This window comes from Schistocerca americana, chromosome 4 (genome assembly GCF_021461395.2).
Source record: "Schistocerca americana isolate TAMUIC-IGC-003095 chromosome 4, iqSchAmer2.1, whole genome shotgun sequence".
In the NCBI taxonomy this organism is placed as follows: Eukaryota; Metazoa; Arthropoda; class Insecta; order Orthoptera; family Acrididae; genus Schistocerca; species Schistocerca americana.
The window spans coordinates 669,770,572-669,842,660 of NC_060122.1; positions in this window are offsets into that span (position 1 = coordinate 669,770,572).

Below are 72,089 nucleotides of genomic sequence, written 5' to 3' on the forward strand. Positions count from 1 at the left end.
TATCAACCTGCTGCATTTCAGTTACATTAAATTTTCTTTTACCTGTCCTAGTATTTTTTATGAGATCTATCCACCCAGCAGGTGTATACACATATTTTTCCAATCTCTTTTTCTTCTCTATGAGTCCAAAATCCCTATCACAGGGTAGGTAGCTATGACCTGATACTAGATACTTGTGAAATATTTCCTTAAGATATTGTTTGTGAATAAGTTGCAACCAAAAACATACTAAGGATATATTCTTATTTTGAGCAAAACAATTATCAGAATACATGATTAATTTATCAATATTTTGAAGATTGTTGAGTATATTTAATTAACATGATATTATTTCATGAGCACACTAACCTGCATTATGTTCTGGCCATACATACATGTGCACATCATCTGAAGTACACTCATGCGCACAAAAGTTATGAGTCCACAACTGTCTCTTGTAGAAAACCTCACTAGCGTGTAGATGGGGAATAGGCAGGGCTTGCTGTAAATCGAATACTATCACTTCTACAGAATTGTGGTCTTTAGAATAAGAACTGTGGTCTTTAGAGTAAGCTGTATCAGTCTTTAGATTATTATATGCCTGTTGAGCTTTTAATTGATGCAAATCTAACTCTTTTTGGACCTTAGCTTTTTCAACATCTTCCTCCACATGTGAAAGTTTTATGCACAATTAATCATACACCTTGCACGTGTCAGTAGATTATAAGGAAAAAGAGAAGTTGAATTTTGTATTAAAAATATCCCTGTAAATGTACTCACTAACAATATCTTCAGGATTATGTTCCTGTTTCATCCAAGTAACATAAAGTTTATACATCATAACTGCATTAAGACCTTCAGGCAAATGTTTTCTGTTTGGAGCAGAAGCTCTCAAATAATGACTTTCACACAATGGAAAACTATTAATATGATTTACAACTAAATTGGACAGATGATCACTAGTTTTATTAGGTCTATTTCTATGTCTTACATGACCATCTCATTTTGGTGTTCCCTCAGTCTGTTTCTGTGAAGCTGCCCTCGAAATTCTACCATTACTGATTCCAATCAAAGAGATGAATGCCTGTTTGCAAATTCTTTTATCACTACCATCTAATGAAATATAATAACTGATGGTTGTGTTGTCTCCTTCCCTCATTTCCACTTACACCATATTTTTTCTTCACTAGGTTTACTTTCACACACCCACTAATATACGCATTTTGTAAACTAAAGTCACACATATTCCAAAACCTTTTGAATACTGTTTTGCATTGTTCTTCACTGAAACATGTGTAAACTTATGTTAACAGCCACGTGGTGGGCCTTGTTTATGTTTGTGGACTTTCTTGCCTGTTCTCCCTACATATTCTTCTCCTCCATTTCTTTTTCTCTTCTTTATATTCCTGTCCCAGAAATGTATACATCTTGCTCTTTTCCTTCCACAGTTTTCCACTGTTTCTTCAATATTTTCATTGCTTCAGTCTCAGCCTGAATGTCAGCCATACTTGATGTTATTACATGTGATCCAGATACTGACCTCTCATTGGCTGTTTGAGGTTGGACCAACGTTGCACTAAAAAAAAGGAAGTTTGTTTGAGGGAAGAAATTAGTGGCTTCTAAATAATATGTACAAGGTGATATTGGTCTATGCCACATGGTAGAAAGGTAGTTCACCTCACTAGACAACAGATGGCACCAATATCTCATTTTACATATTGGTGAGGGTTAGACCACTGTTGCACTGACCCCCTCAATTGCATTGTTAGTAAACGTCCTACATGTATGAAATTGTGCTATTCAGACTTCCTCTCTTACATTTCAATTGTAGATGCCGGCAGCCGACTCCAGGGACACCAGTGCATCTCAAAAAGTGAAGAAAATCCGTCCAGCTTGGCTCCACTTCACTTAATTAAAAATACTGTTGTTAAGTCTCCTCTCATTCAGAATCACATATAATACGTAACACTCGTAGCATGTCATACTTCAAGCAATACACCTTAAGCATCCTTCTACATATGAGAAAGTGAAACTAAATCATGTACAAGGAAAAGTGAATGATGTTGTTTGTTCATTTGTCTACGTCTTACCACACATTCATTATTAATTTCTTTGCCAATGCTTATGGTCAATCACTGTTTCATCTTTCTTCTATACTTTTTTTTGACAAGTTTTAACTTTACCATACTGAGGATGTCTTTCTCTGTGTACCTATACAGTTGATCCCCACATCATAAACTTAGGCGCTAATATTTTTCCATTGTATAAATCTTAACTGAAAATTAGAAATTCTAGTAATTTACATTGTCTCTGTAATTATTTCTATAGTTTAATGGTGTAATGTTGTAGTTTTGACATTGTATTATTTGTCTTGTGACAGTATGTTCCACAGATCTGAAAATCTGAATGCCATATCCTGATATATGTATAGATTATGATCTTTATAGTATATATTTTTCTTATGTTTTCTGTAATATGTTATGTATCAGATACTTCTGTATATCTATCTGCTATCCTGGGCATCACCCTGTACACCGTTTGACAAACCTTGTAGTCTGTCACAAAACCCTGCAAACATTCTGTTTCCAAATTTTGTGAGGGGGATATTATAATGGGTCACCGTGCTCTAACAGCACCCTTTTTTCCTATGGAAGTAACCGATACCATGTATAATCTCGATTCTTATACAGGTGAACATTCTCGGCTGTTTAACTGAATGAATTTCATATGATTTTGTATATGGTGTATTATTTTTCAGGTTAAAATGTATAAAAAGAAATTAATGTGTTACTTTGAACCACCATTACGAAACAAGTGAAATGTGGATAACACAAACTGAGCCACTTGAGCAACAAAGCTTCATTGCTCGTCAACAATGGGTCTGCGGAAGACAATAATAAAATTAGGGTGGTAGACAACAATAGCTTTGGACATGTCCGAGAGCTATTGTTCACATTTCGGTACCCGTCAAAATAATGGATTTCAGTCCTTGTAGTAGTAGTTGTTTGGGACACTTTTTAGATTGGTCCTAGTGGGTAAATTCTTTTCAGAGATCTACCTAACAAATGTTTATGGAAACTCATAGGAAACAGGACCAGCAGAAGAATCCATTTAGGAGAAATAAGTCAACAGAGGTAGAATACTCATCCAAATGACGGGTGTAGTGCTTTTAGTGTAAACATTTCAGTCGTGGAGTAGTGGTTAATAAAAACGAAAACAAAAGGTAGAAAATGTGGGAAGAAATGGCTACAGCTTAGGGGATGTTTCCAGAATGAAGCCATGTCTCCGCAATATCCTTTCTTTAAGGAGTGCTAGTTCTGCAAGGTTCACAGGAGAGCTTCTGTTAAGTTTGGAAGGTAGGAGACGAGGTACTGGCAGAAGTAAAGCTGGGAGGATGAGGCGTGAGTCGTGCTTGCATAGCTCAGTTGGTAGAGCACTTGCCCGCAAAAGACAAAGGCCCTGAGTTTGAGTCTCAGTCCAGCACACAGTTTTAATCTGCCAGGAAGTTTGGTGTAATTTATATCTGAGGGAACGAGTGTAGCGCGGTGAAATTCAGAGTCCCGCTACATCGGGGGACTGGAATTCGATAGTAGGAAAAGGAAGAGAAAGAAAAGCAGTAGGTGATTATGTACTGGGGGCAAGGAATGAAAGAGGAAGCCACCTGGTAGAATTCTGGAACAGGATATAACTTCATCATAGCTAACATTTGTTTTAAGAATCATGAAAGAAGGTTATGTACATGGAAGAGAGCAGGAGATACAGAAAGGTTTCAGATAGATTATATAATGGTAAGACAGAGATTTAGGAACCAGGATTTACACTGTAAGATATATCCAGGGGCAGATGTGGACTCTGACCACAATTTATTGTGTATGACATGTGGATTAAAAATGAAGAAACTACAAAAACATGGGAATTTAAGGAGATGGGATCTGGATAAACTCGAAGAACCAGAGGTTTTAGAGGGTTTCAGAGAGAGCATTAGGGAATGATTGACAAGAACAATTTAAAGAAATACAGTAGAAGAAGAATGGGTAGCTTTGAGTGACGAAATAATGGCAGCAGCAGAGGATCCATTAGGTAAAAAGATGAGGGGAGTAGAAATCCTTGGGTAAACAAAGAGATATTGAATTTAATTGATGAAAGGAGAAAATATAAAAATGCAATAAATGAAGCAGGTGAAAAGGAGTACAAAGATCTCAAAAATGAGATTGACAGGAAGAGCAAAAAGGCTATGCAGGGATGGCTAGAGGGCAAATGGAAGCATGTAGAGGCATTTATAACTAGGTGCAATATGGATACTGCCTACAGAAAAATTGAAGATACCATTGGAGAAAAGAGAAGCACTTGTACGAATACCAAGTGCTCAGATGCAAAACCAGTCCTAAGCAAAGAAGGGAAAGCAGAAAGGTGAAAGGACTATATAGAGGGTCTATGCAAGAGTGATGGCAATACTATGGAAATGGAAGAGGATGCAGATGAAAATGAAATGGGAGATATGATACTATGTGAAAAATTTGACAGAGCACTGCAAGATCTAAGTCAAAACAAGACCCTGCAAGGAGACAACATTCCATTAGAAATACTGAGAGTCTTGGGAGAGCCAGCCCTCACAAAACTCTATCATCTGTGAGCAAGATGTATGAGACTAGTGAAATACCTTAAACCTCAAGAAGAATATAGTAATTCCAATTCCAAAGAAAGCAGGTGTTGTCAGGTGTGAAAATTACCAAACTACCTGTTTAATAAGCCATGACTGCAAAATACTAATACGAATTCCTTACAGATGGGTGGAAAAACTGGTAGAAGCCGACCTCGGGGAAGATCAGTTTGGATTCCATAGAAATGTTGGAACACATGAGGCAATACTGACACTATGATTTATCTTAAAATATAGATTAAGGAAAGGAAAACCTGCATTTCTAGCATTTGTAGACTTGTAGAAAGCTTTTGACAATGTTTGCTGGAATACTCTCTTTCAAATTCTGGAGGTTAGCAGGGGTGAAATACAGGGAGCCAAAGGCTATTTACAGTTTATACAGAAACCAGATGACAGTCATCATAGTAGAGGGGCATGAAAGAGAAGCAGTGGTTGAGAAGGGATTGAAACAGGGTTGTAACTTATCAACGATCTCATTCAATCTGTATATTGAACAATCAGTAAAGGAAACAAAAGAAAAATATGGAGTAGGAATTAAATTCCATGGAAAGGAAGTAAAAACTTTGAGAGTTGCTAATGACATTATAATTCTGTCAGAGACTTGGAAGAGCAGTTGAATGGAATGGACAGTGTCTTGAAAGGAGGATATAAGATGAACATCAACAAAAGCAAAACGAGGTTAATGGAATGTAGTAGAATTAAGTCGGGTGATGCTGAGGGAATTAGATTAGGAAATGAGACACTTAAAGTAGTAGATGAGTTTTGCTATTTGGGGAGTAAAATAACTGATGATAGTTGAAGTAGAGAGGATATAAAATGAAGCCTGGCTATGGCAAGTAAAGCGTTTCTGAAGAACTTTGTTTAACCTCAAGTGTAGATTTAACTGTCAGGAAGTCTTTTCTGAAAGTATTTGTATGGAGTGTAGCCACTTATGGAAGTGAAACATGGGTGATAAATAATTTAGACAAGAAGAGAAAGTAACTTTTGAAATGTGGTGCTACAGGAGAATACTGAAGATCAGATGGGTAGATCACATAGGTAATGAGGAGGTACTGAATTGAATTGTAGAGAAGAGGAATTTGTGTCACAACTTGATTAGAAGAAGAGATCAGTTGGTAGGACATGTTCTGAGGCATCAAGGGATCTCCGATTTAGTATTGGAGGGAAGTGTGGAGGGTAAAATTCATAGAGGGAGACCAAGAGATGAATACACTATGCAGATTCAAAAGGATGTAGGTTGCAGTAGTTACTCGGAGATGAAGAGGCATGCACGGGATAGAGCTGCATCAATCCATTCTCTGGGCTGAAGACCACAACATCACAACAACATCCTTTTTTATTTTCTTCTTTGCAAGGACTTCTGAGTTTCCTCATCTTGGATGCATTTGTAGACATCTGTTTTGATTGATCTGCCATTTCTGTCAAAACATAACCCAAATTAGACTTATGAACATCATAAAATTATATTATTTGCCTCTGGCTGAAGCTGAATATGGACAGAAAGGAGGTATATTCGTATTCTTACAGCATTTTTAAGTAAAAAAATTGGCATCCTGTACATATAATCGTATGCATATGGTATCACATTTGGAAAAAGTTAAAATTAAGATATATATGACAGTTGGTGTCATATGCCAGTACTTCCACTCCTATCTTAGGAAAGAGGGCAATCATATTTTTAAACGTTTTTCTCTTGATGCAGTTTGAATCATAACCATATTTTTGTCATGCGCAGGACAACTGATTTTGCATAATTCAACTCATAATGGTTATAAGCTATAGTATATATGCTGACTATATTAATACTTAGTAATTTCAGAAACTAGAACTACTTTTATTGTATCACACTCCTGGTATGCAGTTGTACACTTGAAGATAGACTAATTTAGCATACACAATACAGCTGATGGGTAGCTATCTGATAAAATGCAAATTTCCTTAAGTACTATGTAGGCACTGCTGCTGATATATTAAATTACCCTTTAATACAGTTTGTAGCACTAACAATTTTTTTTAAAATAGATGTATGATTACTGCTTTTCATGGAATCACCCATATTTAAAATATTCTTATGTTGATGAAGTTTTAAATCACTAGGTAGGCATTTGAATAATTTTAACTCTTATCTGTGAGAAATTTTCCTAATACAATACTGTTCTACACTGAGCCATGTGGATATTACTGATTTTTCTTGTGTTGTGGCTAAGGAGAAGCTTATTTTGTTGTAAATGTCCAGTAATGTTTAATAGATACACATTACTTGTGCATGGAGTTTCAACAAAGCTTACAGTTGGTGCCATTGTTCCCAGAACTGATTGAGGCCCTTTGCTTCTAAGTCGACTGGAAGGACTAAACCAGGGATTTCAAAGGTTCTGTGACAAACTAAGCTGCTATCTCCTGTACTTGCACCATAGTGTTCTAAACTGTAGGGTTCTAAATTGGTCAGGTGTGCACTACACATCAGAGGTTGCTACTCACAATGTGTGGGGTGCATGCAAGGGTTTTTTAGATTAGATGACTCTCCATCCAGTCTAGGTGACAGTAGCTTTGGGAAATCTGGAAGTATCTGTGTAAGATCAAAAGAAATGTCTCCCATAGGTGAGAGTTTTAAAATCCTAATGTTAAGCTGCCGAAGCATTCACAACACAATGACAGGGTTTAAAGCACTCATGAAAAGCAGTGAAGCTCACATAATACTAGGTACAGAAAGCTGGTTGAAACCTGAAATTCATAGCAGTGAGACTTCTGGGGAAAATTCAAGTATATCAAAAGGATATGCAAATGGAAGTGGAGGTGGTGTATTTGTCATAGTAGACAAAAAACATAAATCCACCAAAATAGAAATTGAAGCTACATTTGAGAGTGTCTGGACAAGAGTCAGTACCAGGAGTGGGCATAAAATGATAATTGAATCCTTCTCTCACCCACCAGACTCATCTTCTGATATATATATATATATATATATATATATATATATATATATATATAAAAAACAAAGATGAGGTGACTTACCGAACAAAAGCAGTGGCAGGTCGATAGACACACAAACAAACACAAACACACACACAAAATTCAAGCTTTCGCAACAAACTGTTGCCTCATCGGGAAAGAGGGAAGGAGAGGGGAAGACGAAAGGAAGTGGGTTTTAAGGGAGAGGGTAAGGAGTCATTCCAATCCCGGGAGCGGAAAGACTTACCTTAGGGGGAAAAAAGGACAGGTATACACTCGCACACACGCACATATCCATCCACACATACAGACACAAAAAAACAAAGATGAGGTGACTTACCGAACGAAAGCGCTGGCAGGTCGATAGACACACAAACAAACACAAACATACACACAAAATTCAAGCTTTCGCAACACACTGTTGCCTCATCAGGAAAGAGGGAAGGAGAGGGGAAGACGAAAGGAAGTGGGTTTTAAGGGAAAGGGTAAGGAGTCATTCCAATCCCGGGAGTGGAAAGACTTACCTTAGGGGGAAAAAAGGACAGGTATACACTTGCGCGCACACACACACACACACACACACACGCACGCACACACACACACACATATCCATCCGCACATACACAGACACAAGCAGACATTTGTAAAGGCAAAGAGTTTGCCTTTACAAATGTCTGCTTGTGTCTGTGTATGTGCGGATGGATATGTGTGTGTGTGTGTGTGTGTGTGTGTGTGTGCGAGTGTATACCTGTTCTTTTTTCCCCCAAGGTAAGACTTTCCACTCCCGGGATTGGAATGACTCCTTACCCTCTCCCTTAAAACCCACATCCTTTTGTCTTTCCCTCTCCTTCCCTCTTTCCTGATGAGGCAACAGTTTGTTACGAAAGCTTGAATTTTGTGTGTATGTTTGTGTTTGTTTGTGTGTCTGTCGACCTGCCAGCACTTTCATTTGGTAAGTCGCATCATCTTTGTTTAATAGAGGGAAACATTCCACGTGGGAAAAATGGTATATAAACAAAGATGAGGTGACTTACCGAACGAAAGCACTGGCAGGTCGATAGACACACAAACAAACACAAACATACACATACACATACACATACATACGTCTGCTTGTGTCTGTATGTGTGGATGGATATGTGTGTGTGTGCGAGTGTATACCTGTCCTTTTTTCCCCCTAAGGTAAGTCTTTCCGCTCCCGGGATTGGAATGACTCCTTACCCTCTCCCTTAAAACCCACTTCCTTTCGTCTTTCCCTCTCCTTCCCTCTTTCCTGATGAGGCAACAGTTTGTTGCGAAAGCTTGAATTTTGTGTGTTTGTTTGTGTGTCTGTCGACCTGCCAGCACTATCATTTGGTAAGTCACATCATCCATTCTGTAACCATAGGTGGAGACTTTAATCATCCAACAATTAACTGGGAAAGAAACTGTATTGTTAATGGTGGGGGTGATAAGACATCCTGTGGAACATTACTAAATGCTTTCTCTGAAAACTACTTAGAACAGTTAGTTAGGAACCCACTCATGACAGAAATATATTGGATCTAATGGCAAAAAATAGACCTGACATCTTTGAGCATCTCCATGTTGAAACAGGTATCAGTGACAATGATGTGGTTCTGGCAACTCTGATTACCAAACAACAAAAGACAACTAATACAAGCAAAAATTCATGTATGTTCAATAAGCTAGACATAATATCATATGTCAATGAGAAACTTGAAATTTTCAGCACAGGGCAGGAGCATGTAGAGGAATTATGGCTCAAGTTTAAAAGAATAGTTGATTAGACACTGGATGTGTGTGTATGTACCCAGTATAACAGTCCTTAATAGGAGGGAATCTTCATGGCATACAGTCACAACATCTAAAGAAATAGATATTATTTCATAATAGGTTTGAATGAAAGTGTAGGGCTTTAGATAGAGAGATGCTGAATAAAACACATTTGGCTGTCATGGGAGCAATGCATGATGCTGTCAATGACTACTGTAACACAATATTGTCAAAAGATCTTGCACAGAACCCTGAGAGATTCTGGTCAAGTGTAAAGGCTGTTAGTGGCACCAAAGTCAGTGCCCAGTTCCTAGCATATGAGTCAGGAACAGAAATTAATGGTAGCAAAGCAAAAGCTGAAATCCATAACTCAGTTTTCAAATGCTCCTTTGCAAAGGAAAACACAGGGAAATGCCCCAATTTAATTCTCGTATACTGAAAAGATGAATGAAATAAGTATTTGTGTCAGTGGTGTTGAGAAATAGCTGAAATCATAAAAATTAAACAAAGCTCTAGGGCCCAAAGGAAGCCCTGTCAGGTTCTGCACTGAATTTGTGGATGAGTTAGCCCCTCTTTTAACTATAATTTATGATAAGGGCCTTGAACAAAAAACAGTGCCCATTTCTTGGAGAAAGCACAGTTCACACCCATCTACAAGAGTGATAGTAGAAATGATCCACAAAAGTACAGTCCAGTGTCCTTTACACTGATTTGTTGTAGAATCTTACAACCTATTCTGAGCTCAGGCATAATGAGGTATCTTGAACAGAATGACCTCCATAATGCATGGATTCCAAAAACATCAATCATGTGGAAAACAACTCCCACTTTTCTTACATGACATACTGAAAGCTGTGTTTCGTTATTTCTGAAAAGCATTTGATTGAATAGCACGTGTATATTTATTGTCAAAAGCATACTCATATGACTCATATGACTGGATTGATGACTTTTTGGTAGGGAGCCTGCAGCATATTATCTTAAATGGAGAGTCATTGTCAGATGTAGAAGTAACTTTGGGTGGGCCCCATGCATGTGTGTTGGAACCCTTGCTGTTCCTATAGTATATTAATGACCTTGAAGACAACATTAATAGTAATATCAGGCCATCGCCTGCAGTTATCTGTGATGAAGCACTTACTGAAAGAAGCTGCATAAATATTCAGTCAGATCTTGATAAGATTTCAAAGTGGTGCAAATATTGGCATCTTGCTTTGAATGTTCAGAAACTTAAAATTTTTGACTTCAGAATACAAAAAAAAAAAAAAGAAAAAAAAGAGTGCTATGATTATAATATGAATGAATCACTGTTGGAATTAGCCAACTCATAATAATACTTGGCTGTGACACTTTGTTGGGATATGAAATGGAATGATGACATAAGCTCAGTCGTGGATAAAGTAGGTGATAGACTTCAGTTTATTGGTGGATTACTGGTGAACTGTGATCAGTCTACCAAGTAGTTTGCTTAAAAATCACTTGAGCATCCCATCCTAGAATATTACTCAACTGTATCAACTTGTACCAAACAAATGTAACAGAGGGTACTGAACATATACAGAGAAGGGCACCACAAATTGTCACAGATTTGTTCAATCTGAGGGAACGTTTCATAGAGATACTGTGAGAACTAAACTGGCAAGCTCTTGATGGCAGACGTAAAGCAATCTGAGAAAGTCTATTAACAAAGTCTGAAGAACCAACTTTAAATGATAACTCTAGGAATATATTACAATCTCCTTCATATCATTCACATAGGGAGATGAGGGTAAGATTACAATAATTACTGTATGCAGGGAGGCTTCGAAACAATTGTTCTTCCTGCACTCCATATTTGAGTGGAAGAGGAAGAAGCCCTAATAACTGGTACAATGGGACATATCCTCTGCAGTGCGCCTCAGAATGGCTTTCAGTGTATAGATGTAGATGAAAATTTCCAAACAGGATAAATGCATATATGTAAAGGATTGGCATACTCATTATTTTCAGCTGTGTGAAATTTGGTCTGCATGTTTCCAATATCTTTACGTTACAGATAACCCTGACTGATCTTTCCTGCATTATAAAGATTTTTCATACCAGAGTAATGAATGGAAGTATGCTTAATATGCCTGAATGACTGTTGACCAGCTTGCAATTTGGGTAACACATGAAGAGCATGACAAGCCTTTGAAAGTTTTTTCAAAGTTATTTCATATGACAGTTCCATTTTAAACTGTTTTCTATGCATATCCCTGGAACTTTAGTTACATTAACTGATTTTAGTAAGGCGTTGTCAAGATATGGTATTGTATCAAATTCTTGTACAAGTGGTGAAGGGTGGAAATTCATGAAGGCAGTTTTCTCCTTATTTTGTCTATATAGATACTTTTTGTGAAAGCTTGCAACTAGGGACATTGAAGTATCTACTGCTGCTGTCACAGAAATTCTGTCAGCAGCTGTTATTAAAATGCTAGTGTCATCAGAAAATAAGATTTGTTTTAGACTGTAAGAAATTGATTTAAATTATCAGTGTAAAGGAGGAACAACAGAGGTCCTAGGGCAGAACCATTTGGTACTCCATACTTCATTAGGGATTTAGTGGATAGACATATTGTTGTTATAATGAAATTTTCTTTCATGTTATCATTCTTTAAAATCACTGGGTGGTGATCTTCTTCTAGGTAAGATCTTATCAACTGATTTGGGAGCCCCCTGATATGTTTTTGAGATAATTCAGAATAAGAAAGTCTTGGTAAAGTTTGTTAGAATGCAGATGTGAGTTAGTAATTCCTACCCTCCAGCACTACATTACAGTAATAGAAATTCTTGTATGGAATAGAACTAGTTGTCAATGTGAAAGTTTCTCAGTTTGTTATCAAATTTTACTTTGCTGCATGTCAGACATTTGTATCACTTGGTAAATGATCAAAAATTTTTGTTGCAGCATTGTGACCCCTTTTTGTGCTAAAGACAACCTTAATGTTGAGTAATGAATGTAATTTTTCCTTCTGGTATTGTAACTATGTACCTCATTGTTTCTCTTGAAATGTAGTGGATAATTTACAACAAACTTCAAGAGGGAATAAACATACCATGAAGCACTAGTCAGAATGCACAACTCTTTAAACTGATGTCTACAAGACCCATTTTTGCACAATGAAAACTTTCATTATTAAATATAAGTTACCATAGGACATTATTTCATATGATATTATTTAATGAAAATATATAAAATATGCCTTTGACTGTCCAACTGGTTAGCCTGATAGTTTCTGATAAATAATGCGCAACGATATCTCCAATGCTGAGATGACAAGGTTCATTCATTCAGCAAATTAATGCAGGATGTGTTTTAGATGCAGTGTATGTTAAGGCAAAAGTTGCGTGAAAATGAATAACTGACTTGTTGACTGGTCACTCAACAATTAAGTATAAAAAAGGTACTTGAGAACTAATATGGAGAAAACAAGGACATGTAAAAAACTATATTCTAAGAATAAACAGCACAGACATAACACAGCGCTCCTGGCAGCCAGCACATAACTAATTTAACCGCTAAAAATAAAATATTTGAGGTGTGACACACAGGTGATGCACTTGTGAACTGAACTGCACTGCACTACTAATTGTGATCACTACAACAGCCCCCACAGCAGGAACTGAGCACCATCCAGGAAGTACTATGGTAAGTGGACCCTCCGACCAGACCTCATGGTGTGCTGGTCCCCTGGAGCTGTGGTGTGCTGGTCCCCTGGAGATGATATCCTTGTTGATAGTGGTGCCAGAGCTACTGTTTGCAGACCAAGTTCTGGGCAAAGCTGTGTTTGCCGAGTCTCATTGAGGGGTGGCTGGTTGAAGATGTAGGCTGGTTTCACCCTGCCAACTGTAAAAGTGGCTCATTTTCTATTCACAAGAATATCCAGGATGCGACCTCCCCTACTGATTATTCCGTGTGGCCCAGTGTAAGGTGCCTGGAGGGCTAGTTCGATGCCATCAGTTTGTTACATAATGTGAGTGCACATCTTGATGTCTTGTATACAAAGGTGGCAACAGTTCTGTGCCTAGGTGGTTGCACAGATCAGATTTTCCTGACATGATCACGAAGATGACTGACAAAGGTAGACGGCTCTATATCAGGCTGTGGAGTGATGTCTACAAATTTGCCAGGCTGTTGTAATGACTCTCTGTGCCCTAGTTCTGCAGAGGAACTATCTAGATCTGGCTTGTATGAGTTTTGTAAGCCAAGTAGGCCATCGAGAGAGCTTCTGTCACCCAGTATTGTGGCACATCAGGGCTGCTTTCAGAGTGCTCTATCATGCTGTTATTGGCCAGGTAGTAGTTGTGTTGTGGTAGCTCATCCCACAGAACACTGTTAGCTTTGCAAACAAATCATATTCAGATTGTTTACCACAATCTGTGGTGATGTGCAAAGGATGGCCAAATCGTGACTCCTACTTTAATATGAAGGCATATGCCAAGGTTTCCGTTGAGACATTGTCCACTGGTGCTGCTTCTGGCCAACATGTGCCAGCCGACCTCAGTGTGCTGAGACTGAATACAACATCGAGTCCTCTAATAGCAAATTTTCTTCATCCTTGGCCACACAAAGCAATCTGAGATTAGGCATATTGTAGTTCATGCTCCAGGATGGCACAGGTTATGCAAAAATGTCAACGTATTTTTCCTGAATCTTGTGGTAAAAATGGTCGTGGTTTTGCTGCCGTCACATCACATTACAAATCGATGCCTGTGCCAGGAATGCTGACAAACTGCAGATCCAATTTACACTTGTTTTCGTGCAACAGCTGTTGTAGTTCTGGGTCCATAAGTTGTGCTGCTGTGAGTTCTGTGTAGTCTATTGTGGAGACACAGCTGGCATGGGAGAGACAATCTGCTACTACATTCTTGATCTCAGATATATGCTGTATGTTCATACTGAACTGTGTGATACACAGTAATTGGTTGTGCTGCCTTAGTGAACAGTTAATATTATTCTATCAAAAGACATATGTCAGCGGCTTATGATCTGTGAATATGGCGAACTCACGGGCCTACAGCTGAAGATGGAAGTATTTGATTGCCTCGTATATCACTAAGATTTCTTGATCATAGGTGCTCCACTTACATTGAGATGGCGCCAATTTCTTCGTAAAGAAAGCTAGAGGTTGCCACGTGTCATTGTTGTATTGTTGCAACACTGCACCTGCAACTATCTGGCTTGCATCTACAACCAATGCTAACAGTACACTTGGCCCAGGATGTGCCAACAATGCAGCATTGTCTACTGATTGTTTAGACCATTCAAACACAACTGTCATGTGGTCTGTCTACAATAATGTTGCATTCCCTTTGCATTTTGAACCTGCCAGCACAGCCATTAATGGTTCCTGAATATCTGCTGCATGTGGGAAATGTCTGCAGTGAAAATTCCACATCCCCAAAAATTGTCACAGCTCCTTAACTGTGGATGGCCATGAGATCTGTAGGGTGGCTTCCACTTTGTCAGGTAATGGTAGTGAGCCAGACAGACAGATTTGGTGGCCAAGGAAAATTACTCACCGTCAACAAAAAATACATTTTGCTGTGTTGAGAATGATGCCATACTCATCTAGCTGTTTAAAAACTTGTATGAGATGCTGACGATGTTCTTCTGGCAAGACTGAAAACATCAATATATCATCTAGGTAAGCAAATCAGAATGGCAGACCTTGCAACACTGAATTGATAAATCTCTGCCAAGTCTGTGCAGCATTTCTGAGGCCGAAAGTCAGGAATTTACTTTAAAACAGGCTGAATGGCATAGTGATGTCCGTCTTTGGAACATCTTCTTCAACGACAGGTATACCTTGGTGCAGTCCAACATGCTGTACAATGGGCACCACTCAATGCCTATTTGTAATCCTGGAGCAATGGAACTGGGTAATAATTGGGTATTGTACGGGCATTAAGTGCTCTATAGTCCCTGCACAGACGCCACGCACTGCACTTCTTAGGCATGAAGTGTAACGGCAATAACCAAGGGCTACTGAATGGTCGCATGGTACCCTCTTGAATAATACCGTCAAACTCAGCCTTGGTGATGGCTAACCAATCTGGGCTAATGATCAAGATCTACAGGATAATGGCAGCCACTCGGTGGTCTTTATATAGTGCACTGTGCTATGTTTCACTTTTCTAGGCACATGTGGAGGTCTTGATAGCATCAGAAAATCCCAAAGTAAGGTGGAATACTCACTGTCTGCTGCATCAATCAGCTTGGAGGACTGGATGGTTGCGTGGCACCAGAATCCTGCAGCCATAAGTACAGTGGTTTAGTTGACCAGGTGTGTGTTGGCGATATCAGGCAGAAGGTTTTAATGTGCCAGGAAGTCCACTCCTATTATCAGCTTCATGATGTCCGTGACTGTGAAATCCCATGCAAACAGTCAGCATAGGCCTAAATCTAATTCAAAACGATGAGTATCATATGTCACAATAGAAGAATTGTTTGCAGCAGCTAGATAGAACGATATACATGGCCTGCACCAGTGTAACATTGTTCACAGGAAAATACACAGAACAGAGCTAGTGTCACTCAAACATTTATTGCCTATGCACTAGTTACTCACAAAGAGATGCTGTGACACAGACTGGCAATCAGATGAAATGTCCTCATGTGATCGTTGCTGGGATTTGGGTATGTGCAGGGTTTGGTACAGCTACAAGCTTGATCATCAAATCTTCTGTGATAGCAGCATATCCCCTGCTTTGTTTCAGTCATGGGCACAGGTGAGGCAGTTGATGACCTGCTGTGTGAGCACTTCCAGTATCTCAGATGGCCACAATCACTGTTGCTGTTACACCAAGACATCAAGCGGCTAATCTGCTGTGTCAACATATAAACCTTTGCTGTTAAAGCATTGTAGTTGGCACGTGAAACTGTGGCTGATGTATACTTTGCTCAGTTGTCACATTAATAGGCACATGTGAGATAGCATCCTCTACATTGTATACTAGATCTACCACCATATCTAAAGGCATTTCCGACTGTAACACTATTGTTGCTTTGATTTCAGGCGGCAACCATCTGCTCCAGATAGTTCTCAGCAGGCTGTCAGGCTCAGTACCAGCATATATCTTACTTCACAGGTGCTGCAAGCACTGTGATGGTTTACGATCTCCAATGACCTCCTGTGTAAGAGCTTGATGGAGGTGTTCTTCTTGTGAAGCTGATACCCTTTGGATAACTTCTGCCTTCAGCCGGTCATAGTCATTACTCTCTGGTGACGTGGTAATCAAGGCTTGCACTTAGGGCTGCATACTGATGATTGAGGTGGTTCATGACCAGTGCAAACTTGATAGCATTGGTGGTTTTTCCAGAGTAAAAGAAACTATCTTCAATTTGTGCAAACCGTAGCACTGGATTGTGAGGCTGAAAGGTTGGTAGTATAACAACGAGTCTGGACATGGCGGGGTTGGTCACAGTCAGATCATCCATCATCTTACAATATCACTTAATTTCGTACATCAGGTAGGCAACAAACCATGTCAGGGTCACCAGTTTGTCCGCAGGGCTAGGTGCTGGCCCGTCCAACTGGTTGGCCTGCCAGTTTGTGATAAATAACGCACAATGATATCTCCAATGCTGAAATGACAAGATCCTTCTTTATTCATTTGGAAAATTAATACGGGATGTCTTTTAGATGCAGTGTACATCAAGGCAAGAACTCATACAAAAATGAATAAGTGACTTGTTGACTGGTTACTCAACAACTAAGTATAAAAAAGGTACTTATGAATTAACGTGGAGAAAACAAGAACATGTAAGAAACAATAAGAGTAAATGGCATGGAGTAATGGACACAACACATTGCTCCTGGTGGCCTGCATGGAACTAATTTATCCGAAAAAAAAAAAAAAAAAAAAAAATTGTGGTGTGACACACAGGTGATGCACTCGTGAACTAAACTGCTCTGTGCTGCACTGCTAATTGTGGTCACTACATGTCAGCTTACTGCTTTGGTTCTCCCAAACCTTTGTGATGATTCTAAGTGCAAATGTGGCTGTACTAAATTGTTTTAGGAGCTCCAAAATGTGTTTCTACCATTTTAAATTATCATAAATATGGATGTTTAAGAATTTTGAAGTTTCTATCCTCTTCATTATTTCCTGGCCATGATTCAACTTATCATTGGTTTAGTACCTCTAGACATGCTGAACTGACTATGCTGGGTCTTTTTAAAGTTGGGTCTGTTTAAAATTGAGGGTGAGACTATTTGCAGAAAACCAGCCAATGATACTTTTAAGAACTTTGTTTACCATTTCTTCGGTTACTGAATATATGCTTGGATGGATTACAATGCTAGATCATCTGCAAAAAGAACTAATTCTGCTTATTGTATACTAGATGGAACATCATTTTCATATATGTGGAGCAGTAGTGTCCCTGAGACTGAACCTTGGGGAAGCCCATGCATTATTTCTCCCCAGTTAGAATTATGTCCCTGGACTATATTGCTTGAATTACTAAGTACAACCTTCTGCATTATTTTGGTTAAGTATGACATCATCCATCAGTTTGATATACCATCGATCCAATAAAATATTAATTTATATATGAGAATACTATGATTCAATATTATGAGAAGGGAAGCTGCCAGTCATCATATAGCAGAGATGCTGAGTCACAGATAGGCACAACAAAAAGATTTTAACACTTAAAGCTTTTGGCCAATGGCCTTTGTCAAGACACACATAGAATACTATGATTCACACAGTCAAATGCCATAGAGAGGTCACAGAAAATACCAGCTGGTGCTATTTTATTAATTAATGCTTGTAGAATGTAGTTAGTGAACATGTGAATGGCATTTTCAATAGAAAAACCCTTCTGAAACCCAGACTGTTATTTTTCTATGGATATTATTCTAGCTAAAGTGAAATACTATCATAGAATACAGCAGATTCTAAAAATTTTTGGAGAATTACGTCAGCAAGATGGTAATTATTGACATCTCTCTCATCAGCTTTCTTAAAAAGGGGCTTAATAATGGCACGTTTCAATCTATCTGGAAAAATGCCTTGAGTTATTGATGCATTACAAATCTGAGACAAGACAGGGGTTATTACACGGGAACAAATTTTTAGTACTCTATTGGTGGCACCATCAAAACTGAATGAATTCTTGTTTTTGAGAGAATATATAATTTTCTTAATTCGGAAGGAGAAGTTGGTGATATTTATTTATTTATTTATTTGTCCATATAAATCTCTTTTTAAGTACATATGTTGTACAAAGGATATTGGACAGAAAACCTTTTTATTTGTTGGATTTTCAAATATCAAACATACATTTTATAAATTTTTATGACAAATTAGATCTATACAGTTAATAACTACAAATATTTGAAATACTGTATATTTATAACTTATTTCTACAATTAAAGATACAAATTACGTTTTTTCTTGCATAAGATACTGTGAGATTGAATAATAGCAGTTTTTCAGAAAGTAGGATGTCACAGACTTTTTAAAGCTTTGTAGTTCAGTAAGAGATTTTATATGTCTTGGTAATCTGTTGTAAAGTTTTGTTCCTGCATGATATACACCTTTTTGGCATAATGTGGTGTCACAATGATTAACATGTATGTCACTGTCTGACCTGGTACTGTAATCATGGACACTTTTGTTTTGAGGAAAATTTGATGTATCTGTGCTGATTTGGTGAATTAATGAATTTTTTGTGATGTAGCTTTGAAGCCTGTTGTGGTAAACTCATTCAAACATTTTGGAAAAAAAGGGAGCTGGGATTTTGGACAGTAGTTATTTAAATTTTCAGTGTCCCCTTTATTGAAATGAGGGGTTACTTTAGCTGTATTTAAGCTATTGGGAAAGGTTCCACTTGATGACGATGCATTTACTACATTCATTAGTGGATCTATCACATAATCAGGGAACTTTTTAAATACATAATCTGGCACACCATCCAGTCCACATCAATGTTTTTTTAGCAACCTTATTATTTACTTCAACTCTGTCTCTATGACTGCGTGAAAGAATGTAGAATTAGGATTAGCATTTAAATAATTTGGTAGGCACAAAGATTTGTATTCATGTTGATTTTTAATTAACTGATTTGCTATGTTAGTAAAATACACTTGAAATTTATCAGCTATCTCTTTTGGGTTGGAGAGTCTGTTATTTTCAATCTGCAGAAAGATATTCTTTGATGATGACTGTTTTGTACCAGTTCCTGCTCTAATAACTTTCCTGGCAGCTTGCATTTCATTTTTTGTTCTTGAAATGTAGTTATCATTATTTCATTGTTTGGCTTCTTTTATAAATTTGTTGAATATTTGGTTATATTTTTTCACATAATTTCTAAATTCTGGGGTAGTGTTATTGTGTTTGATGAAAGAGTGGAGAATTTTTTTCTTTCTACTGGAATTTATAAAACATTTTGCTATCCAACATTTGTTTATAAACATCTAAATCCTCTTCTTTTTCATTGGAATTGCTGTATGAAAAGAATGCAGATACACATTGTGGAAACTGTCAAATATGCTATTTACTTGTGTTTTACTGAAGACATCCTCCCATATTTCCCTTGACAGCATAAAATTAAACGTTCTGATGTTGTCATCAGTGAACTCTCTCTTTTCAATTCCTTAGTTTTTGGTTCCCATTTACTGCTGGTGTTTTCTTCAATAGACAGGAGCTGTGCTTCATGATAATTATAACCTCTATTTCTAACATGGGTGTTATAGTTTAAGTCACAGTCTTATAAAAATATGGTCAACAACAGTTTTGCTGTCGGCAGCAATTCTAGTTGGAGGGTTGGCTGTTTGTACAAAACATGAACTACTGACTACATTTAACAAATCATTTCTATCTTGAAAAAAAGTCTACAGTTAACTGTTTGCAGATAACCACTTGTTTCTATCACATTTTATATTATTCAGCAATGTTTGAAATTTTTAATGAAAATTTTCCAGTCAACAGATCTATAGGGTGTTACAATCAAGATATTATCATCTGTCAGATCAACTACAAATAGTTCAAAGTCTTTGTCTCTTGCCAAGGTTTGTTACTTTCTACTGCCGTAAATTTTAAATTATCTTTTACAAAAATAGCTGGTCCACCACATTTACTATTGCTTCTACAACAAAAAGTGGCAAGTTCATATCCAGGAATCACAGTTGATATAAACTAGTCTTTATATAACCAGTATTCAGTTAAACACAAGCACTTACACACAAGCCAGCCCTAATATTGCTTTAGCCTTTAGTAAAAAAATTTCCTGCAATTCAGTAAATTTCTTGTTCATATTAGTTTCATTGCTACATGCATCAATATTGATACTTACAAGTTTTTCTGCATTAGTGACATTGGAGTATAGCTCTGATACTTGTTACTACAATGGTCTTCTACTTCTTTGAATTTAAACTCGAAGTCTGACTTCTTGTTACTTATTATATTTTTCAATACAGCACAACTACCTATTAGTATGTCTTTCTGAACAGTTCTGAATCTGTGTTCAGTACAAGCAGTTTCTGTAGTGAATATTGTTTTGAGAGTACCATCTTTGGTTTCTACAGTTCCAATTTGAGCACCAACCTGTTTCTGATCTGTTTGTAAATCATTTCCAATCTTTGTGACCTCCTCATCATTTACTTTTCTTTTCTAAAGTATTGTTCATTTCAGAAATTTGACCACCTAAGGTACTTTTAGTATTAGCAGTTTCAGCTAATAAACTTGACAACAAGTCTACAACTCACTGTTTGAACATAGAACTTCAGTTTCATCAAAACAGTTAATGTCAAACAAGCACTCACATTAATACCTCCTACCATATCATTGCCATGAATCTGGTTCTGTGCTGCCCCACAGTTTACTCCAATTTCACTCTCACTGTTGGTGACGTTGTTGTTGAAACTCATCACATTATCTACTATCTGTTCCTGATTTTCTACTGACACACCGTCAGCTGTCTTGGTTAGAATTCTCACCATACCAATAAACAAACACAGCTCTAAACACTGTGGATGAATCTTTTGTCCAACACCAAATTTATAGCACTCATAAAAAAGAGTAAACAATCAAAATATGTATCTCAGTTGTCTGCGATGATGTACCTCCATGCCAAAAATGTCGTTTTCTTCTTTGTGTCTGCTTTTTGGTTATCATCTCTTTAATCTTTTATGCCAGTGTTTTCTCTTAAATTGTCCATTGAATCAGCATACATTATGCATTAATCAATCAGAAACTCAGAATTCTGGTAGCAAAATCTCATTAGCAGTGCAACAGTAATCCCAGGATTCTCCACCACTTTTGAAATATCACAGGACATAACAGTTAATTAGGAAGTACTCATCTTAATTTCTCAGTGATCTCTGATGCTGCAGTGGCTGTAAAAGAATTTTTGAGTATCTGCTCTGCCAAAATTTGCTATAACTTGCTGAGTTCTTGACAGCGGGGTCAATGAGTTGGTAATGCTAAGAAAAATTACAAGAAACAGAGGTTGCCAAAGTTTTGTCTTTCAGAGTTACATGTTTATTATGTAATGTAGTTACAAAATGATCTCTCATAAACTGTCAGAAAAATGACGCCTTGATGGCTGATTCACCACTGCTTGTTTGTACGAGGGCAGTTCAGAAAGTAACCTCCGATTGGTCACAGTGCGGGTTGTGGGGGGGAGTAGCGACGCCATCTGTGCGTTCACGCACTCAACAGGTCAGTCGGCATCAAGCCATGGTCGAGTGAACGCCGTACCTGCGCTAGTTTAGTTTTTGTGGCAGTTTGAAATGTGTGCTGCAATAGAAAACCCCGCCAAATGTGAAGTGCGTGCTGTCATAAGGTTTTTTACAGCCAAAGGATATTCTGCAGCAGCTATTCATCATGAGCTTTGTGCCGTGTACGGACCAAGAGTTATGAGTGAAGGAGTTGTCCATGAATGGGGACGTTTATTTAAAAGTGGACAAGAAAACGTTCATGATGAAGAGTGGAGTGGTAGACCATCATTGGTGACTGACGAACTCGTTCAGACAGTTGATGCAAAAGTTCGTGAAAATCGACGTTTCTCAATGTCGGAGTTGTCTACTGGTTTTCCACAGATTTCTAAGACTCTCTTGTACGAGATAGTGACAGCAAGATTGGGTTACCGTAAGTTCTGTGCACGATGGGTGCCCAAAATTTTTACCGACCACCACAAAACTCAAGGAATGGCCTCTGCATTAGACTTTCTGTCACGTTATGAGGACGAAGGAGAACCATTGTTAAACAGAATCGTGACTGGTGACCAAACCTGGATTAAGTACGTGAACCCTGAGACAAAAGAACAATCAAAGATGTGGGCACATTCAAATTCGCCTACCAAACCAAGAAAAGCCTCGCAAGATTTTTCTGCCAGAAAACTGATGGCAACGGTGTTTTGGGATGCCAAAGGGGTGTTGTTGGTTGAATTCATGGAACGTGGTACGACCATTAATCAAGACGTGTACTGTGAAACAATAAAAAAGTTACGATGGGCTATACAGAACAAACGCCGTGGTATGCTGACTTCCGGTATCGTTTTTTTGCACGATAACGCCCGTCCTCACTCTGCTCGCAGAACAACGGCCCTTCTTGAGTCCTTCAAGTGGGACGTTATCAACCATCCACCTTACAGCCCAGACCTGGCGCCAAGTGATTATCACCTCTTCATGCATTTGAAGAAATGGCTCGGGTCACAGCGGTTTGATGACGACGAAGAGCTCAAAGATGCGGTCACAGGCTGGCTCCAGGCATAAGCGGGTGATTTTTATGCAGAAGGAATTTCAAAGCTTGTGAAGAGATACGATAAGTGCCTCAATCGCTATGGAGACTATGTAGGAAAATAGTGCAAAGATGTAGTTGTAAGATGTATATATTAAAATATTTTTATTTAACTTGGTGTATTTTTTTAAATCAACCGGAGGTTACTTTCTGAACGGCCCTCGTATTTATAAAAATCACTGTATATGCCATTGATTACTTGAAACAGAAAATTGAAGCATTACAACCAAAAAACTTGTTGGTGTACATTGACTGTCATCATTGAATTTCATATGCATCAACATCTACATGGGCACTCTGCAAATCACACTTAAGTGCCTGGCAAAGGGTTCATTGAACCACCTTTATAATAATTCTCTATTATTCCAGTTTCGAACAGTGGACAGATGAAAAGGAACACCTATATATTTCCATGTGAGCTCTGATTTCCATTATTTTATTATGATGATCTTTTCTCCCTTTGTAGGTCCACATCAACAAAATATTTTTGCATTCAGAGGAGAAAGTTAGTGATTGAAATTTCGTGAGAAGATTCCACAGCAATGAAAAATGCCTTTGTTTTGACAGTGTCCTGTATCACTTCAGTGACACTCTCTCCCCTATTTCATGACAATATAAAAGGTGCTGCTCTTTTTTGAACTTGATCAGTATACTCTGTTAATCCTACCTGGTAAGGATCTCGCACTGTGCAGTAGTACCCTAAAAGAAGAGAGACAAGCATGGTGTAGGCAATCTCTTTTGTAAACCTGTTGGATTTTCTAAGTTTCTGGCCAATAAAATATAGTCTTTGGTTTGCTTTCCCCATAACTTTTTCTATGTATTCATTCCAATTTAAGTTGTTTGTAATTCTAATTTGTAGGTATTTAGTTGAATTTATGGCCTTTGGGTTTAACTTACTTATTGTGAAACCAAAGTTTAACAAATTTCCATTAGCACTCATGTGGATGACCTCACACGTTCTGTTAATTAGATTAGGGTCAATTGCCAATTTTTGCACCATACAAATATCTTTTATAAATCATTTTGCAGTTTGTTTTGATCTTCTGATGAATTTACTAGATGATAAATGACAGCATCATCTGCAAATGACATAAGATGGCTGTTCAAATTGTCTCCTAAATTATTTATATAGATAAGGAACAGCAGAGAGCCTACAACACTGCCTCTGGGAATGCCATAAATCACTTCTGTTTTACTCAATAACTTTCTGTGAATTACTACAAACTCTAACCCCACTGGCAGGAAACAATGAAAGCAGTCACATAACTGAGATGATATTCCATAAGTATGCAATTTCACTACAAGCTGCTTGTATGGTAGTGTCAAAAGCCTCCTGGAAATCTAGAAATACAGAGTCAATTTGGAATCTCTTGTCAGTAGCACTCAACACTTTATGTATATTAAGAGATGTGTATGTCACAAGAATGATGTTTTCTGAATACATGTTGACTGTGTGTCAGTAGACCACTCCCTTCGATGTAATTTGTGATATTCAAACACAATATATGTTCCAAAATCCTGCTGCATATTCATGTTAATGATATGGGTCTGTAATTTAGTGGGTTACTCCTTTCTCTCTTGAATATTGGTGTGACCTGTGCAACTTCCTGTCTTTCGGTACAGATCTTTCGTTGTGGAAATGGTTGTATATGATTGTTAAGTGCAGAGCTATTTTATCAGGAAACTCTGAAAGGTACATAACTGGTACAGAGTCTGTACAGGAAGACTTGCTTTTAAGTGATTTAAGTTGCTTCACTACTCTGATGATATCTGTTTGTAAATTACTCATGTTGTCAGCTATTATTGATTCAAATTCTAGACTAATGACTTCGTCTTCTTTGGTGAAGGAATTTTGAAAGATTGTTTTTAGCAACTCTTCTTTGGCAGAACTGTCACTGATAGTATTTCCATTGCTATCATGCAGAGGAGGCATTGATTGTGTCTTGCTGCTAGTGTAATTTACATATGACCAGAATCTCTTTGGATTTTCTGCCAGGTTTAGAGACAAAGTTTCATTGTGGAAACTGTTATAAGCATCTCACACTGATGTATGAGCTAAATTTTGAGCTGCTGTAAAAGAACTGTACATACAGAGTTAATACATATTGATTCTAACAAGCTGGCCACAGTGGCCGAGCAGTTTTAGGCGCTTCAGTTTTGAACTGCACGACTGCTATGGTTGCAGGTTCAAATCCTGCATCAGGCATGGATGTGTGTGATGTCCTTAGGTTAGTTAGGTGTAAGTAGTTCTAAGTTCTAGGGAACTGATGACCTTAGATTTTAAGTCCCATAGTGCTCAGAGACATTTGAACCAGATGTTAAGTCCCATAGTGCTCAGAGCCATTTGAACCATTTTGATTCTAACAATAAAGCATTTTTGTTTTATGGATAATAGCTTTGAAATATATCTCATAGTGTACAAAATCATATGAAATTCTTTTAGTTAAACGGCTGAGATAATTTTAACCTGTTTAAAAAGTAGAAAGTATTTTTGGTATTGATAACTATTGTTGAAGAAAATTAATGCTAGAGGAGTGTGTTCCTCTAAAGTGTGTTGATTTTGTATTGTTTTATATTTAGTTTGTCCCCACCCTAAACACTCAATTTTCCATGGTTGTCCCATTAGTTTCATTTTATGTTTTGAGTGAGATGTTATTCTGTCATTTTTATTTTTGTTCATATTTGTTGGTGTGTGTATGTAGTGATGTCATTGTTCTAGTTTTGTATACACTGGAAGTAGCTGTTTCCACCATATTGATGACGTCATGTGTCAAAGCAGACTGGTGGAATCAGATGCTTCTGTAATGCCCTGGATTTTGACAGGTGTCATCCCTTACACACCACAATTTGCTCCAATACTGTCTGACCACCTGTGGCCAGTGTATCTGCAGTGAAGAGAATTCCTTTGTGTAATATGCTGAAGGTCTCACATAGACCCTCACAGACACGAATTACTTCCCAAAAACAGAATGAAAATAGACTTCTCATGCCACACCTTTACACACCCCTAATTTTCCTACCATCCACAAGAATTAGCTCCAAAGAAATGGCCCACACTGATCATCACCTAGCATTGCCCTAGACTGGAGCAAATAGACCTTATCCTTCAACAGGGACTTGATTATATATCATCATCCCAGGAAATAAGGAGCATCCTACTCTGGATCCTTTTCACTCGTCCTAAAATGTTATTCTGTCAGCTAGATCTGCCTGATTCACCCACCCAGTCCATCCTTCTCCAGTCCTGTCATATTCTTCCTGACCTCCATCTATACTAATCCATTGTCCCTGCACCCTCCACACAAGAGTTTAGCCTTTCTCTTTCCTGACACACCTCTGTCTCATCTGCACTGTGCACTCTGCCTCCATATTTCACCCGCTATGGTACAGATGTGTCACATACCCAGCCAACACACCTCCCATCCCTCCCTCGTGCATTTCTATCCAATACATCTGTTGCTCCCTTTGAACTGCTAAATGCCTGTGCCATATCCCTCCTCCTCCTTCATGCCTGAGTCTGTCTTCATATGCCAAAGACTGTAGCCATGTGTGTGTGAGTTGCATTTGTGTGTGTGTGTGTTTGTGTGTGTGTGTGTGTGTGTGTGTGTGTGTGTGTGTGTGTGTGTGTGTCTTTTTTCAGTGTAGGCCTTGTTGGCCCAAAGCTCACTTTTGAACAGTCTTTTTGTTGTGCCTATCTACAACTTAGCATCTCTGCTATAGGGTGAGTAACAACTATCCATTTCATAATATGAGTAGTATGTTGTTAGGTTTGTTAGTAGCTCCAAGTACACATGGCACAAGCAAGGCATTAATGTTTATCTTGCCCTGGGCATATTGAAGTATGGATTCATGCACACAAAAAGGAAAGACTACATTGTCAGGCATAGTATACTCTGCAGAACAGTTACAATAGTGCAGAAAACATCAGGTAATAACTTATGTGATTTTTTTTTTTTTTTTTTTTTTTTTTTTTTTTTTTTTTTTTTTTTTTTTTTTTTTTTTCACGGGAAGACTTTTAGACTGAAAGACAACAACTATCATTCTGAAGTGGGTACGTATTAAGGTACCAACTGACACAATTTTGAAGCTATTCCTTTAACAAGCTGTGCATCATTTACTAACTGGAAAAAATACCATTTGAATAAACATCCATTGCACCCCTAGGGATGGGATTAGGGTGTGAAGGAGGTGAGATGTAAAAATAATCACAAATAAAATGTAGATAGGTTTTAATCCTTTTCATGTGTAGGACTGAGGTAAATGAGTAACAGGGCAACAGCAGGACAATTTTGATACCAAAATTAATTGCTTGTCAACTAATTAATTGGATATAATTAATTTTCTACTATACAGGATGATTTTTTCCACCATGTACAAACTCTAGGGATTGATCAATGAGAGTATACAGCACAAAAAAGGTCTAATGAGCTTATGTCTGGAAGTGCATGGTTTTCATACTAGGGACACTTATTCAAGCATGCATTATTACAGAGACTGCAGTCTAGTACATACTGTACCATGCAGCTACAGTTACAGCATATGTTGAAAATGGTTTCCTTGTGCATCAACACATGCATGCACACACTGTAGCATGTTCTGTCTCACACATTTAAATCAGCCAGGCAGCATCCAAAAAGTGTCAAAAGCAGCATGAACACACCACTCCAATGCCTCCACATCTAGAATGTGCCCTGCATACGTGATGCTTTTGAGATGGCCCCATAACCAGAAATCAGATCGGTTGAGATCCAGTGAACAAGCAAACCATGCAACTGGATTCCCTCATCTGATTCATCAACCAGGGAAGATGTGACTGAGAAGCGTCTGGAAATAAAGGGCAAAGTGGGCTGGAGGACCATCATGCATCAGTCACATAATCCTTCAGATCATCAATGGCACTTCTTCTAGCAGGGGAGGCAAAGTGGCACAAGAAACACTGATAGTTCCAGCCTGTTAGGCAACGTGGAAGGAAGATAGGTCTGAAAATACAGTTGCCAATTATCCTGGCCCACACATTCCAGCTGCATCAATGCTGGCGATTTGCTATCACCATAACCCAGGGGTTCTGCATACTCTCTTGCAGGTGACTGTTTTGAAAGCTGACACAAACCCTGGAAATGTGGTTGCCTGTAAGTGATGAGCCTAGTAACAATTTTCATGGAGAATGTTCCATATGGTCATCTGGCTTACCCTATAGTGGCGGACATGCTGCCTGGTTCTGACACTGTGGTTGCCCTCCACAGTGTTAATCACATTTTCCTCCAGGTCTGGTGTCTGAACATTTCGGGTACGTCCTTCATTATTTTCTGCTTCCTGAAATGACCCTTTGTCAGGCAAATGGTAAAACACTGTTGCGAACACTAAATGCTGTGTTTGTTGTCAATGGGGATAGGTCTCCTGTTACAACCATGCTGCCTGCTTTCATTGCCACTTGCCTTTCCATAAGGAAACACCATGATGGCAAACTCTTAATTCGAATATGGAACCATTGGGTACAACACTGTTATCACATCCACTACAAGGTGAGTCAGAAAGAGAAGTTAATTGGGTACAACATTACTAATTACAATGGCAGCAGACAGCACTAGGGCATGACATGTGAGGAACAGTATTACCCTCTAGGAGGACACCATATGTACTGTAACTTTGGCTGCCTGGTACAGCACATCTTAGTGTAGAGACATGTTAGTCTCTGTAACAAAGTACAACTGAAGAAAATGTCTCTAGCATGGAAACCATGCATTTCTGGACTTAGGTTCATTAGACCTTTTTTATTCCATATCCTCTCATCAATCAATGCCTAGATGTTGTACACGGTGGAAAAAACCACCCTATATATCCATACAGAATGAGAACAAAACCTTATTACCAATAACGTAGAAGCCACAGTAATGTATTCCACTGCTGAGTTCACAGTTAGAGATAGTTCTCATACATCCAGCAAAGTAGTTAATTTCTGTGTTGGAATTGATATAAAATGAGTAAATCTACTTTTAAATAAGTTTTTGTGGATTTCCACATTAGTAAATTATTAATTAAAATTTCTAATGTTATTTCCATAATTCTCATATCTAACTGATTTTCAGTGGTACCACTAACATAATTGATACAATGCAGAATACATTTTTGTATGTTGCATAAAATCATTTGTATTATTTTAGTATCAGATAAAGTTAATAAGAAAGATGTCAGAGTTTTCACATACACAGTTAACTTTCTTTACTCGAGTTGTAGATTTTTGTGTAAATGAATAATTGTTTGTTTCAGACTATACAAGAGTTCCATATAGAGCGGCATGCAAAGCCAAAATATGAGGAAAGGAAGCAGATATTTCGCTCATTCTGTAACTATAAATCAGAAATGGAATTTGAACCAGAAAAAATGGGACTTGAGTCAGTTGCCAGGTAAAGTATCTAAGGTAAACACATATTTTTGGGAAAAACATAGAAATCTGTGTTTCTTGTGAATGTAGAAGTTAATAGGAAAATTTTAAATGTAAGAGCACACTAGGCTATATTTGAAAGGTCATAACAATAGGCTCGCACAAAAATCAACATAGATTATCTGGTAGCTGAACATTTGATAAATGTTGATAAGGTATGGCTCAGGTGCCTATCAAAATGGATGAGACTAAATGATATATATCAGCATTACAAAGAGCCGGAAATAATAAAAGGTTGTTATATGAACTTTTCCTGATTGTTACCACTGAAATAAATACTCACATTTAAAGACAAATGTTGCTCTAAATAAACAGATATAGGTTGGCTGAACACATTGACAGATCTAGTCTCTTTGATCATAAGTCCTTTGTGAAGGAGAACTGCCAGTTTGGTGGAATGAGGCAAGGTATACTTTAACAGATTGAAGCAACTACCAGAAACTGCAATAAAAATCGACAATTGGTAAACTAATTAACTGTTGATAAACTGTCATACATTATAATTGCTTACTATGAAAATATTTAAGGTTGGGTAACTGATAGGAAAACTGATGCTTTAGGTCGGCAAACCAGTCTTTGGACTGAAGACCATAACAACAACATAGGGGTGTGCATGTCAGGATGAAGGTTGATACGGGGCTCTGGTGATATCTTCTTCTATTATATTCAGTAGTGTGGTTTGTTTGGTAAAAACTGCCTACAAACGAGTCTTAAAACATAGAATGTTGATGTTCAGAGTTATTAAAAGGATAGTTGTTACCTTATAGCAGAGATGCTGAGTCGCAGATAGGCACAACAAAAAGACTGTCGAAATGTGAGCTTTCAGCCAACAAGGCCTACATTGAAAGTAGACAACTTACACACACACACACACACACACACACACATACAAACAAATGTAACTCACACACACATGGCTTAAGTCTCTGGCACCAGACTGTGAGCAGCAGCACATGATGGGAGAGGCAGCCAGGTGGTGGGGGTAAGGAGGAAGCTGGGACGGGAAGGGGGAGGGAACAAGGGTAGGAGTACAGGATGGTAAAGTACTGCTTGTGGGAGTGTGTGGGATGATGTGGAGAGAGGGTAGGGCAGCTAGGTACAGTCAGGAGGTTAGACAGAGCACAGGTGTGTGTGTGTGTGTGTGTGTGTGTGTGTGTGTGTGTGTGTGTGTGTGTGTGTGTGTGTGTGTGTATATGTGTGCGTGGTGTGAGGGGGGGGGGGGGGGGAGGAGGGTAGCAGAAAAGGAGAGAAGTAAAAAGACTGAAGCTGTGTTGGTGTGGAATAGAGAGGTGTGTAGTGCTGGAACAGGGATGGAGCTGGATGGATAGTGACAATGACTAACGAAAGTTGAGGCCAATGGGGCTATTGGAACACAGGTTTTACTGCACGTATAGTTCCCACCTGGGAAATTCAGAAAAGCTGGTGTTGGTGGGAGGCTGTACAGGCTGTAAAGCAGTCATTGAAATGAAGAACGTCATGTTGGGTGGTGTGCCTTTCAGTGACTCAGCATATCGGCTGTATGGTGAGTAGCACCAATCCTTTTTATAATATTGTTACATTCCATCCCACATTTTCCATTCTTTAATGTCAGAGTTCCCAGCAAATCATGTAAGGTTACTAATAACACTTGAAGTCCAGACTATTTCAAACTGAAAAGTAACAGATAAAATTATTACTTCTGTTTAGTTTGATACATCCTCTGTGGATCATTTCGGTGATATAATATGAACGCATGGAATCAATCAGTACACTGACTATTAAACATAAGCTGTATAGAATATTTTTACATGCTAATTGTTTACAGACGAGTATGAAAAAATTAATGTTAGCTTTTACTTTACACACATTTGGAAACAAGAACTCTGTGAAATAGAAACATTTGGCCAGAAAAAACTTGTTTTGTTGTGTGATAGATTATGTGTCAACCAACTGGGTGCAATGTTTATAATTCCTAGTTGATAATGTCTGGGTCACCTATTCAAATCTCACCTTTTATAGATATTTAAAATTTAATATTTCTGATATTAAAGAATTCTGAACATTTCTGTGACTTACTTGTTTACAAAATACTGGAATCACCTAGAATGTTATAAGCTCACTTCATAAATATTAGTCACCTACACTGGATGCTTTGCTGTGGAATGAGATGGTGTGTAGCTGATACTGAGTGATCATGAGGACCTCCACTACATACGAGGTCTATTAAAAAATTCTGGAACTTTGTCCACAAAATTTTTCAATGCTTACCTTTTACTTGTTCTGAATGGTTTCCTTTGAAATACTCTCCTCCTCAATTGAGACACTGCTCCCAATGCTATTACCATTTCTAGAAGCAATCTTGGTACAATTCTTACTAGATTGCACAAAGTGCCACCTGCAAATTTTCTTTCATATCATCTACCATTGCACATCTTTATCCTTTCAATGCTGTTTTCAATTTTATAAACAAAAAAATGTACATAGTGGCCAGGTCTGGAGGTTATGGAGGATGATTCAGCACAGTGATCTCATTTCTTGTGCAATTCATGCACCAGCAGTGATGAATGTGCAGGTGCATTATTGTGAAGCAAGACCTATGAATTGTCCCATCACCTTTCTGGCTGTTTCCTTCTCACGTTTTCTTGCAGGCATTGCAACATTTCTTAATAGAACCACTAATAAACAGTTTGTCTCTGTGACATGAATTCATGATGAACTAATCCTTGATAGACAAAGAAAACTGCCATCATGGTTTTGATATTTGAACTGAACTAATGAGCTGTTTTTGGACTTGAAGAACTTTTGGTGACCCATTGTGAAGATTGAACCATGGTCTCACCATCATTACTGTTGACCCATGTCTCGACACCAGTTACGATTCTCTTAAGAGACATTGTTCTCATATGTGCCATCTGAAAGCTCTTCATAGAGTGTGAGGTAAAGGTCTTTCTGGTCTTGACTCATGAGCTGTGGGGTGAACTTGGCAGCAACACGATACATTACAAGATGTTGTGTCAGGATTTCATGACCTAATATAACTGAAATGTTACATTCTTCAGGAATCTCTCAGGCAGTCAGTCTTCAATTGGCATGTGGCATGCACAGTTTTGTTGACATTCTTGATGTGAGCACTGTTGGTAGATGTCAAAGGGTATCCTAAACAAGGGTTATCTTTAAATTCTGTCTGGCCATTTTTAAACTGTGTGAAACATTGGTAATACTGATTACAGCTTAAGCACTATAGGACTCCTGCAGCATTTGGTGTGTCACTGTGAAGGTTTTCTTGAATTTTACACAAAATTTAGTGTAGACACACTGCTCCTCCAACTTTGCCATCTCAAAATGTGCAAACAGTGTGACACAGTGTTCTCCTCAATACAGCACAGAACAATAACTAACAGACATGTCGTTGTTGTTGTGATCTTCAGTCCAGAGACTGGTTTTATGCCACTCTTCATGTTACTCTATCCTGTACAAGCTACTTCACCTTTGAGTAACTACTGCAACCTACATCCTTCTGGATCTGCTTTGTGTATTCATCTCTTGGTCTACCTCTATGATTTTTACCCTCTATAATTCCCTCCAATAATAAATGACCCTACCAACTGTGCCATAATTTCCCCTCCTCCCAAATTCGATTCAGTACCACCTCATCTAGTCTTCAGCATTCTTCTGTAGCACCACATTTTTAAAGCTTCTATTCTCTTCTTGTCTAAACTATTTATCATTTTTCATTTCCATACATGGCTACACACCACACAAATACTTTCGGAAAAGACTTCCTGACATTAAACTCTATACTTGATGTTAACAAATTTCTCTTCTTCAGAAACACTTTCCTTGATATAGTCAGTCTACATTTTATATCCTCTGTACTTTGACTGTCATCAGTTATTTTGCTGCCCCAATAGTGAACCTCATCTATTACTTTAAGTGTCTTATTTCACAGTCTAATTCCCTCAGCATCACCTGATTTCATTCAATTGCATTTATTATCCTCGTTTTGATTTTGCTGATATTCATCCTATATCATCCTTTCAAGACACTGTCCATCCCATTCAACTGCTCTTCCAAGACCTTTGCTGTTTCTGGTAGAATTATAATGTCATCAGCAACTCTCAAAGTTTTTATTTCTTCTCCATGGATATTAATTCCTGCTCCAAATTTTTCTTTTGTTTCCTTTACTAATTGCTCAATATACAGATTGAATAACACCGGGGATAGGCTACAACCCTGTCTCACTCCCTTCTCAACCACTGCTTCCCTTTCATGCCCCTCTATTCTGGTGACTGCCATCTGGTTTCTGTACAAATTGTAAATAGCCTTTTGCTCTCTTATTTCACACCTGCCATCTTCAGAATTTGAAACAGAGTATGCCAGTCAACGTTGTCAAAAGCTCTCTCCAAGTGTACAAATGCTAGAAATGCAGGTTTGCTTTTCCTTAATCTATCTTCTACGATAAGTTATAGGATCAGCATTGCCTTGCATGTTCCAACATTTCTATGGAATCTGAGCTGATCTTCCCTGAGGTTGACTTCTACCAGTTTTTCCATTCATCTGTACAGAATTTGTGTTAGTATTTTGCAGCCATGACTTATTAAACTGATAGTTTGGTAATTTTCATACCTGTTGACACCTGCTTTCTTTGGGATTGGAATTATTATGTTCTTCTTGAAGTCTGAGAATATTTCACATAGCTCATACATCTTGCTCACTAGATGGTACAGTTTTGTCATGGCAGGCTCTCCCAAGGCTATCAGTAGCTCTCATGGAATGGTGTCTATCCCCAGAGCCTTTTTTGACTGAGGTCTTCCAGTGCTCTGTCAAATTCTTCATGCAGCATCATATCTCCCATTTCATCTTCACTTATGTCCTCTTCTATTTCCATAATATTGCCCTCAAGCAAATCACCCTTGTATAGATCCTCCATATATTCCTTCCATCTTTCTGCTTTTCCATGTTTGTTTAGGACTGGTTTCCATCTGAGCTCTTGATACTCATACAGGTGGTTCTCTTTTCTCAAAAGGTCTCTCTAATTTTCCTGTAGGCAGTATCTATCTTACCCCTAGTGATATATGCCTCTATCTCCTTATATTTGTCATCTAGCCATCCTTGATTAGTCATTTTGCACTTCCTATCTATCTCATTTTTGAGATGTTTTTATTCCTTTTCACCTGCTTCATTTATTGCATTTTTATATTTTCTCCTTTCACCAATTAAATTCAATATATCTTCTGTAACCCAAGGATTTCTACCAGCCCTTGTCTTTTTACCTACTTGATCCTCTGCGGCCTTCACTATTTCATCTGTCAAAGCTACCTATTCTTCTTGTACTGTATTTCTTTCCCTTTTTTTTTGTCAATCATTCATCTCTGAAATTCTCTACAACCTCCAGTTCTTTCAGTTTATCCAGGACCTGTCTGCATAAATTCCTACCCTTTTGCAATTTCTTCAGGTTTAATCTACAGTTCATAACCAATAAATTGTGGTCAGAATCCAAATCTGGCCCCTTGAAATGTCTTACAATTTAAAACCTGGTTCCTAAATCTCCATCTTACCATTGTATAATCAAACTAAATCTTCCAGTGTCTCCAGGCCTCTTTCACATATATAACCTCCTTTCATGTTTCTTAAACCAAGTGTTAGCTATGATCGTGTTATGCTCTGGGCAAAATTCTATGAGGTGACTTCCTCTTGCGTTCCTTACCCCAGTCCATAGTCACCTACTACTTTTCCTTCTCTTCCTTTCTCTACTATCAAATTTAATTCACCCATGACTATTAAATTTTCATCTCCCTTCACTACCTGAATAATTTCTTTTATCTCATCATACATTTCATCAATTTCTTCCTCATCTGCAGAGCTTGTTGGTATATAAACTTGTACTACTGTAGTAGGCGTGGGCTTCGTGTCTGTCTTGGGTACAATAATATAGTCACTATGCTGTTAGTAGTAGCTTATCTATGCTCCTATTTTTTTATTCATTATTAAACCTACTCCTGCATTACCCCTATTTGATTTTGTGTTTATAACCCTGTACTCATATGACCAGAAATCTTGTTCCTCTTGCCACCAAATTCACTAATTCCCACTATATCTAACTTTAACCTATCCATTTCCCTTTGTAAATTTTCTAACTACCTGCCCGATTAAGGGATCTGACATTCCATGCACCGATACATAGAATGCCAGTTTTCTTTCTCCTGATAACGATGTCCTCCTGAGTAGTCCCTGCCTGGAGATTTGAATGGGGGACTATTTTACCTCTAGAATATTTTACCCAAAAGAACACCATCATCATTTAATGATACAGTAAAGCTGCATGCCCTCAGGAAAAATTACAGCTGTAGTTTCCCCTTGCTTTCAGCCGTTCTCAGTGCCAGTGCAGCAAAGCCATTTTGGTTCATGTTACAAGGCCAGGTCAGTCAGTCATCCAGACAGTTGTCCCTGCAAGTACTGAAAAGGCTGTTGCCCCTCTTCAGGAACCACATGTTTGTCTGGCCTCTCAACAGGTACCCCTCCATTACGGTTGCATCCATGGTATGGCAATCTGTATCGGTGAGGCACGCAGGCCTCCCCACCAACAGAAGGGTCCATGGTTCATGGCGCGGTGTGGCTGTGGAGAGGGGGCAGGGGGGAGGGAGGGTGCTAACAGACATCCAAAAATGAAAATTCTGTAAGTTACACATTAAACACAGCCATGTGGAGGGATACCAACCAAATTTCATGGGAGCACGCCATTGGTGTGAAATTACAAATGGCCTGGAAATTTTTTGAACAGGCTTGAAATGTAGTACGTTATGGCTGTTAAGTGGTGTGTGTTTCCCAGTTGGTGATATGGATCCAGTGCAGTAAGATGGGTCAACACAGAGACAGTAAAGGCTGTTACAAAAAAATCAAACATGTTTTGACATGCCCATGACCCCACATGATCAAAGTGGTTGTATTTGTTGGTATACCAAGGTGGACTGTCCAACAAGCATACAGGGGATGGTGTACTATTTACAGCTATGTAATTGGGTGTAACCACAATGGTTGTGGGAATTCTTAAACAGTGGGGGCCATGAAATGTAGAGAGTTGAAACTATTCCATATGTTATGATGTGAGCTCCCATTAATAATCAGTTTTTTTAATAAATTTTATCCCATTTTCAATATAGATAAGTGAGAAATTATATATACTCAAATATGCCATAATGTTACATGAATGTATTTCACTTAAATTTATTTTTCTGTTGTTTATTGTGAATATGGTGATTTAACTACAATACATAGTTTCCATTAGAGCCCCATTAATCAGATGAAATAGTTTGTGGTGACATAGTGACTATATGTCACCTCTGACTGACAAAATAAACATTGCTGCCCTGTGCTGTAGTGTGAACAGTAATATCTGTGATGACTTAGCACATGTCAAACCTTTGACTAGTGTAGACAAAATGTAATTCTGTCCAGCAGATAAAATGAGGATTTGTCCAACAAACTCCATGTACCATTTATTATGTATTCACTCCCACTAGTACCACATTTCCTCATAGTGGTGACCATGATGTGATATGAACACACAACTTTCTGGTGTGGAGTAAGAGAGCAACCATTGCACAGTGTGAACGTGGTAGAAGATGATGGCTCAAACGCAGGGCTGGCTTAATTATAATAACTGACACTGTCAATTGTTTGTCACAGATCATGACCTGCCAGATTTCATTGCCTGTGTGAGATGCCACATACAGATCCTACATAACTCCCCCCCCCCCCCCCCAACCAAAAAAAAAGAAGAAAAAGAAAACACTACTTGCATGCAATGCTATGCATTGATGGTGTGAGATCAGACCTTTACCTGCCGTATACAGATACTCATGAAGTAATTACTTGCGACATGAACACATTCAACATCATGATCAGAGACAAATCATCAACAATATCTGTTAATAGATTGAAGCTGGCTTGGATTATTGCAGAACAGTCTCCACATCTGCCATATAGCCCTGAACCTGACCAACCATCTTCTACTCCTTTCACACTGCAGTTTAGCCTCTCTGAATTTCTCCCTCAGGATATATTTGTGATGTTCGAAAACCTGGTCATCTTCACAAAGTATGAACACAGGAAATCCAGAGCCAGCACAATTTCATACCATTACCACCACACCTCATCTATACTATCTGATGTGAGCATGATGAAATTGACATCCCAACTCCCTACCGATGGCTCTCTCATCATAACTGCCCTTGTTTGAGGCAAGGAAATACCAGCTACAGCCTACAATAGAACTACACTGTCGGCCGCTCCCCCCTCCATGTCCATCGCCAAGGCTGCTACAGATGACAGTGCACCGGCACTGGCTACTTTCCACTGTGGATGCACCCTCTGGCCTCCTGTCCATCTCACTGCAAGATCTCCAGCATCACTATGGCTGCTGCCCCATCACAGATCAATGCGAACACCTTTTCTCCTTGCAATGCTTCCCCTTCTCCTGTGCTCTGCACTGTGAAAAAGGGGGGGGGGGGGGGGCTCTGTGGCCATATAGCGACTATACATCACCTATGACTGACTGATAAAATAACCATTGCCATGCTGTGCAATAGAGAGAACAATAATATCTGTGATGGATTAGTATGTGTTGAACCTCCGACTGGTGTAGATCATGATGTAATTTGGTCCAACAAATGAAGTAAGGATTTGTCTAACAAACTCTGTGTACCATTTATTATGTATGCCCTCCCACTGGAACTGCATTTACTTACAGGCTAATTAAGGTTACAGTAAGAATGAATAATGGAAAAACTTTTTAGCTAATTGGTAGGATCAAATTTATTTTTGTCATTCATTCAGCAGCACATTGTGCTTGTTAGATTCCAAACTTTGTTAATGTATCTACTTTTGTTTTCTTATTTTTCTGAATCAAATGCCATTCCTCCTAATTAATTAAGCCACTAATTAAGTTTTTGTGCAATTTTTTTTAGTATAAAATAATTTTCAAAAAAGATGGATGCCATAATCAAAAGTAAGGTATTCCCAATGCAGAAGAATAACGTGGTTCTGCACACTTCTATAATTTACTTAACTTATGCATCTTCTATCAGCCAAACTATGAAAACTCACAGTTCATTCAGAACAGGAAAATCTTACCTAGCCATTTTTCAGAACATTACATAATATCTGAGATTATTAAATACCTTGACACTAGTCTTCAAATATCCTACCCCTCCCAAAAATCATGAGCCCCAGGTGTGCCATCAACCATGTAACATCTTGATGTCAGACTGGGTAGTACTCTGCACCTAGTTAGCATATTGCTAACTTCACTACATCAGTTTGAGTAAAACTTTGTGCTCTGATAGCAACCACAAATCATCTAGGTCTCAGTTTCTTTTAAAATTTGCTGTCTGGTAAGCTTATACTTGACATGGTGTAAAGAGTTCACAGAAAAGTTCACATTCAGTTAGAATGCAAGGAACAACTAAGTGCTAATGTGCCAAAAATGGTTGTTGTAAACAATTTTGATGAGTTTGTAAAAGACCAAACTGAGTCCACTAATTTTGTTAGACTATGTGGCTTTTGTGTTGTTGTTGTTCTTCAACACATTATTCTGATATTATTACGATGAGTGAATATTATGTCTTGTGGGAACTGTGGTGAGTTGTTACACTCTCATCAACACTATGAAAGTGTATAGTGGAGATCTGGAGGTCATCTACTTGCATAGACTGTGTGTGGTGAAGCTGGCTATCACAACAGTTATAGCCCTAATAAAAGTGAAACAAGCCACTTACATGAGGCTCCTCCTGCTGGATTTTTGAGTCCTCCCTCAGGCATGGGTATGTTTGTTGTCTTAGCATAAATTAGTTTATGTAGTGTGTAAGTCTAGAGACCAATGACCTCAGCAGTTTGAACCCTTAGGAATTCATGCACACACAAGCCACTTATCCTAATTAGATCAAATGCATAGGGTTCATCATTTCCAGTATCCTGAAAGTCAATTTTCAGATAAATTCTATGAAACATCAGGATATGAGACATCAAGAATCCAAGGAAAATATAGGTGAAGATGACCATCACAACCAGAGACAAGTGTACTGAGTATCAACAGCAACTGGTCTCCAACACAAAAGGAATTCCTGCTCTCTGTGAAGCCAGTTTACAAGCGAACATCACCAGGAAAACTGCACAAAAAGACGTCTGCAGAGGGATGCAATAGAAAAGGCCACTGTTCACATTGGACCATAAAGCTGGACATCATCAATGGGCCAAACAAAACAGAAACAGGACAGTGAGTAGCTGGAGACATGTTCATGTCATGCTGTCAAACAAGTTGTAAATTTTATTATTTTTTAAATGATACTAGTTATAAAGTGCACTGATGGCCCAATGAGTAATTTAATTTGAAATGTGTTGAGGTGCAGTGTGCAATTTTCAGGGGGATTTCCACCACCCTCTTTTTCAGACTATCCCATCTTCTGATTTTAAAATACCCGTCACTACCAAGGATGTTTATTTTCTGCCCACTGGATATGTAAAACTTAACATTTAATTTAAACCTGTATAGCCATAAACAAGATGTATTAATACACTATTACTATTTGGATATTAACATGTCTGCTCATTAATTTTGGTAAACCTGGTATGAAACTGAATCATCATTCTCATGCTGCCATTGTTCCTTTAATCTAAGCTCTGATATTCAGTACTTGTTAACTTGCAAGGAAAGTAGCATTATTAGTGAGTTGAGTGTCCAGGCTTCTAAGAACTATGGAACTTCAGCATGTTTTTAAAATAAAGCAAAGTTTTGTCATTCCTTAAGAGCAGTGCACTGCCAGCAATTGTAATGCCTCAAGAATTTTGGTGTAAATTCTAGAGACACTCATTCTTCCACCACCTTGAACACTCGATATTTTAAGTATGAGTGTGGGAGAGTGGAGATGTGTCTACCGTGTCACCAGTTTTTGTGTGTGCATAATGGATGTGTTTCAGGAGAATACTGCAGTCATGGTGGTCGATCAACACAGCCAAGTGTTTGCCACTCACGCCACACAAGCTACATGTGATGTAGAAGAAGCAGGCATGCGTTTTTCTTTGACGGTGTAATGATTGTAATTTTTATGAACAAATAAAATGTGCTTTGACAAGAGACTCTTAATTCATGTGTTGGACTTGCTAGAAGCAAGACATGTTCATGAATTATGAGTGTTTCTTAAACCAACTCGCTTATAAATGTAATTAAACACATTTCTAAAGCTCTAACTTGAGTGAAATACGAGAAGACAAAGATATTTATATGTGGAATGTGATAATGTTATTCTGCATAGTTAACTAGACTGGTAGGTGGTGAAAACATAAACTTTGTATATGTACTGCACACATTCTATTGTCAAAAAAGTGTTATAACTTTGCGTCGTGTGTGAAAGGATGGAAGAAAACAGGAATTTTGATATGGAAATGAGATAAAAAGATATTATGTGTTGACATAGCAACTGAATATGAGAGATTAACCCCAGCAATCAAATGAAAAAAATTTGTGAATGCAACAAACGGAAAGATGTAAGAAAGTTGTAACATTAAAAGAATGGAGAGAAGATCTCGATGTATTAGACTAAGAACAGATATACTGAGAACAATTCGACTAAGAAGATTTGGTATGGAGAGTACACAGCTCTCACACACATTGCAGCTGATGCCGATGCTAAAAGCAACATTCGATGTTGCCAGCACCTGTGCTGTTCACCAGTGCTGACTCAAAATCTGCCTGCCGACGCAGTTGCAGAAACAAACATTTGGCGTTGCCAGCGCCCATGCTGTTCACCAGTGCTGACTCCAAACCTGCCCACTGATGCTGAAACCAACATTCGACATCATCGGCACAAGTGCTGTTCACCAGTGCAGATTGCACATCTGCTCACTGATTCAGCCTAAAACTCTACACCGGGTGAGCGAGAGACAATAATTGTTTGAATAGAAGGTTAAAGAAACTATTCAAAGACTATAGTACTGTATTTGTATTTGTATTTTTATTTCTTTTTTGCTCCTGTATATTGTGTTTAGGTACATATTTTGCACAAACGATATAGGACAAGTCAGGTTGGTACAGAATATACAGATCATACACATTGTTATGTTAGTATATTTAGAGGTGAACTTTTTTAATGATAACTTGATCTAAAAGTAAGAAAAACATGGATAATACTAAAAAAAAAAAAACTGGGGCAACTTTGGAACCAGCCACGGTTTATGACAGTGACAAAGGAAATACCAGGTCGGTCTGAAGTAGTGAATTTCATTGAAGCCCAGCAGGCAGATTCAGTGGATTTAACATGGGAACTAAGTCTTAAATTAGATGCAGTGAATACTCAACTAAATGCTAGATTAGATGACCAAAGTGCAGCTGCAAATGCTAAAATTGCAACTTTGAGTGAAAAATTAGATGTACAGAGTGCAGATTCAGTGGCTTTGAGACAGGAACTAAGTCTTAAATTAAACACAGTGATAAAATCAATAAATTCTAAATTGGATGTTCGAGATGGAATTTTAAATAAAAACCTAGACTTAATAAATTCAATGAATTCTAAATCAGATACTCAGAATGAAATTCTAAAATGTCAAACATCAAATATAAGTTTTTCAAACATCAAAGTAAATGCTCAAAACAAAGAGTCTAGCGATCAATACAAAGGCATGATTGCTTTGCAAACTGAATTTGATACCAAATGTAATAATAAAGAACCCGATCTTAATGAAAAATTATAGTCTTGTGAAAATGTCTTCTTTCTTTCTTTTGCTACTGCTTTTATCCAGCATTGTGCACAAGGTTGGCAGGGTTAAATACGGATTTGGCATGGTGAATTTGAAGGGGTGGCCGGATGCCCTTCCTGCCGCCACCCCATACCCCCCAGGGTGGAATTAGTGTACCCCAGCTGTCTGCATCTAGTGCAAATCATGAAATAATGTGAATGTGTTTCAAATGTCTGCAAGTCGTGTAACTGAGGCGGAGCGTGGGGACAAGCCCGGTATTCACCTAGCAGGATGTGGAAAACTGACTAAACACCACATCCAGGCTGGCCGGCATTCTGGGTGTCGTCATTAATCCACTGAGCAGATTCGATCTGGGGCCGGCGCGCCTACCTGAGTCCAGGAAGCAGCGCGTTAGTGTTCTCGGCTATCCTGGTGGATAATCTTGCGAAAAAGTCTGTAACGTTAAATTTAATTCTGTTAGACAGGAAAATCATTCTATGGAATTAATGTCAATTAGTCAATTGCAGATTACACGTGTTAGTACATGAGTTGTCAGTTCGCAAGTAAATAATGTAGGATGAAATTTCAAAGGGAATATTTCTAGTTTTAATATGACAAGTGTATGTAGCTTGGAGGAACAATTTGAAGGGATGATAGATGGAAAAGTTGCTGCAGCAGTAACCTCCAACAGTGTGTCTCCAATTTTATCTTCTGAACTTAATTATAATAGCAATGTTATAGACAACTTGTGGAAAAAATTGTCCATGACAAAGTAGAAAATAGAATAACTTTACTTAATGTTGTGTTTCCTAGTAGAATGGTAATTGTTTTCTTGTGGGGAGACTTTCACACAAAATTTAATGAGAAGTATTGGTACATAAGTAATCAAGTGAGCTTAATGTCAGATCCATGGGATACGGGTGGAGTCACATCTTTGTCCCAGGGACGTTAACGTTCTGTGTTAAAGGTTGGAGTGACGACCATTGGATCCCTAGTTGTTTTTGGTGTTTCTTCTGTGCTATTTTTTCCTGCACCAAATTCCCTTCAAATCTTAAACTATTCTGTAATCTATTCTTGAATTCTTAAACGGTCCTATAATTTTAGTACATAGAAAACTGGATATGACGTTAAACTAGAAAACTTTAGAGAATCACAGACGAACAGTGATCTCTAGACGTGAAATGAAATGAATAAAATTATGATGATACTATTTAAACTGAGTGATGTCTAGATGACATAAACTAAACATAGTATTTTATGTGTGTATAAAATATAGTGTAAAGTGATTAACTAGAGAACTGTTTAATTGTAGTGTATAATTTTCTATTTTTATAGAACACTTTATACCTTTTATGAAATGTGATGTAGATGGGAGGGTTTGTATTGGTTTTGGAAGGGGTGGGTATTATACATTAAAGCATGAGTTACACTAACTAATAAATCATGGCTAACACAGAACACACACCACACCTTTCAAATGACCCTTGCAAACAAGTGTGACTGATCCTTCACCATTTGCCATTCCGTAGCAGTTGCTAAGATTTTCTTCAGGGACTTCAAAGGTGAAGGTGAGAATGTCCATTCTGTAGGAGATGTTTAACACCATACCTTCTCGGGCTTCTCACTCAAATACTGTCGAAGTAGGGATTCTGGGGAAGGGGGCTGTGAAGAGTTTCCTGTCTTTGGGACTATCTTCATTCTCTTCTTTGTTCTTAGCAACCATTTCTACTTTTTCCTTTCTTACTTCTCATCTGAGTGCTGGTCTATCTTTCCCTCTTTACATATTTGTATACTTCTATCGCTGAAGTCCTTCTTATTTTGCGTGGTTTCCTATAACCTACAACATATTTCATATACGTAGGCCGAAGAGTCAGGATACACACATGCACTTACACATACACACAATGAAACACAAAGATGCAAATTATGAAAGTACAGATAAAATTGATGTAAGAACTGTCAAGTGTTGTAGGGGGAAAGAATGTACACATACAGAAATATCCACACATGGCTGTTTATTGCAATGGTTCTACATCGCCTAGTTACATGAGAAAATTGTCATGTATATATTTATTAATATGTATATATAGGAAATATGTGTATAAGAACAAGGGTGATTCTATATCACATAGGTACACTCTTTGACATAAAACTTGACCGGCGGCCGGCCGCTTCAGAGGCTAAGTCCGCGCCGATCGCGACATGGGACAAAAAAACTGGCCAACTCGCTAATTCTCTAAGTCCGGTTATCTGCACAATCTGGCAACACTGTAGACTGCGGCACTTCCTGGAGGAAAACTTGTCCCATGATAGAGAAACTCTAGACTGATTACGCCTGTGGTCTAGCGGTAGCATGCGTTGTTTCTGTTCATAATGTCAGTGGATCGAGAGCAGCTGGCATAAAATATTTTTATAGCCTCTTCTGTCTGAATGCTGAAGACGTGAATGTAATGGTAGCGCAGATTCAATCTATTTCGCTTTGTGACACACCGATATCAAAATTTTATCCAGTAACGATTTTGCGGCAGATTTCCTGCAGACTGTCCTCCTCTGGACGCCGTATGCGGCAAAGCTCCGGGATCCATTTGCTGGCTACTGGCAGCGGCCGTGGCGACAGCAGCGGCGCTGCACTCCCCCGTTCTTTATCGAAAGCGCCTGCTACCGCTCATCGCTTTTGATGATTTAAAACGCTTTATTATTAAATGTTGCTCCACAGAAAATTTCTACAATTTCCATTCACGCTCAAAAGCAACGGAGACAGACGCCCTGATGAGTAGGCGGGTATTATATTACATTAATCGGCAAGAGCTGAGTATGGCACGAAATTAATTTTATAGACTGGGACGAAATGAAACCACCTCACTACATTCGATGAATTTATAAATGCTTCATACCTCGTTTCTTTTCCTTTCAAACTCAATTATTTGTGCAACTTTTGGTCAATGTTTGGATGTTTTCGTCAAGCCAGAGTGAGCGTCTGTGGTGTAAAGTGTATTACAGTTCTTGTTTCATTCCTTATGGTAAGTCTATGCGATAAACTGTGAGAATACCTTGCAATGCATGCTCTGTAGCAGTGCAGGAACACTGCACATTTGGAGTTCATGAAGTATTTATTGTTGATCGGAAGTGATAGTTAAGGTCATCAGATTTAAACCAGAAAAATTTGTCGTTTTGAAGGTTTCAGAGAACGGAAAGGAATTGCTAACGCCGGTGTTGGAAAACGTCTACAGTTAAATGCTATTGCAAAAATTTAGAAGAAGGGAACTATATTAATGAACATGTGCACTTCATAAACAACCTTCTGACATGTTAGACCTATATGACGAACAAAGCTCAAATTTATATCGTTGACAGTCGGTTTGAATCTTTTCAGGGTCTATTTTACAGTGAAGCACCTTGGAATTTGCAAAGCAGAAATCCATGATATTAACTTAATTTACTAAGTCGAAATCGGACGAAGATTGATGTTTAAAGGCATTCTTCAGATTTCGCATAAGAAATTTTTAGTAGCAGTTTGCAACTCCATTAATTAAAATGGAAAATAAAAGGTTGTAGTCAGCGGCTTCTACCGTGATTCGAACTGCTATGTCTTATAGTACAAGCACTGCAACGCACAAGGGAACCTCTGAGCTAACGACACACTGGCTGCCAGAGGCGGAATATAGTCACTGCGATGTTGCCTGAGCCTCAAAACGCAACCTTAAACACACGAACAGAGGAGGTGGAGATTACTGTTTTAACGTCCCGTCGACAACGATGTCATTAGAGACGGAGCACAAGCTCGGATTAGGGAAGGATGGGGAAGGAAATCGGCCGTGCCCTTCCTAAGGAACCATCCCGGCATTTGCCTGAAGCGATTTAGGGAAATCATTGAAAACCTAAATCAGGATGGCCGGGCGTGGGATTGCACCGTCCTCCTCCCGAATGCACACACAAACAGGTGTTACTTATGTGAAGAACGCCGTTCTTGGAGTCCAGAAATTAAATATACTTTCTAATTGTGTCATCTTGCAGTGGATTATATCGTACGAGTCTTCGATGTGGAAAACGAATGTCAAGTGAATTTAGCGAGGTAACGCCGACCTACACCCGGAAGTAAATGCACTATCAGAGTGTTGACAAATACTTGCTACGACGCTGCCATTTCTAGGCTCTCTGACGAGGCAGCTCTTCAGCGAAATGCTGGCCGTGATTCTCCGATAAGGTTCTTCAGAGTGGAGACGCGCGCGCACGTTTGGTTTTTGTGCGGCGTTCTCCCCTGATGGTTTCTGACGTCGCCTTGTGGGCTATGTATACGTATGAGACATTCAATTATCATTAATCCAGAATCATACAAGTTTCAGCTTCCGGCGTGGAAGAAGGCTGTTGACGCCGACATTATATCATTTCAACGTAGGGAAAGCAAAACGGATCATTCAATGTTTCTCATTCAACATAAAGCATGTGAAATAATTTTCCGTAACGTTCATAATCATCTAAAAATACAAACGAAGTAAAAATACACCGGAAGCTTATTCGAATTGAATATAACGCTTTGCACCTCGATGTCGAATTTGTCCACTTGCAATCTTTTGCAGCATACACATAGAATGTCATGATTACCACGAGAATGAAGAAATATGTTGGTAAGGATGGAAGCAAGAAGAGACGCAGTCAACAAATATTCTATTCCTCGTGGCATTCATTTCATTTGACACGTAAGAAGGGGTAAAGCGGGAATTTACTTTCGTTAACACGAAAGATATGCCGCACATATTGATAACGAGGAAGTCTGCGTCTTCATACGTTTCCTCCTTGAAATCTGTATGCTCTATTATATACTAAGTAGCCCGATCATTGTTTCAGTAATGTTACCCTCTTGTTTGGCCCCGTAACGATGAACAGATTACAAATGCATGTCTCCCTTCCTGGATTGTTTTTTGTGTTTTATTGCTTGGAATTCCTGAAGCAGACCACTGTGCCTTCCCCCCTCGTGGGTTAGGTCTCAAAACTAAACCGATTTGTAGCCCATGGCATAATTTATTCAGACAGCATCAAAATAAGACTATCAAACAAAGCCTTCCATTGCAGCACTCTAACCAGCACTGACCAAAGTGTAATCCACGGTCATGGTCCTAAATTACCAGCTGTCTGCTACTGTGGCAAAGTCCGTACTACATTTTCGATTCCGCAGCACCATTTTATCTGGTAACACTGTGTAGTTGCACAGTTGTGCTACCAGGTCTGTCCTCACACTGTCAACTTTATGTATCTCACTTCTCCTGTAGCGTAGATCACGAGGAGCCGAAGTAAATGAGTGTATTCTGCATGACGTGACATTCAGTATTCCATTCTTTCATAGCCACTCTTCATGTGCATCGATACCAAATAGGAATGCGAAAACTCTTGCGAGTGAGAGAATGACAATAACAATCGTGACAAGAACAAGCAAATAATGAATGATGTTTATTCCAACGCAGAACGAGAATGGCTTTAAATATAAAAATCTGTATCTATATCCATATCTATTGATCTTTGAGTTGGCACAATGCAAATATATTCTTAGCATTTAGTTACTGAATTTAGTTCTGGATGTTTGCAGAGAAAAGGAAAAGTCGGTACTTCTCGCTAGTGTAATATAATGTGAACCAGCAACTACCCTTTCCTTAGAACACGACTCAAGCAGGTCCTCAAGTAGGTAGCAAGGCACTGCTGCATTCTGTTCCCTGACATTGCTCTGATGACGGTTAATGCAGATAGTTCCGATTATGAAATACAAAACGTATTGCAGGTTAGTTCCTAGGATAGTAACATTAAATTTGCGGTGTAGACGGCACATGAACGTGACGACTATCCATATTACTCATCAATATAAAAAGACAATATTTTGGGAATTTAGCAGGATTACTCAAAATGAATTCTGAAATTGGGTGACTGACTGCACAGGTGCTAAACGTCGTCAAGAGTATACGATGTCCTAATCGCATTAGGAATATGAAGATCGTCTTCGACAGCTCGCAACTTTCACATTGCTATCTCCACCCTACTCCAGACAGCCCTCGGTGGAGTTGCACTACGTTGCCGATGTTATGGAAGGCCTTCAAACCGACAACAGACCACATATTGAAAAATACAAGCGAATTCTCTTGCAGCGTAAGCTTATTGTAACTAATCTAAAAATTATTGGAGAGGAACATTGTCCTATTAAAAAAAAAGTAAAATGTTACACACTGTTGACGTCAAACGGACATTATCTTTGTCCTGTCTTGTGTCCTACTCATCTATAATATCAAGTGTACTATGAAAATGATTATATATAATGGATGATAGGGTAATGCATTGATACCAGATGGTGGGGGCCGGCCGGTGTGGCCGTGCGGTTCTAGGCGCTTCAGTCTGGAACCGCGTGACCGCTACGGTCGCAGGTTCGAATCCTGCCTCGGGCATGGATGTGAGTGATGTCCTTAGGTTAGTTAGGTTTAAGTAGTTCTAAGTTCTAGGGGACTGATGACCTTAGAAGTTAAGTCCCATAGTGCTCAGGGCCATTTGAACTATTTAACACAAAATGACATTAAAAATTAAAGTTATTCACGAGCAGCTAGTTGAGAATATGTATGAACATTAAATGACACGACGAACTGAAATAATATGACGAAGAGTTCAGCGCTCACTGGGAATACAGCCCCACACATATCGTTGTTGACTACACACAAAGAGACGTCAGCTACCGAATTTTTCTCCACCAGCTGCTCAGAATAGCATCTTGAACTTACAGTCATCTCGCAAATAGTTCTGTGTCTCACTGGGAGTTAAAAACGTCAGATATCGTTAGTGTTGACAACGAATGAAAATACATTAAAAATCAAAATTATTACCCACCTGCAGATAGGTGTTCTCCTGATAGAGCTTGATAATACATAATTAAATCTTTAGTGCCGGGCCAGGATTCGATCCCATTCACGCGTAATATGTGAAGGTGTTGAGGAATCTGCAGTTTTGAACAAACAACAAATTGTAGCCGAGCTGTATTGCCACGAAGGGATCAAATTCCGCGTTAAGGGCGGTCTGAGTTGCATTCCCAGTTTAGAACCAATTTTATCGACATACAGAAGCTCAAATAAAAGATGGAATAAGTGTCCTGTGACCATACATAGCGTTTGTGTCGTCACTTGAAATAAATAACTAGTATAAGAAAGGTTACTGGTGATAGAGTTTCTACATGTCGCCACTCCAGACTTTATTGTGGTTCAACCTACCGTCTACGTGGTAAAGAAGGAATATCATCTTTAATGTGAATTTTCAGACCACGCAGCCATTATATCTCCTTCACTTGGTGTAGCCAGGAGAGAATGGAATCTGTCTCTCCCTATCTAAAATCATTGACGGAAGTGGGAATCGAACCCAGACCATAGGTATAACAACCTACCATCCGTCCAACAGACCACGAAATCCTCTTCTCTGCGAGTCATTTTTCTATCGTAACGCAGTTGCGCCACTCTGGATGAGAATTCTGACACACAGGCTCCCTGTAGTAATTTGCAGCATGTTCAGTAAATTCATTTACTTGGTTGACCGAATCACCATGAACTAGCTGCCTCGGCTACCCAGTGCATACATTCGACTATTTTGTAATCACAGAAATAAAATCACGTAACTGCCACCTACACACAACTGCCAACAGTGTAGGATGCAGAAGTTTAAATAGGAAGTGTTCCATTCCACTTGAGCTATTCTATTGCGCTATCTGTTACTAGAAAACGTCGTCAGTCCAAAAGAAAAGCTGTAACTGTTTGTCTCTCAGAAGTCAAGACCTGGCCATATGCATAATCTCACAGTGCTGTGGAATCCAAAAGTTCTGGAGGAATAGTTGCCGAGCTCTGGAGCTTATGTAGCTACGTGTCAGCTTGTAGCATAGATAAGATGTCGCGAGTTCGAATACATTCAGTGCTACATTTTTTAAAACGCAATTCTGCTCTCTGCTGAAGGTATCAATCTAATGGAACTTTGAACATAATTCCCTTCACTTCTCAACCCAAAGTAGTCGCATGTGGAAAAAGGGCTAACTACTGTGACATTTTGTTCTATTCAGGTTTAATAGACAGCAGGCAGCAGATGCATCTCGAAGATGTGCAGGGAGAGCGCATCGTGCCATAATATGTCAGAAAAGTATTTTCTACATTAGCCGTCGTGTGGTAGTGATATTTTATTCTTCTTCAAACTTTGTTTGACAGCTTCAACTCAGAACAAGTTTTCTACATGCATGTAATCAATAAACTGCATGTGCATTGTCAGACTGTCATAGGTAACATCAGAGAATTCGCATATATCGTTGATGATTAATTTCTCTCTCATGTTTACTATTGTTTTAACAACACTAAAGGAAACCTTACGAAAATTGTCCACTGTATTATAAGAAATGAAATAAAACTAACCATGATAACCTTACGACGAAAGTATCTGTACACAAGCATGCCTCTATCGACACGAATTAGTAAAATACTACTCACTTAGATTTTGATTGGGTCTGTGTTTAATTGGTTTGCTGTGTCATACTCAAGAGGTATACAAATGTGGCAATTCATAAATATAGTTACGTATTCCTAGAAACCCAAAATTCGCTTGGCAGCAGCGGAAAGAGGCCTTACCTGTTGTGCAGCACTGTAAGTTTTTCAACATTGCACTATGAGCTGAAAGCATTTTCTTGCGATTTCCTTATTGATGTTTGATCTGACTGCTTGTAGCTCTTTCACAGAAGGGATAAAAACGCTACAGTCAGTGAGACTGGAACTGCGAACCGTAACAGACGCTTTTTCACAGGTCAGCAAGTTACCACAGAGCTGGCGAGGAGGTATGGGTCTGAGCTTCCTATTACGAGGGCAATAGGAACCCGAACTAGTAAACCGCTATTTGAAGGTCGAAATTAGTTGCGGTTTCCACCTGCAACGACTTTCCTGGGCTGAAAACCGTAAATTTTCAATCTTTTGTTACCCTTCAAGCGATAATAACTCAGATTATTCAATGGAAATGACAGGTAAAATCAAGTGAACTTTGAGGCTTAATTCCGTGCACACCAGGAAGTAACTCGTCGATCACAGAGTTGCCAAACATACGTTGCCTTGTTGCCAAATCTCAGTTACAGTACCAGCAGGAAGAAGACGAACCGATGTGATCCTACAGCGGTCTGGGAAGTGACCATAGCTGGTGTCTCCAAGTCGCGGCTGCTACGGCCTGGAATACGTAATGCGTCTGATTCGCTTTCTGTAACTAGGTTTACAGACTGGAGCGTAGTTACTAATAATACTCAGAACTGACTGCAAACTGAGCATCATAAATCAGTAACTCTCATTGTTGTTTTTATATTTCTTTCGTAAGTGTACTCAAAACTAAGAAAGTCATTCACACGCGTTTTCGTGCCTCGCCGATAGTCGAGCACAACATACAAATAAAAATAAAAAAGAATGTGTGTGTGTGTGTGTGTGTGTGTGTGTGTGTGTGTGTGTGTTTGTGAGAGAGAGAGAGAGAGAGAGAGAGAGAGAGAGAGATAAATAAAAAGCAATGAGAGAGAGTGTAAAAAATTGTTGTAAAGAAATTGAATCATGGTATTTAAAGAAATCTTTCATTAAAATGACACGTTCCACATCATTACGAAATGTCGTATTCATGACCTATGGAACAAGAGTTAATCTAATGTAATCTAATCTAATCTAATCACATCATATTGATGATTAGCCATGAAGAGTCATGAATTACCGAAATTTTGGCCCATACCAGTAACCAAATCTAAACTTGAAAATAAAAGACGACAATTTTTGTAATAAACCGTGACTCCTATCAAGACCCTTTCGTCCCTGTTATCTAACCACGAAAGATGTCTGATATACCTCCATTCTGAAGTAACAAAGTGTGCATGCATTTAAAGATGAAGTGCATGATGTGAAGTTCTGTGACGGAGATACGATCCCAACACGTAATCCGATTGTTAACTAAGAAAAATCAAATGTTGCGTATCGGTTTTTCTTACGAGCCGCTAGGTGTTTGAATCTAAAATAAGGATACAAACTTTTGTGCCTAAGCGACAATCGAACTGCACACCTACCGTGCATCCACGAATATAGCTTAAGTATCAGTTGCTTACTCATGAACAGTAAGATGTGTGCGTGTTTGACCAGGAATAACGACACCTGTTGCGATTGTTGGAAACACATGAACAGACATTGAAATTGCGCATTAATTTTCACTAGCAGGTGGGTGTGCACTTGATAAAGCTAGAAATGAAATTATGAATATTTTTGTGCTGGATCAGGTTTCAGACCCACATACTTACCTTTGGAGGAGACCTAGAGAAGATTGCAGTCTTGGGAAAAGGAACGAAATGACTGGGCTATACTGTTCCGAGAGATTCAGATCCTCGAAAGAGGAGATACGAATTCGAATCACAGTCCAGCACCAAATTTTTAAACGTCTCTAGTTCAATCAAGTACAAGTAAAATAAGAGCCCTGTCCCTTTAAATGGCTATCGGTTCATCAAATAAAATAAAGTTTTCTAATGTAAGTAAGCTTACTGGCGACTGTATTTCTGTTTACCATGACTTCCGCTGTGTCATTTCCCAACGTAAACCGGCTCTGCCTAGTTGGCAATGAAGGAACATGTTTAATGCGGATTCTGGATTGTAACGTCTTTCTCTTGAGGTTACCACAGGTAAAATAAATCTGTTTGTGCCTCTTAAAAGTAAATGCCTGAACCCACGCATTGCACCTGTGATAGTTCGTTCCACCAGACCATTGTGTCCACATTTCCCAGCCCCAGGAGTGTGCTGTAACGGATGATGTGCTTAGCTTACAAAATTAGTCACGGTGGAAAAAATGCGAGTCTATTAAATGGTCAAGTAGAAGCAAGCTTCTGACGCAGAGATTATGCTATTCTCGTGTCAGCAAGATGTAAAGACTCTTCTAGGCATCATAGGCTGGATGTGAAGCCATTTTGATTTTTCACAAATTCAGCAAATTTCTTAGTTCGAGAAAATCCACTGTGAAGTGTGAAGTTGCCGGATAATTCGATTATTACTGTTATTATTACTATCATTTTATTCATACCGCTGCTGGAACACGACCGTAGTCTTCAGGTAAAACGCGAGACCAGCTAATATGACGTCTGGCGACCGAAAGCACATATCGACAAAATTTTTATCGCCCCTTTCCTCTCGGTGCTGAAGCTATGAGTGTAATTCAAGCGAATCTACAATATCATATTAGCTGGTCTCGCGGTTTACCTCAAGACTACGGTCGTAGTGAAGAGTAATGTACTAAGACTGGAGTCAAGACTTCCTCTGGGAAGTGCCGCAGTCTACATGTTGCTAGATCGAGCATATTGCCAGACATAGAATTCTGAGAGGAGCACGACTGTATTGTCCACCTTACGTGAACGACTCGGCGGTCAATTTTTTGGTCTGAGACTGTATCTACAACACATATTGCACGCTGAAGACCCAGAAGAATTTAAAAAGAAAAGTAGTTTAAGAGAGCAACGTTAACCATAGCGTTCGAAGTATTCATAGTATTGTATACGTGTGTCTAAACGCCTTCCAATGACCACTCAAGAAAGACAAGGATACACAGTCTAGCTCCAATATTATAAATACGCCTCAGTTTGTGGATGAACTCAGACTTAGGTTGATAATAATTGTGAAAATTTAGCAGCACTGTACCCATTGGTGTTAAACTCGTTTTCAACCAATGATTCCCACAGCTACAGGGATACTACTTGAGATACCTGTTAGACAAAATACTTAAGCAGTGTTATCAGACGAAAAGATCAACCTGACACAAACTGTGGGAAGTTTGTTTTACAACCTTCGTACCTGGATATTCAGCTTTTTCCTATTTGAGATATCTGTGAACGTTGCTGCTTAAGACGTTTTAAGCAGAAACTAAATTCCCTCAGCTTCGACAATGTTTAAAGAAATCGTCTTCTTGGCACTAAAACGTGGTTTGTGAATTGTTTACCGGCCGTACTCTGCCATATTTTGCCGGTTGGAAGGCAAAAGCTTACTGACAAATTTCACACAGAAATTACTCTTACAGTGTACTTATGGAGCCAAATGAGTGAATTGCGTATATTCCGATGAGAAAGAGCACTGGCAAACAGTCTTCGCTACATTAGGTTATTTAAACTGGTGTCACTCTGAGCTAGAATTTATGGCCAGCGACTAAGTGTAAGGTCAACGTTTCGGATGCGAGTTTTGCGACTGTGAAATACTTTCCTACATTATAGAAGCGAATATTAAATTTGAACTAATATTGCGAAAATTTTGTACTTGGACAGCTTAGAATGAAAATACTTCTGTTTATTTCAAAGGGAAACAATAGATTTTCTAAAACACTGTCTGTCATACACAACTTGAAACAGGTCATGTCGACCAAATCATGTGGAAGAACTAACAGCAACGTATATCGGAAGGCAGTAAGATCTCTTGCCTTTTGGTTTGTCAGTACTCGATAGCCATTTCTAGCCGAAAGTAAATGAAGAAAGGCAGTGCGTTTTTGTTACCAAGTAACGTCTTCGTCAATTACTTTAGTTTTAAAGTAATCTACGAGTAATTGCTGGTGTTTGATATTAACATGAAAAAGATTCCGTAGACAGGGAAAGACCTTTTCTTGGGAAACTACATCTATAGTGACCAAAAGGCATTAAATGATGTTCAAGCACTTGTGTTACAGCAGCGGTATGAATAAAATGATAGTAATAATAACAGTAATAATCGAATTATCCGGCAACTTCACACTTCACAGTGAATTTTCTCGAACTAAGAAATTTGCTGAATTTGTGAAAAATCAAAATGGCTTCACATCCAGCCTATGATGCCTAGAAGAGTCTTTACATCCTGCTGACATGAGAATAGCATAATCTCTGCGTCAGAAGCTTGCTTCTACTTGACCATTTAATAGACTCGCATTTTTTCCACCGTGACTAATTTTGTAAGCTAAGCACATCATCCGTTACAGCACACTCCTGGGGCTGGGTAATGTGTGGAACGAGCTATCACAGGTGCAATGCGTGGGTTCAGGCATTTACTTTTAAGAGGCACAAACAGATTTATTTTACCTGTGGTAACCTCAAGAGAAAGACGTTATAATCCAGAATCCGCATTAAACATGTTCCTTCATTGCCAACTGGGCAGAGCCGGTTTACGTTGGGAAATGACACAGCGGAAGTCATGGTAAACAGAAATACAGTCGCCAGTAAGCTTACTTACATTAGAAAATTTTATTTTATTTGATGAACCGATAGCCATTTAAAGGGACAGGGCTCTTATTTTACTTGTACTTGATTGAACTAGAGACGTTTAAAAATTTGGTGCTGGACTGTGATTCGAGGATCTGAATCTCTCGGAACAGTATAGTCCAGTCATTACGTTCCTTTTCCCAAGACTGCAATCTTCTCTAGGTCTCCTCCAAAGGTAAGTATGTGGGTCTGAAACCTGATCCAGTACAAAAATATTCATATTTTCATTTCTAGCTTTATCAAGTGCACACCCACCTGCTAGTGAAAATTAACGCGCAATTTCAATGTCTGTTCATGTGTTTTCAACAATCGCAACAGGTGTCGTTATTCCTGGTCAAACACGCACACATCTTACTGTTCATGAGTAAGCAACTGATACTTAAGCTATATTCGTGGATGCACGGTAGGTGTGCAGTTCGATTGTCGCTTGGGCACAAAAGTTTGTATCCTTATTTTAGATTCAAACACCTAGCGGCTCGTAAGAAAAACCGATACGTAACATTTGATTTTTCTTAGTTAACAATCGGATTACGTGTTGGGTTCGTATCTCCATCACAGAACTTCACATCATGCACTTCATCTTTAAATGTATGCACACTTTGTTACCTCAGAATGGAGGTATATCAGACATCTTTCGTGGTTAGATAACAGGGACGAAAGGGTCTTGATAGGAGTCACGGTTTATTACAAAAATTGTCGTCTTTTATTTTCAAGTTTAGATTTGGTTACTGGTATGGGCCAAAATTTCGGTAATTCATGACTCTTCATGGCTAATCATCAATATGATGTGATTAGATAAGATTAGATTACATTAGATTAACTCTTGTTCCATAGGTCATGAATACGACATTTCGTAATGATGTGGAACGTGTCATTTTAATGAAAGATTTCTTTAAATACCATGATTCAATTTCTTTACAACAATTTTTTACACTCTCTCTCATTGCTTTTTATTTATCTCTCTCTCTCTCTCTCTCTCTCTCACAAACACACACACACACACACACACACACACACACACACACATTCTTTTTTATTTTTATTTGTATGTTGTGCTCGACTATCGGCGAGGCACGAAAACGCGTGTGAATGACTTTCTTAGTTTTGAGTACACTTACGAAAGAAATATAAAAACAACAATGAGAGTTACTGATTTATGATGCTCAGTTTGCAGTCAGTTCTGAGTATTATTAGTAACTACGCTCCAGTCTGTAAACCTAGTTACAGAAAGCGAATCAGACGCATTACGTATTCCAGGCCGTAGCAGCCGCGACTTGGAGACACCAGCTATGGTCACTTCCCAGACCGCTGTAGGATCACATCGGTTCGTCTTCTTCCTGCTGGTACTGTAACTGAGATTTGGCAACAAGGCAACGTATGTTTGGCAACTCTGTGATCGACGAGTTACTTCCTGGTGTGCACGGAATTAAGCCTCAAAGTTCACTTGATTTTACCTGTCATTTCCATTGAATAATCTGAGTTATTATCGCTTGAAGGGTAACAAAAGATTGAAAATTTACGGTTTTCAGCCCAGGAAAGTCGTTGCAGGTGGAAACCGCAACTAATTTCGACCTTCAAATAGCGGTTTACTAGTTCGGGTTCCTATTGCCCTCGTAATAGGAAGCTCAGACCCATACCTCCTCGCCAGCTCTGTGGTAACTTGCTGACCTGTGAAAAAGCGTCTGTTACGGTTCGCAGTTCCAGTCTCACTGACTGTAGCGTTTTTATCCCTTCTGTGAAAGAGCTACAAGCAGTCAGATCAAACATCAATAAGGAAATCGCAAGAAAATGCTTTCAGCTCATAGTGCAATGTTGAAAAACTTACAGTGCTGCACAACAGGTAAGGCCTCTTTCCGCTGCTGCCAAGCGAATTTTGGGTTTCTAGGAATACGTAACTATATTTATGAATTGCCACATTTGTATACCTCTTGAGTATGACACAGCAAACCAATTAAACACAGACCCAATCAAAATCTAAGTGAGTAGTATTTTACTAATTCGTGTCGATAGAGGCATGCTTGTGTACAGATACTTTCGTCGTAAGGTTATCATGGTTAGTTTTATTTCATTTCTTATAATACAGTGGACAATTTTCGTAAGGTTTCCTTTAGTGTTGTTAAAACAATAGTAAACATGAGAGAGAAATTAATCATCAACGATATATGCGAATTCTCTGATGTTACCTATGACAGTCTGACAATGCACATGCAGTTTATTGATTACATGCATGTAGAAAACTTGTTCTGAGTTGAAGCTGTCAAACAAAGTTTGAAGAAGAATAAAATATCACTACCACACGACGGCTAATGTAGAAAATACTTTTCTGACATATTATGGCACGATGCACTCTCCCTGCACATCTTCGAGATGCATCTGCTGCCTGCTGTCTATTAAACCTGAATAGAACAAAATGTCACAGTAGTTAGCCCTTTTTCCACATGCGACTACTTTGGGTTGAGAAGTGAAGGGAATTATGTTCAAAGTTCCATTAGATTGATACCTTCAGCAGAGAGCAGAATTGCGTTTTAAAAAATGTAGCACTGAATGTATTCGAACTCGCGACATCTTATCTATGCTACAAGCTGACACGTAGCTACATAAGCTCCAGAGCTCGGCAACTATTCCTCCAGAACTTTTGGATTCCACAGCACTGTGAGATTATGCATATGGCCAGGTCTTGACTTCTGAGAGACAAACAGTTACAGCTTTTCTTTTGGACTGACGACGTTTTCTAGTAACAGATAGCGCAATAGAATAGCTCAAGTGGAATGGAACACTTCCTATTTAAACTTCTGCATCCTACACTGTTGGCAGTTGTGTGTAGGTGGCAGTTACGTGATTTTATTTCTGTGATTACAAAATAGTCGAATGTATGCACTGGGTAGCCGAGGCAGCTAGTTCATGGTGATTCGGTCAACCAAGTAAATGAATTTACTGAACATGCTGCAAATTACTACAGGGAGCCTGTGTGTCAGAATTCTCATCCAGAGTGGCGCAACTGCGTTACGATAGAAAAATGACTCGCAGAGAAGAGGATTTCGTGGTCTGTTGGACGGATGGTAGGTTGTTATACCTATGGTCTGGGTTCGATTCCCACTTCCGTCAATGATTTTAGATAGGGAGAGACAGATTCCATTCTCTCCTGGCTACACCAAGTGAAGGAGATATAATGGCTGCGTGGTCTGAAAATTCACATTAAAGATGATATTCCTTCTTTACCACGTAGACGGTAGGTTGAACCACAATAAAGTCTGGAGTGGCGACATGTAGAAACTCTATCACCAGTAACCTTTCTTATACTAGTTATTTATTTCAAGTGACGACACAAACGCTATGTATGGTCACAGGACACTTATTCCATCTTTTATTTGAGCTTCTGTATGTCGATAAAATTGGTTCTAAACTGGGAATGCAACTCAGACCGCCCTTAACGCGGAATTTGATCCCTTCGTGGCAATACAGCTCGGCTACAATTTGTTGTTTGTTCAAAACTGCAGATTCCTCAACACCTTCACATATTACGCGTGAATGGGATCGAATCCTGGCCCGGCACTAAAGATTTAATTATGTATTATCAAGCTCTATCAGGAGAACACCTATCTGCAGGTGGGTAATAATTTTGATTTTTAATGTATTTTCATTCGTTGTCAACACTAACGATATCTGACGTTTTTAACTCCCAGTGAGACACAGAACTATTTGCGAGATGACTGTAAGTTCAAGATGCTATTCTGAGCAGCTGGTGGAGAAAAATTCGGTAGCTGACGTCTCTTTGTGTGTAGTCAACAACGATATGTGTGGGGCTGTATTCCCAGTGAGCGCTGAACTCTTCGTCATATTATTTCAGTTCGTCGTGTCATTTAATGTTCATACATATTCTCAACTAGCTGCTCGTGAATAACTTTAATTTTTAATGTCATTTTGTGTTAAATAGTTCAAATGGCCCTGAGCACTATGGGACTTAACTTCTAAGGTCATCAGTCCCCTAGAACTTAGAACTACTTAAACCTAACTAACCTAAGGACATCACTCACATCCATGCCCGAGGCAGGATTCGAACCTGCGACCGTAGCGGTCACGCGGTTCCAGACTGAAGCGCCTAGAACCGCACGGCCACACCGGCCGGCCCCCACCATCTGGTATCAATGCATTACCCTATCATCCATTATATATAATCATTTTCATAGTACACTTGATATTATAGATGAGTAGGACACAAGACAGGACAAAGATAATGTCCGTTTGACGTCAACAGTGTGTAACATTTTACTTTTTTTTTAATAGGACAATGTTCCTCTCCAATAATTTTTAGATTAGTTACAATAAGCTTACGCTGCAAGAGAATTCGCTTGTATTTTTCAATATGTGGTCTGTTGTCGGTTTGAAGGCCTTCCATAACATCGGCAACGTAGTGCAACTCCACCGAGGGCTGTCTGGAGTAGGGTGGAGATAGCAATGTGAAAGTTGCGAGCTGTCGAAGACGATCTTCATATTCCTAATGCGATTAGGACATCGTATACTCTTGACGACGTTTAGCACCTGTGCAGTCAGTCACCCAATTTCAGAATTCATTTTGAGTAATCCTGCTAAATTCCCAAAATATTGTCTTTTTATATTGATGAGTAATATGGATAGTCGTCACGTTCATGTGCCGTCTACACCGCAAATTTAATGTTACTATCCTAGGAACTAACCTGCAATACGTTTTGTATTTCATAATCGGAACTATCTGCATTAACCGTCATCAGAGCAATGTCAGGGAACAGAATGCAGCAGTGCCTTGCTACCTACTTGAGGACCTGCTTGAGTCGTGTTCTAAGGAAAGGGTAGTTGCTGGTTCACATTATATTACACTAGCGAGAAGTACCGACTTTTCCTTTTCTCTGCAAACATCCAGAACTAAATTCAGTAACTAAATGCTAAGAATATATTTGCATTGTGCCAACTCAAAGATCAATAGATATGGATATAGATACAGATTTTTATATTTAAAGCCATTCTCGTTCTGCGTTGGAATAAACATCATTCATTATTTGCTTGTTCTTGTCACGATTGTTATTGTCATTCTCTCACTCGCAAGAGTTTTCGCATTCCTATTTGGTATCGATGCACATGAAGAGTGGCTATGAAAGAATGGAATACTGAATGTCACGTCATGCAGAATACACTCATTTACTTCGGCTCCTCGTGATCTACGCTACAGGAGAAGTGAGATACATAAAGTTGACAGTGTGAGGACAGACCTGGTAGCACAACTGTGCAACTACACAGTGTTACCAGATAAAATGGTGCTGCGGAATCGAAAATGTAGTACGGACTTTGCCACAGTAGCAGACAGCTGGTAATTTAGGACCATGACCGTGGATTACACTTTGGTCAGTGCTGGTTAGAGTGCTGCAATGGAAGGCTTTGTTTGATAGTCTTATTTTGATGCTGTCTGAATAAATTATGCCATGGGCTACAAAGCGGTTTAGTTTTGAGACCTAACCCACGAGGGGGGAAGGCACAGTGGTCTGCTTCAGGAATTCCAAGCAATAAAACACAAAAAACAATCCAGGAAGGGAGACATGCATTTGTAATCTGTTCATCGTTACGGGGCCAAACAAGAGGGTAACATTACTGAAACAATGATCGGGCTACTTAGTATATAATAGAGCATACAGATTTCAAGGAGGAAACGTATGAAGACGCAGACTTCCTCGTTATCAATATGTGCGGCATATCTTTCGTGTTAACGAAAGTAAATTCCCGCTTTACCCCTTCTTACGTGTCAAATGAAATGAATGCCACGAGGAATAGAATATTTGTTGACTGCGTCTCTTCTTGCTTCCATCCTTACCAACATATTTCTTCATTCTCGTGGTAATCATGACATTCTATGTGTATGCTGCAAAAGATTGCAAGTGGACAAATTCGACATCGAGGTGCAAAGCGTTATATTCAATTCGAATAAGCTTCCGGTGTATTTTTACTTCGTTTGTATTTTTAGATGATTATGAACGTTACGGAAAATTATTTCACATGCTTTATGTTGAATGAGAAACATTGAATGATCCGTTTTGCTTTCCCTACGTTGAAATGATATAATGTCGGCGTCAACAGCCTTCTTCCACGCCGGAAGCTGAAACTTGTATGATTCTGGATTAATGATAATTGAATGTCTCATACGTATACATAGCCCACAAGGCGACGTCAGAAACCATCAGGGGAGAACGCCGCACAAAAACCAAACGTGCGCGCGCGTCTCCACTCTGAAGAACCGTATCGGAGAATCACGGCCAGCATTTCGCTGAAGAGCTACCTCGTCAGAGAGCCTAGAAATGGCAGCGTCGTAGCAAGTATTTGTCAACACTCTGATAGTGCATTTACTTCCGGGTGTAGGTCGGCGTTACCTCGCTAAATTCACTTGACATTCGTTTTCCACATCGAAGACTCGTACGATATAATCCACTGCAAGATGACACAATTAGAAAGTATATTTAATTTCTGGACTCCAAGAACGGCGTTCTTCACATAAGTAACACCTGTTTGTGTGTGCATTCGGGAGGAGGACGGTGCAATCCCACGCCCGGCCATCCTGATTTAGGTTTTCAATGATTTCCCTAAATCGCTTCAGGCAAATGCCGGGATGGTTCCTTAGGAAGGGCACGGCCGATTTCCTTCCCCATCCTTCCCTAATCCGAGCTTGTGCTCCGTCTCTAATGACATCGTTGTCGACGGGACGTTAAAACAGTAATCTCCACCTCCTCTGTTCGTGTGTTTAAGGTTGCGTTTTGAGGCTCAGGCAACATCGCAGTGACTATATTCCGCCTCTGGCAGCCAGTGTGTCGTTAGCTCAGAGGTTCCCTTGTGCGTTGCAGTGCTTGTACTATAAGACATAGCAGTTCGAATCACGGTAGAAGCCGCTGACTACAACCTTTTATTTTCCATTTTAATTAATGGAGTTGCAAACTGCTACTAAAAATTTCTTATGCGAAATCTGAAGAATGCCTTTAAACATCAATCTTCGTCCGATTTCGACTTAGTAAATTAAGTTAATATCATGGATTTCTGCTTTGCAAATTCCAAGGCGCTTCACTGTAAAATAGACCCTGAAAAGATTCAAACCGACTGTCAACGATATAAATTTGAGCTTTGTTCGTCATATAGGTCTAACATGTCAGAAGGTTGTTTATGAAGTGCACATGTTCATTAATATAGTTCCCTTCTTCTAAATTTTTGCAATAGCATTTAACTGTAGACGTTTTCCAACACCGGCGTTAGCAATTCCTTTCCGTTCTCTGAAACCTTCAAAACGACAAATTTTTCTGGTTTAAATCTGATGACCTTAACTATCACTTCCGATCAACAATAAATACTTCATGAACTCCAAATGTGCAGTGTTCCTGCACTGCTACAGAGCATGCATTGCAAGGTATTCACACAGTTTATCGCATAGACTTACCATAAGGAATGAAACAAGAACTGTAATACACTTTACACCACAGACGCTCACTCTGGCTTGACGAAAACATCCAAACATTGACCAAAAGTTGCACAAATAATTGAGTTTGAAAGGAAAAGAAACGAGGTATGAAGCATTTATAAATTCATCGAATGTAGTGAGGTGGTTTCATTTCGTCCCAGTCTATAAAATTAATTTCGTGCCATACTCAGCTCTTGCCGATTAATGTAATATAATACCCGCCTACTCATCAGGGCGTCTGTCTCCGTTGCTTTTGAGCGTGAATGGAAATTGTAGAAATTTTCTGTGGAGCAACATTTAATAATAAAGCGTTTTAAATCATCAAAAGCGATGAGCGGTAGCAGGCGCTTTCGATAAAGAACGGGGGAGTGCAGCGCCGCTGCTGTCGCCACGGCCGCTGCCAGTAGCCAGCAAATGGATCCCGGAGCTTTGCCGCATACGGCGTCCAGAGGAGGACAGTCTGCAGGAAATCTGCCGCAAAATCGTTACTGGATAAAATTTTGATATCGGTGTGTCACAAAGCGAAATAGATTGAATCTGCGCTACCATTACATTCACGTCTTCAGCATTCAGACAGAAGAGGCTATAAAAATATTTTATGCCAGCTGCTCTCGATCCACTGACATTATGAACAGAAACAACGCATGCTACCGCTAGACCACAGGCGTAATCAGCCTAGAGTTTCTCTATCATGGGACAAGTTTTCCTCCAGGAAGTGCCGCAGTCTACAGTGTTGCCAGATTGTGCAGATAACCGGACTTAGAGAATTAGCGAGTTGGCCAGTTTTTTTGTCCCATGTCGCGATCGGCGCGGACTTAGCCTCTGAAGCGGCCGGCCGCCGGTCAAGTTTTATGTCAAAGAGTGTACATGTTGTTGTTGTTGTGGTCTTCAGTCCTGAGACTGGTTTGATGCAGCTCTCCATGCTACTCTATCCTGTGCAAGCTGTTTCATCTTCCAGTACATATTGCAGCCTACAACCTTCTGAATCTGCTGAGTGTATTCATCTCTTGGTCTCCCTCTACGATTTTTACCCTCCACCCAGCCCTCCAATACTAAATTGGTAATCCCTTGATGCCTCAACACATGCCCTACCAACCGATCCCTTCTTCTAGTCAAGTTGTGCCACAAACTCCTCTTCTCTACAACTCTATTCAATACCTCCTCATTAGTTATATGATCTACCCATCTAATCTTCAGCATTCTTCTGTAGCACCACATTTCGAAAGCTTCTATTCTCTTCTTGTCCAAATTATTTATCATCCATGTTTCACATCCATACATTGCTACACTCCACAAAAATACATTCAGAAATGACTTCCTGACACTTAAATCTATACTCGATGTTAACAAATTTCTCACCTTCAGAAATGCTTTCCTTGCCATTGCCAGTCTACATTTTATATCCTCTCTACTTCGACCATCATCAGTTATTTTACTCCCCAAATAGCAAAACTCCCTTACTACTGTAGGTGTCTCATTTCCTAATCGAATTCCCTCAGCATCACCTGAGCTAACTCCACTATATTCCATTATCCTTGTTTTGCTTTTGTTGATGTACATCTCATATCCTCCTTTCAAGACACTGTCCATTCCATTCAACTGCTCCTCCAAGTCCCTTGCTGTCTCTGACAGAATTACAATGTCATCGGCGAACCTTAAAGTTTTCATTTCTTCTCCATGGATTTTAGTACCTACTCCAAATTTTTATTTTGTTCCCTTTAGTGTTTGCTCAATATACAGATTGAATAACATAGGGGAGAGGCTACAACCCTGTCTATCTTCCTTCCCAACCACTGCTTCCCTTTCATGTCCCTCGACTCTTGTAACTGCCATCTGGTTTCTGTACAAATGGTAAAAAGCCTTTCGCCCTCTGTATTTTACACCTGCCACCTTCAGAATTTGAAAGACAGTATTCCAATCATCATTGTCAAAAGCTTTCTCTAAGTCTACAAATGCTATAAATGTAGGTTTGCCTTTTCTTAATCTAGCTTCTAAGATAAACTCTAGGGTCAGTATTACCTCACGTGTTCCAACATTTCTACAGAATCCAAACTGATCTTCTCGGAGGTGGGCTTCTACCAATTTTTCCAATTGTCTGTAAAGAGTTCACGTTAGTATTTTGCAACCGTGACTTATTATACTGATAGTTCAGTAATTTTCGGATCTGTCAACACCTGCTTTATTTGGGATTGGAATTATTATATTCTTCTTGAAGTCTGAGGGTATATTGCCTGTCTCACACATTTTCCTACCCCCATGAACCATGGACCTTGCCATTGGTGGCAAGGCTTGCGTGCCTCAGTGATACAGATGGCTGTGCCGTAGGTGCAACCACAATGGAGGGGTTCCTATAAAACTTGTGGACAGTAAAGTGAAACAAACTTCCAACCGTGTTTCAAACAGACCCAAAAAATTACCTAAGAGAAATGAAGATTTTTTATGGTTTATCCCAAGGAAGTCCAACCGCCACCTAACGTAGATTCCAGGGCTGAAAAAACAATTAAATGTCCTCCATTGCCCCATAATACTGTACTCCTCCCCTCCTGTGACAGTAACTCTATCTTATTTCTGCACTTAAATGTCAGGTCTCTGAAAAATAAAGCTGATGAGCTTGGTATACTATTAAAAAGTAACAAAAGAATGATTTTATGTATAAACGAACATTGGTTAAAGGAAGAGGATATAAAATTGTATGTACCATCAGGTTTCAGATTAGCTACATACTTCTGCAGACCCAGTGAATCCTATGGGGGTTCATCCATATATATTAGCAATGATCTAGACCTAAAGTTTTCTGTTCTTGAAGTTAGTGACCTATGCACTAAAGGTGTTTTTGAAGCAGCTGCTTTTATTATACCTAGTATACAGCTCATAACTGTGTCTTTATATCACACTCCTGAAAGTAATGTAGAACAATTTATAGAACGTTTAGAAAAACTTGTGATCAGTATACAAAAATATACTAAATACAAAATTTTAATCTTTGGGGATCTAAACATAGACATTAGGAAAATGACAGCCAGAAATGTTAATTTAGTAAATATGTTAAGATCCTATAATCTCTTTTGTGCTAATGAAAGTCCTACAAGGCACTCCTCCTGTCTTGACAATCTAATAACAAATGTATACAAATGTGATTTTGAGCTAGGCTTACTTAATGTCGATTACCTGTCAGACCATAGAGGTATATGGGTGAAACTAATTACTAAAAAACCAAAAGAAGACGAGGAACAAACTCAGTGTGTCAGACTATCTACAGATACAAATATTAGCAAGTATAGAGAAGAACTTAAGTCTATAGATTGGAATACTGTTATACATTCCTCCAGAAATGTTGATGAAGCCTTCAGCACATTCCTCAAAATCATTTCTGAAATCTTCCACACATGCTGTCCACTGGTTAAAAAACAAAAAAACAAAAATGTTAGGAAACCTAGCCACTCAACTTTACAGAAGTGGTTTTCACCCCAATTACAAAAACTGAGACTATTGGTAATTACTTGTCACGATAAGGTCAAAAAGGGAGCAGTAGATAAAGAAACTTACAAAAACCTGAAAAGAAAATATAGATCTGAAATTAAAATAGCCAAGTATAAGGCAAATGGTGATTTCATTAAAAAATCACACAATAAATGTAAGGCTGCATGGAAAGTAATAAAAGCAGAGCTAGGTATGGATATAAACTACAAAGACAACACAAATGCTGCTAACGTCACTGCTGATGATTTCAATCACTTTTTTGTCAACTCTGCCAATCTTAGCCTTCCAACCCATAGCAACCAGAATTCCAATTCAACACATACACCTATTTCTCACCCCATATCTGGCAGAAATTTTCAACAAAACATTACAAACATAGTGTCAGCTTGTAAATGGAGAGAAGTACAAGTAACTGATATAATTAAAGCAACCTCTAAATTAGGATACTCTAGATCTGAAGATGTGTATGGCCTGTCAAACTATGTAATTAAAAAAGTTGTAGATCTCATAACATACCCCCTTTGCATACTGATAAACTGGATGCTCTCGAGTGGACACTTTCCAGAATGTCTCAAAAAAACAGTTGTCATACCATTATACAAAAAGGGTGACAAGTCCTGTATCAATAATTATAGACCAATTTCACTTGTGCCTATTCTTTCAAAAATAATAGAACATTGCATAATGCAGCAAATATGCATACACCTATCAGACAATAATATATTAAATGATTCTCAGTATGGATTCAGGTCAAACTTATCAACAGTCAAAGCAGTTGAAAACCTTATCTCTTTTGTACTAAGTGCATTTGAGTCAGAATTATCTGCTGAAGCCATTCTAATTGATTTGAGTAAGGCTTTCGACTCAGTTAACCACAAATTATTATTAGATAAACTGTGTTGCTATGGAATCAAACACCTGGAACTCTCACTAATTGAATCATACCTCAGCAATAGAAAACAAATAGTAAAGCATAATGACCAACAGTCACAGACTTTAAGTATAAAACGAGGTGTTCCTCAGGGCTCAGTGCTTGGCCCTCTACTATTTATATTGTTTGTAAATGACTTTCCGAACAACTTACCCTGTAAATCTATCCTCTATGCTGATGACACAACATTAGCTAATTCTGGAAAGGATATAAACATATTGAAGGAGGAAAGTGAAGAGTGTCTCAAAATATCTAATATGTGGTTTAAAGCTAATGACTTATCTATGAACCATGAAAAGACTGTCAAGATAATCTTCAGTTTATCAAACAGTAACATGGAGTTATCATCTGTTAAACTACTAGGAATACACATTGACTCAAAATTAATTTGGGACACACATACAGATTATGTATGTCGAAAGCTATCACGAGTTATCTACCTACTAGCCAAACTACACACATGTGTTACACAAGATTTATTGCTTCAGTCATACTATGCTTTCTTTCATTGCCATCTACAATATGGCATTCTTTTATGGGGTAACTCTCCAGGAGCCAAAAAAATTTTCACTTGGCAGAAGAAAGCAATTAGACGTTTGTATGGAATCACAGACAACAAGACCTCATGTAGACCTTATTTTAGAGACTTAAAAATTCTCACAGTCCCATCTCTTTACGTATATTGTTGCCTATTAAACATAAAAGAAAACTTAAACAACTACACTATAAGGAAATCGGTTCATCAACACAATACTCGACAAACAAATATGATTGATATACCCACAACCAGGCTTAAGAAAACCCAATCTAGCTATGAATACATAGGCATAAAATTATTCAACACTTTACCCGTACAGGCTCAATTGGTTTCAATGGATATTTTCAAAACTAAAACCAAAGTGTGGATGAAGAAAAATACTTTCTACAGTGTAGAAGAATTTCAGAATAGTTGTAAAGATGATCTAATTTATTGATAAACTAAGGCTTACTATTATGTATAGTTATGGATGTAGAGGCAGCTAGCTATAAGCTAATAGGGTACAACACTATCTTTTTTTTCCATGTAATATTTTTGCTATATGAAACATAATGTACAAATAGCTATAATACTTCTGACAACATTGATTGCATGTTAATGCTGATAAATTATGGCTTACTGTTATGTATGGATCTAGGTGTAGAGGCTGTTGTAAGCTAATAGTTTACAACATTGCCATATTTTTACTATGTAATATTTTGGTATGTAAAACATAATGTACAAATAGCTGTAACTCTTCTGACGACATCGATTGCATGTAGGTGCTGAAAGATGGATAAAATAAATAAATAAATAAATATCTGTTGAGAGGCCAGACAAACGTGTGGTTCCTGCAGAGGGGCAGCAGCCTTTTCAGTAGTTGCAGTGGCAACAGTCTGGATGATTGACTGATGTGGCCTTGCAACACTAACCAAAATGGCCTTGCTGTGCTGGTACTGCGAACGGCTGAAAGCAAGGGGAAACTACAGCCGTAATTTTTCCCGAGGGCATGCAGCTTTACTGTATGGTTAATGATGATGGTGTCCTCTTGGGTAAAATATTCCAGAGGTAAAATAGTCCCGCATTTGGATCTCCGGGCGGGTACTACTCAGGAGGATGTCATTATCAGGAGAAAGAAAACTGGCATTCTATGTACCTATGTATGTGTCAGATCCCTTAATCGGACAGGTAGGTTAGAAAATTTAAAAAGGGAAACGGATAGGTTGAAGTTAGATATAGTGGGAATTAGTGAAGTTCGGTGGCAGGAGGAACAAGACTTTTGTCAGGTGAATACAGGGTTATAAAAACAAAATCAAATAGGGGTAATGCAGGAGTAGGATTAATAATGAATAAAAAAATAGGAGTGCGGGTAAGCTACTGCCAACAGCAAAGTGAACACATTATTGTGGCCAAGATAGACATGAAGCCCATGCCTACTACAGCAGTACAAGTTTATATGCTAACTAGTTCTACAGATTATGAAGAAATTGATGAAATGTATGATGAGATAAAAGAAATTATTCAGGTAGTGAAGGGAGGCGGAAATTTAATAGTCATGGGTGACTGGAATTCGATAGTAGGAAAAGGAAGAGAAGGAAACATAGTGGGTGAATATGGATTGGGGGAGAGAAAAGAAAGAGGAAGCCATCTGATAGAATTTTGCACAGAGCATAACTTAATCATGGCTAACACTTGATTCAAGAATCATAAAAGAAGGTTGTATACATGGATGATTCCTGGAGATACTAGAAGGTATTAGATAGATTATATAATGGTGAGACAGAGATTTAGGAACCATGTTTTAAATTGTAAGACATTTCCAGTGGCAGATGTGGCCTCTGACCACAATCTATTGGTTATGAACTGTAGATTAAAACTGAAGAAATTACAAAAAGGTGGGAATTTAAGGAGATGGAAGCTGGATAAACTGACTAAATCAGAGAGGTTGTACAGAGTTTCAGGGAGAGCATAAGGAAACAATAGTCAGGAATGGGGGAAAGAAATACAGTAGAAGAAGAATGGGAAGCTCTGAGGGATGAAGTAGTGAAGGCAGCAGAGGATCAAGTAGGTACAAAGACGAGGGCTAGTAGAAATCCTTGGGTAACAGAAGAAATATTGAATTTAATTGATGAGAGGAGAAAATATAAAAATGCAGTAAATGAAGCAGGCAAAAGGGAATACAAACGTCTCAAGAATGAGATCGACAGGAAGTGCAAAATGTCTAAGCAGGGATGGCTAGAGGACAAATGTAAGGATGTAGAGGCTTATCGCACTAGGGGTAAGATAGGTACTGCCTACAGGAAAATTAAAGAGACCTTTGGAGAAAAGAGAGCCACTTGTATGAATATCAAGAGGTCAGATGGAAACCAAGTTCTAAGCAAAGAAGGGAAAACTGAAAGATGGAAGGAGTATATAGAGGGTCTATACAAGGGCGATGTGCTTGAGGACAATATTATGGAAATGGAAGAGAAGGTAAATGAAGGTGAAATGGGAGATATGATACTGCATGAAGAGTTTGACAGAGCACTGAAAGACCTGAGTCAAAACAAGGCCCCGTGAGTAGACAACTTTCCATTGGAACTACTGACGGCCTCGGGAGAGCCAGTCCTGACAAAACTCTACCATCTGGTGAGCAAGATGTCTTCCCAAAGAAAGCAGGTGTTGACAGATGTGAAAATTACAGCATAATGCCTTCTGTTATCTCCGAAGTTATTAATAAAACATGTGCTGCGACAGTTGATGTGTGGACTGCTTCACATCATCAGGTGCACTATGTGATGCATACAACACATTACATCAACACAGATTGGTCTCTTGTGAACAATGTGTTATTTACAACAAAATTCCCGAACATAAATATTATGAAAGTAATTTAAGAGAGGATGGCTGATTGGGACATTTCGCCGGACATTTTGCATAGTTTTGTTTTTGTCCCCAACCAGGGTGCCAGTGTAATAAAGGCTTTGGAAAATCAAGAAGGGATTCCTTGTGATGCTCATTGTTTAAACATAGCACTTAGACATACTTTTGATGAAGATAACTTCTCTTTAAATCGTGCCCGCTGGCCGGTGTGGCTGAGCGGTTCTAGGCACTTCAGTCTGGAACCACGCGACTGCTATGGTCGCAGGTTTGAATCCTGCCTCAGGCATGGATGTGTGTGATGTCCTTAGGTTAGTTAGGTATAAGTAGTTCTAAGTTCTAGGGGACTGATGACCCCAGATGTTAAATCCCATAGTGCTCAGAGCCATTTGAACCAAATCGTGCCCCGAACATGGCATCAACAATAAATACTGCAAAATGTATTGTAAGGTACATTAAGAAAAGTGGCCTCTGCTCGTCTTTGAAATCTTAGTTGAAACACTCAGTATAATGAAGTTGCTGCTTTGCTGTTGGAAAAGGACTCCGTTTACAGATTGCAAGGATATGATAACAGAAAATTAAATCCGGAAAGCATTAGAGTTATTTACTGCTGATCAACAATAACTATACTTTTGTTTCTGATCCAAACAAGTGAAAAGTATGACATGTTATGTCTGTAAATGTTTAATGGCTCAAATGGTTCAAATGGCTCTGAGCACTATGGGACTTAGCTGCTGAGGTCATCAGTCCCCTAGAACTTAGAACTACTTAAACCTAACTAATTTAAGGATATCACACACATCCATGCCTGATGCAGGATTCGAACCTGTGACCTCAGCGGTTGAGTGGTACCAGACTGTAGCACCTAGAACCGCTCGGCCACTTACCCGTTCTTGGAAATGTTACTTTTGTATTAAAAGAGAGAGAGAGAGAGAGATAAATACATTGTGTGTGTGTGTGTGTGTGTGTGTGTGTGTGTGTGTGTGTGTGTGGTGTGTGAGAGAGAGAGAGAGACAGAGAGGGAGAGGAGAGAGAGAGAGAGAGAGAGAGAGAGAGAGAGAGAGAGAGAGAGAGAGAGAAGCGTTGGATTTGTACAGTACAGTACAGCGAGCTGGGGCGATGCGAGGTGAGACATCAGCAGTGAACTGTCATGCTCGGTTATCCGCATGTCCCGAATCTGGACATCAGACACGGGGCGAGTACGTGACCGAGCCGTGTCGTGTGGGGCCAGACACGAGCGGCTCGGTCCTCCCGTTTACGGGCGACCCATGACCAGGCAAACACTGAGC